Here is a 72,089-nt window from a genome sequence, read left to right on the forward strand (position 1 = left end):
GAATTCTGTAATACTGTAGTAAATCTAAAACTAAATTAGAAAAATGTGTTTTGATTGAAATTATATGTGTGCTGTTTGAAGGAAAGCAATATACTAGCATCGGAGTCAAGACTTAGGCAGAAATTATATCAGCACACTATTGCAATTGTTTGCATAGAAGGAAAAAATGTTTTTCTTTCCTATTGCTTAACCTTTTCTTCATAGAATCGTAGGTATTGTTTGGGTTAGAAAAGACCTTTTTCAGCCTTTCAGCCTTTTCTATATGGTATCAATCACTACACCAGCAGCTGTTGTGACATCATAGTATCTGACATCAACAGAGGACGAAGTAAAAAATCTGAAATTAACTATGAAAAGCCAGATTTTCACGTACATTAAATTCCTTTCCTAAATTTGTGAGGGAATGGCTTGGAAGACTTCACAGTGATTCTAGGCTCTATTTCTTGTGCATTTTATACCTGTCTATGACGTGTACTAGGAATGTGTGGGTGAGTAGGAATGTGTATTTTGTTCTCTGTAACTTATTGTTAAGAAATCATCTTCATTTTCAAAGGATATAAGCTGGAAGAAAGCTGCAGATTTGTAAAACATGAATTTAATTTACTTTTTACTCAAAAGAATGACTTGCACTGTATATTTTAACAAAACCACACCAATTATTAGCACTTAATAACATGTCACATTATCTCCTAGTGAAGATGCTGTTCTTAAGAAATGCAATACAATCAAACAAGGCTGTTTCTTCTGGTTTAAAATATAAAACAGGATTTGACTCCAAAACAGCAGGCATTCCCATTGCCTCCTTCTCAGCTTTTAGTCACTCATAGACTATTTGCCTGAATTCAGTTAGGATGTGGATTTGGTTCTTGCATTTATTACCAGTGCTAACTTTATGGAAATGCAAAGTAGGTGGTGTCCTATCCTGAAATTTGGGACAAGCAGCTAGGCCACACTTGCATCATTCACCAGTAATAATGACTTCTTTTTGAAATTGTCAGAAGAATATTAATATATTATTGGGAAGTTAGGAAATGAGTGGGCAGAGATGCAAAAAGTGTTCCTGCTTAACAGGAGAGGGAGAGACTAAAGCCAGTGTCCTTCTGTAGCTGAGTGGGCTGTTACCTGTGTCTTTCAACAGTACTGTGGGCTTTTTTTTCATAAGCCTCATATAGTTCTTTGCAGGTAACTCTGCTGCACACGAGATGTTCCCCTCTTGAGACGTGAATAGCTTCTGTCACCCTATGGAGAGGCTATAACTCCTTTTGATGCGTATTCCATATGACCTTCCAACACTTCTGATTATGGACAAAAATATATTATAATGAAAACCATTGAAAATACACACAGAAGGACAACATCCTTACCCTCTGGCTCCCTCTGGGAAGTCTGATAAAATAAATTCACAGAATCCAAATAATGTAACTCTGTATTTATATGTTAAGGAAATGCCAATAATTGAAAGTGTGATGTTCATGAATCAACTGGTATGTACCATTGGTATAACAAAAAGAAGAAGGTGAATAAACTCAGTTGTTCTGATAGAATTGTTCCTTCATAAAAGCTATTAAATATTAACAGAAACAAGTCTGTCCACAGGCTAAGAAGTAGCATTACCAGTTGGAACATTCTCTAAATTCAGTAGTTAATTACTGATAATCAGTGAAGTAATGAGAAGAAATGCTTCTAGTCCTTCATAATTATCAAATTGGTAATTTTAAATTGTCTGTCTTAGATTGGATAATCATAAAAAAACATGCAAAACAGGGCATGAATTCTCTATTGGTCAGTAAGAGTTACATTGGCACAAACTGAAAATATTTCCTGTTGGAAGTTGTGCATGACAAAATTGTGTATCTAATTTCTAAAAATAGAAACATGAAATTAAGATAAATATCTCACTGGCTATTCTTGAGAATGAAACTATTTATATTCAGGAAGGAAGGGATCAGATATGGCATCGTCACAGAGGGAGTTCCTGATTGTATGGCTTCGATAGAGCGGCCTCAAGCAAGCGTCAGCTCTGGCAGGAGCATATGGGCTCCATGTGGCTGGTCTCAAGGCATGGTGGCTTCTTGGGCTCTGCATGCATTCCTGGGGACTAAGTCTGGGACAGGTCCTCAAAATCTTCCTTTCAGAGGGATAACCTCATTCCCCTCGTAAAACAGAAAGGACAAAATTCTGTGGGAAAAAATAATATGGGAGAAATGCCTCACTGAATTCATTTTCCTTCGTCTCTGTAGGTGGGTTTTATTGTAGGAGGGCACGTTCTGGCCCTTTGTACACTTTGTGGAAAACTGGTACCACAAACTGCTGCTGTGATTTCTCTGCCACAAAGCTAAAAATCTAGGCCTTTCACTGGCATACATTTTAGGGAAAACGTCATATCTAACAATTTCAGCCCTAATGAAGGTAGGCATCTTTCAGATAAGAAAATTTCACATATATGCAGATTAATGATAGTCCTAGATAAATGCTAGCCCTAGTAAATACTTTCATCCTTGGCTTTAGGATGCTTATAATATTAATAATATAATTACAGGCGATACAGGTGGCAAACCCTGTTATTAAGGTTGTCTGACACTTCCCATAGTTGAGGAAGGCAGCTGCTGAGCCCTGCAGCTGATTGGCATTGTCCACCCCAGTACAGGTGTATTGATCCTGACCAAGGAGGAGCAGCCATTTCTGCCATGAAGGGACATTGGACATGGTGATGAATACTTGACCACTGAATGCCTAAATTGTATTTTTTTTCATTCTGTGTCAATCTTCCTCCAGCTCCTTTTTGTCATGCAAAGGTATGTAAATAAAATGTGAGTAAATTCAGGGGTTTTACCCTCCAGGCTAAGCAGTGGCATTATGGTATAAATGCAAGGTGAGTTGTTTCTTGTTTGTGTTTTCTTATTTACTGTTTAAAGGGTGGTGATGTAGATGTGACTGGCATTTCACTAAGTTATGGAAACCAATTTTTTTCTAGACTGTACCTCCAACAAATGGTTGTAGACAAGCAGACATAGCCAAATAGCAGGCTATGTGCGTGTCAGCTGGACTTGTTGATGCTGCTACAAGAATGAACTTCTGTTCAGTCACAGTACTAGCCTGTGGTGTTAATTCATTATTCCATGCCTGCCTCCACATTGACTCCACAGCATGGAGAAATACACACAAGCATGCAGACACTGGAATAATTTCGTCTTCAAATCTTTCCTCAAATGTCCTTTGAAATATTTCCCACCAAAAATTTAACAACAGCTAAACTGCTGGTGAGCTGAGATTAGGGTTTATCTCACTGACCTGTGCAGTTTCCTTGAACTCCCCTGGCACTGTAGCCCTTTCTTTCTTGTCTTAGGCTTAGACTGTAAGTTATCTGTCATGTGGATCATCTCTTTCTCTCTTTGCTTAGTGCCTGACACAATAATATTTTTGTCTCTAAGTAGAGCTCCTGTGTGCTTATAATAATAGTAGTAATAAATATGATCATCTGGGGATGAATTAAGACCATGAAACAAAGGGAACAGATTCAAGTTGTTTACTAAAAGGATCTGTTTTCCAAGAACCCTCATCTCATTTGTTTCAGCAACTGGAAAGTAGGAGCTGAAGGAAGAGAAATGAGATTTAAAGCACTTAACTTATTCCCTGGAGCCATATGATTTATTCATGTCTTTGTCATAGAATGTTTTTGAAATGCAATGGTAAATGACATACCTGGCTTTTTCACTGGTAACCATTAATACTGCATTTCTCATTTTTGGGGTTCCTGACTTCTGCAATTTGAGCCCATCTGTTTTAAATACAGGATATGTGTGACTAAAATTAGAAGTATGCTTTAAGCCAAGACAGCACTATGTAGGAGTTTGAATGCTGTTGGTTACTGAGAATTATTGAAATTAATGTTTAATTTACTCTTGCTAGGTGAAAGCCCCCATATGGAAAATTCAGGTGACTCAATCCTCTAACTCCTAGAGCTGCTGTAAAGATGAACAAGTACTTCTAGAACTGTTTCCATATTGCTTTGAGGTCCATATTAAAGCTGAGGAAGCAATGTAGTAATTCTCTCTTTGAAGGAAGAAACATCAGTAGTGTTCAATGTGTGGCCCCAAGCACTGCACAAGGGAGAAACAACCACATTTGCTGTTTGCTCAGGAGGAATGATTTTTTACACAAACAATAAAATTAGCAAATACTCTAAATCCAGCATTCCAGCACCCTCAGGGAGCAGGCCATTCTGTGCAGCAAGAGAACTGCTGCCTGGCCAGCCATGAACATTCACTGCCCTACACTACAGGAGAACTCGCGGGACCAGATTGTTTTTGTGACTGCACTGTTTACTCTAGGCAAGCTGTGAAGGATACAAAATTACATCAAAGATGACAGAGCTATTCTGGGAAAAAAGCCCTTAAACTGCTACTTGTTTAGTTGTTTAAGACACTCAGAATTCTTTTGTTTGGTAGACTTTCCCAAATTTGTTTTAATTAATAAAAACAGAAAAAGGAGAGATGAAACCAAGTGAACAACCTCCTTTAAAAAGAAAACAATCTCTAACAGTTAAATTCATTACACTGGGTGTGACTCTCTATATAGTTAAAATTCCCTGACTAGCTTTCATGATCATGCATGATGAATTTGTCATAGGATACGACGTGAGCAGCATTCCTTGAAAATGATGCTTTATCATTCAAATGTCAATATCTGTAAATAGCTAGCTAGGGGAGATACTTCCATAATATTATGAGGAATATAAAGTTTATTCTAGTATTAAAGGACAGGAGGAAATTTCTGTTTGCATTTCTTTCAGCTATAAAGAACTCTATATTAATAATATGAACCTGAAAAGCAGGAAGAGTATCTTCAGGAGACAGGAAATTGCAAAGTGAAGCTCTCGCTGCTCTAGTTTGGCACAGTGAGATTAATAACAAACAAAAATGTAGTTTTGTATTAAAGATGTTTATCATAGACTAAGTAAGTCAAAGCTCAGAGTTCTGTCAAGCAGTGCCTAACAGTGATTTAAAGAGTATAAAAATTTTAAAAACAGACTAACATCTTGAATGGCAGCTTTTAGCCATTTTCTTGGTATTGAAGTTACCATAGTTTATTCCCAAAGCCTAAGTCAGTCTCACAGACTCAGTGCAGGTTAACTCTGACAGTTAAATGACCCAAGCTTCCCTTGTGGATCTTAGATGCTGCAACTGTTTCAAAGCCGAACTTTCCAGTTCCTGTGAAATGGAGGCAATTCTGCTGAAATTGAAGGTGGACAGGAGCCAGATTCCAGCTTGCAGTGCCACTCTGTCACCTGCTGTAATACAGTAGTCACACAGAGCAAGTATAGCATCTATACTGCTGCACATCATAGGATGCTACCTAGCCCTGCTAGTGGAACAGCTTTTCCTACAGCCTCCCTATGTTTCTGAATGTAGGAAAATGTTTTGAAATAGTGCTTCATGTTCTCCCAGATATCTGTAATGCTGTCTATCAAATATGTTCTGCTGAATTCAGGGTCTCCAGCAGCCACTCTGTGGACTGGGTAACTACCTCAGGTAATGCATAAGAACTTAAAATTGTAGAATATATTAAAAATGGATGTGAAAACAATTCAGAATTGCTTTCAACATGCCTTAAAAGTACTGTATATGCTAGACTTTTGTTTTTTATAATCTCTTCAGTGACGATTTTATCAAAAAATGTCTTTCTCTGCCACAACTGAGGGGAGGGGTTGTTGTCACTTAACTTGTAACCACTAAGAAATCCAGGTTTATGCTTGATAAGATTGTTTACAGTTCTGCTGTTCACATAACAGCTGCAGCAACAGGCAGAACCAGAATCAGAGCTCTTCCTTCATCCCCTAATTGGCAAGCTTCTACCTCTTGAAGCCAATTGGTAAGCCATACGTCTTGAAATATTCTGGATTTTCATGCTTTTCTTGTCTAGTTTTGGTGTTTACATATTAAACAGAGTTGTCAAATGTTTGTTATAGCTCTTTGTGAGAAGAATACATAATGAAGTTGCAAAGGTTGCTTACAGGTAACTCCAGGATAATGTTTTTCTTGATGCTGCTTTCTTGATATATTCCTGCCCCTGACCTTCTATTTTCAGTATTTCTTTACATTAGAGTTGTGAAAGGGTGGACATGTTCTAATTTTGTCAGTAACAAGCTAAGAGAGGTACAGATGTGTAATTGAAATTATAAAGTTTTTTCTGTAAAAGCCTAAGATACAAATACATTCACAAGGGATTTGCATATAAGGCTTAAATCTGCTCTGCTTCTCTGTGTGTGCTTCTTCCATGTGTCCAGACCTACCCAGACCTACTTGTTAGTACTATCTACCCTTATTTTCTTTGTTTTTTTTAGCCTTTGATAATTTCCCATGGTTGTATGTCTAGAAATGTTTATTCTTTTCCTTCTATTTTTAGTTTATAAACAAACAGCTAAACAAAGATAATAAGAGCATTCTTCAGAATGTTTACAGGCTTTTTCACACTTAAGGCCCTAATAACATGTTTTCAATAATCATATTTTGGCCATAATTAAAAAAAGTTTTGAAAATTTACTGTAAATTCATTCATTCTGTAACAGTTCATACTGTAAAAAACCCAATGTAAACATTCAGTAAGTACACATAACTCCACAGCAAAATCCTTAGCAGCTTCCTTTCTGTCACGCACAAAGAAACTCATTAATTCTAGTTCCTATTAATTCTGTGAGTTCACAGATCCATGAATTTGTTTCATTTGCAGAAAAGATAAAAAAAATTATTACATTTTATGCCAATGAAAAAATCTTACATGGCGAAGAGTAGCTTTGTGGATTGGGCGGGTGGCTGCTGATAGCAGCTCTTCCCTTCAGACAGTACTCCAGCTAAATTTATCTATTTACTTACTATTATTTACAACACTTCATTACACTTCTTAAGCAAGCCCTGTAGAATTGCTGGAAGAGAAGAATACAAAAACGAAGCCTTAACAAATTACAGTCATTCAACCTTGATGGGAAGAACAAACATTTCCTGCTTAAGTTTTTCAGCACAATGCCAGAGGAATTTTTTTTTTTTACTTTCTTGTTCATGATGACGTTTTTCAAAGCATTTAGCTTCTGTCTGTAGTGTAGTTAGAACAATCTCTTGTATTGCAGTGATCTGATAAAGAATATTTAAAAAATACAGAAAACTCTGTAATAGTAACCCAAATAGTCCAAAAAGTAGAAGAAACCAGTACTCAAACAGCGGTGGCAGAATTGATCTATGCTTCTAGCTGTAATCCAAATAGCTTCAGATCTACAAAGCCCAGCTCTGTGTTGTTAATGCAACAGAGTTTTTTCAGTAATATGGTGGTAAGTGAATCAGACTGCATTACCTTTGGGCAAATGTGGTCTTCAGGAGGGGTTTTTGCCCACCTCCAAGGAAGAAGAATCTTCAAATCTTGAAAAGTGATTTTGGGGACAAATCAGGAGCATCTAATTCCAAAGTTCAGATGGAACACTGAACTTTCTCAATAATTGTATGAAATGTTGATGTGTAACTGAAAAGCAAATCTATTTAGGGATTTTGTCCATTATGAAAATTTCCTATGTATTTTACAAAAATATTTTTATTTACTTTATGTAAATTTATACAAGTCCATATATGCTGTTCAAATTCACTGCTTTTTAATAAGTTTATTTTAAAGCACTGTGAACAGGAACTATTTTTTTCCAGCACACCTCAATCTTCATACACAGGCACCACTTCTGAGGCAGGTGTATTCTGGAGGGGGTCCCTGTCACTTTGCAAAACCTGGTCTTCTGTTCTTTCAGGCATGTTGTCTACTGTAGCAATAGTTCTTCCAAGAATAGTTCCTTAATCCATCAAAAAGCAAACAGACTTGGCTTCATATAAGAAAGGACATCACATAAGAAAGGTTATCACAAGATAACCTTCAATTGCTTTAGTACTTAGCCAGATATTAATCAGTGCTTAACTTAAAGAAGACTTCTTAACACCAGATTCCTAAGTTATTAATTGCCCTATCAGTTCTAATGCAAGTGCACTGAAAGGATTCACTTTAAAACCAGTCCATCTCGGACACCAAACTCCAAGGGTAGATGTGCCCATAGTGTTCCCTGGATTCATCTGAGACCTACAAGTGTCAGTGATCACATTGCAGAAAAGTAATGTACCAAATGGAAATGTCTTCCTACTTGGTTGGTAAGAGTCCCTCAGGTACCCCTAGGCATGTTTAATTATGCCCAAGTCTCCCCTAAAAGCAACTTTTACTTCCTTTAATAATTTCTAGTATAGGAATGGTAGAATTCTTGCTGTATATTTGACAGAAGAAGAAGAAAGAAGCGAGAAGAAAGAGACAAGCTCCTTCTCATCTGTGAGGCTGTGAAAGCAAAATATTAATAATAACTGTAGCAGCATTGGAAGGGGGGCGGCAGAAAGCTGTGTTGTTCCTAGTTCCTGCTGTGTTTTCCTCCTACTCCACAGACAGCACAGGCACCGCGGGGGTGGGCTGGAGGCACTGGGAAGACACAGCCTGCTCCAGCACGCCCAGAGTGGTGGGGAAGGAGCGGCATCTCAGAACACAGCGAGGATGGAAAGCACGATTATCGAACTGCCGGAAATTTGCTTTCCGGCATCCCATTTTCCCTCCCCTAGAGTATAATCAAAATCCTGTTAAAACGGCCGTTTAAACCACACCAGCTTAATCTCACCCACTTATCCAGCCCAGGCCTCTTATGCAGCCCTGCCCAAGCCGCTCCGCTTCACTGCCCGCTCCTACACCTGTACCTGTACCTGCTCCCGTCCCTGACCCCGACCCCGACCCCGCTCCAGCCGCGCTCCCGCGGCCCCGCCCCGCAGCCCCTCGGGCGGGCGGCGCGCACGAACATGGCGGGGCCGGGCGGGAGCGGCGCTGGAGGCCGCGGCGTTGTGGTAAATGCGGAGCGGGGCCCGGCCCGGCCCTCGCCCTGCGCGGTCCCCCCGGGGCTTCCCTTCCTTTCCCTTCCCTTCCCCTGCTTGTGCCGCGTCCCCTCGCCCAGCTCCACTCCCGCCGTCCCCGGCCCCGCTGCGGCTCCCGGAGGGGCACGGCCGTGTTGGGCTGCCCGGGCTGCGCCGCGCTCGTGGTTTCTTCCCCCGTGGAAATGCGGTCCTGGATCACCGCGAGCGGCTCCTGTGGCCGTGGCTGTGCTTCACCGGGTTCCTCGAGTAATGGAGATGAGGATCCTCAGATCCCGTGGTGCCTGGCTCCCACCGGAACGCTCAGGCGCCTCTGGGGATTTGTGGGCTCCCTGAATGCAGGCTGGGATAGGAAATAGCCCGAACTTTGGCAGTGTGCTTGGAGTACCTGTGGGGATGGATCAGTGATGCAAAAAATGAATGAATGTGCCCCTTATTCTGAGGGACAAACCAGATTCTCCCGTGAAGCAAATACCATCACTGCCACCACCTTAGATATGTTCTTATTTTATTGTGGCATTGGGATTTTAGCAGGAGATTAATAGGAGAGCTGCCCAGATCATGGTCCAGAGCCCTGTATGTAGGCAGTGGTCACACTGTGTCCATGCCACTGTCCCGTCCATCCTGAGAGACAGTCCAAAGGACCTGCCGCTCCATGTTTGAGCTCTGTCTGAAACTGCCACACACCAACCACCTCTCCTGACACCTGTAATAAATTCTTAAAGCAGGTGATTGTGTTTATCACCAAAGCAACATGAGGATATTGCAAAGAAGGATATGGATGTGCATAACCATGTTCTGCTGGACTGATTTAATTTCTTCTGCTCAACCCCCCGATCAACAGTAAGGCCAGTCCTGTATCATTTAAGTTACAACAGCTGCACTTTGCTTGATGCTCACTTTGAAGTGACGACTGTGCTCAAACATCACCTGTACTCACTTTACCAGACAACAAATTAGTGGTGTTCTTCCAAAGCTGTTGCAATTGAATATCTCCAGCTTATCTCTTACACCTCAAGGGAGCACTTTTGGGTATTGCCACGTAGTTGTATTCCTTCTTGTATCCATTCACGTCCACTTTAAAAAGACCCACTGAATAATATCTGCTACGCTATTTGAACATACCAAGCCTGAACTTTACAAGTTGGTCTTTCTTTCACTATATGACTTTTTTTACATGCAAGTACTCCAATATATTTAGTATATATATTTACTTATCTAGTTGAATAGTCTTTTTATGAAACAATGAGAATTGTTTCCTTCATATTTACAAGGGCTAAAGCCAGAACTAAACAGAGGTTGAGTTCAATCTATATTTTTAGTATGTTTTCACGTTTAGCTATTAAATTCAGCTATGAAATTTCCCTTTTTTTTTTAATTCACAGACAGAATAGTCATAAGAATTTACAGTTACTTGAAACTTGTCCTGTAGCATAGCACAGTGAATAACTTTAGGGCAAATGAGAATTTCTAAGCCTTGCTGTTGGTAAATGCCCATTTAAAAGAATGAAGAATATGAAATAGGCTTATTATACCAAAAAATAATTAATTTGAGAGTACATGTGAATTTCATCTTATTTGTCAAATACCAGCAAGGACTTGTTAGTGAGAACTATAGTATTGAAAAGTGATGCAGTTTATTTTCTTCTATGCAAGAGAACCAGAAGGATAAATGGGAGAATCAAAATTTCATCCTGATCCTGTTTATTAAAGAATTTATTGTAACCTAAGTAAAAGCGATTGGTTTGTATGACTTATGAAGCAATTTCCATCCATTTAGTTTGGTGTTCTGCATCACACTAAAAACATGCAATTTGACGAGAATGCAGAAGTAAGCAACACTGACAGGGCTTTGTAGTGGGTGTTTATAATACTTAGGCAATTTAAGGTTATCTGAAATTGTTTCAGTTTACATTAAAATGCTTATGAACAAAACAATTCCAGGCATTTCATGGCGACAAAATGCTTAAAAAGTTTCAGGCATCCCTATGTACTGAAAAAGTAGATAGGAAAATGGGCTTCCCAGCATTTCTGCAGCAGTGTTTTTGGAGCAAGATTTGCCTCTATTTAAAAAGCTCGCCAAGGAGGATATTTATAATCTCCTGTTTCTATGGAAATGGGGAACACAACTAAGTAACTTTTTTTCTTTTGTATAGTTTCAAGGCTTGTATAAGTCAGGGGAAAAGCTTTCATTGATTCCAGTGATCTCCCAGTCATGCCCTTTTGTGGGCAAGCGTTCAGCAGTAACCGCCAATGAATAACTTTTTTTGATACAGAAATTGTTGGGTAGAGTTAAGAAAACACGACAGTCGAGGTGTCTGTAGCTGTAAATGAATATACAAAAAAAGTCCCCAAGGAAACCGAACTCCCTGAGACGGAACACTTTCCGTACAGCATAAGGCACGGCTGTGTCTGAGTCCAAGAATAGCTCAACATCAAATATGCTGTGTGAGCCAAATATTTGTGAGAAACAGCTTATTGCTCTACTATATAAAATTATAAGCAGAGGTTAGTTTCAGTGATGGTCCTTTAAAGGCTGTATGTAGCAAGAATACCATTAAGACATGCACTTTGCAAAAGGCAAGTTTGTCACCATTTTTCCTGTTTAGTTTTTGTGCTAGTGACTTTGCATTTTCACCACTTTCTGAAGCCTTCATCTGTTGGCTGAGTTTTGCCTTTCCTAATCTCTACTGGCATTGTATGCTGTGAGATCTCCTAATTGTTGTATTCTGATACCAATGAAACCAATGGATATTAAATCTGTAAAATATTCTTTTCTGTAAATGTATGGATTTAAAGACTAGCTGATAGTGAGGTGAGATGCAAACATTTTGTAATCACTTATCTTTGATAACTTATCAACTCTGGCAAGAAGTACAGTCTTCCACTGATTTGTACAGATATTATCCATGAACCACGTAATTTATTCTCCCTGTGCGTTGTTTCATGTGTATAATGCTTATTTCTTTATTCATGTATGACTTTTAAATAACTCCAAACTAGAAATGTACAATTAAAATGTAGGATTTTATGACTTTTGATCCCACTATCTGAATCTTCCATTGGAGAATCCGTTCTTACTGTCAATCTTATATTTGCATTCTGAGTTTGAAGTAGTAAGAAAGTCATTCTTGCCACTAATTTAGTATTGAATGTTTCCTTTTTCTATCCAGTTGTTTGTAATTTCAGGTGACATCTCCCACATTCTGTGAGGAAAAAACTGTAGCATTTGATTTCTGAGATATACCAAGAAACAAAATAATTAATAGGAAAAGCAAAATAGTAAATTATAACTGGAAGAAAATATGGCATATGATTAATTCAGCCAATAGAGTGTACTAGAATGCTGATTTTATATCAGTTACGTAATGTCAGACACCATGAGGTGTTCTTAACGGTACTATTTGATATTCAGATTTCAGACAATTGGCCCGGATACAGTCTGGATTTGTTCACTTATCCTCAACACTACTATGGAGATCTGGAATATGTGCTCATACCTCACGGCATTATTGTTGACAGGTACGTGTAGTTTGAATGTTACTAAATAAATTCTTTGGTCAGTAGTAGTATTCTCTTTTTTATGAGGGCTGTCATCCACAGACAGTGCGTGTGTAACATTTGTCCTAAAATACTATATTGGCATTTATAAAACGATTTAATTTGGAAAGTAAAAAAAAATGTTTAAATGTTGTAGTTGCCTTTGCAATTCCCTGTCTAATTTCTTTCACCTAACTTCTGATTTGGGCATTGAATGAGACAGGGGGTCCCACAGAGAAGGAGAGTCTTATCATATAGAGAAATGGACTTTGGAACGTAGGTGAAAAGACAGCTGAACTGAAGGTGAAAGGGCAAGTAAAATCTTTGCATATACATATATCTGAATGTCCCACTTGCACTCTAACCATCCTGTGTTTTTAATTAAAAACCAGAAAAAACTACATTCCATTATGTGCAACTTTGGCAACTCCCTGGCATGAATCATTAATGCAAATTAACCTGATGGCTCCTGACTGCACATTGACTTCTGCCATTCACCATAACGAAAAAGTGTTGTGGACTGTTTGGGTCCAGATGTCAAGTTTGGAGTGTGTCAGTGGGAAAGTCTGATCGTCCCTCATTCCTTACTTTGTGGCAGTTCCCATGTGCACTCAGTGCAGGCATTTTGATGTGCTTTGATATTTGTGGTAGGTCAGCTCGGTGTTCATGCTCAGTTACTATTTTGATGTGCTGTTAAAAACCTTATGAAAAGGTTACAAAATGGAAATGGTAATTTTCAGCAGTGTATTTATTGGGAATATCTGAATGGAATTTCATGGGACATTTTCAGCCTGCAGCTTTCTACCTACCACATTTCAGCAGCTGGTTGCAAATACAAGGAGTTGGAATTCCTTGAAAGAAGATTGTAAACGTCCATCATAAGGGATGGCTATTACTCCTGTATTTGTTTTTGAACACAAGCTTTCTTTAATTGCCTGTTTGGTTACCATTGTGTTGAATTTCTAATCTTTTTTGGTTCGAGTCAACTGAATTTGAATTCCTCTTTTTTAAAAATAAATATGTTGCAACTTTAACTCTCACAGAATAAAATGTAAATTTCTTTGAAGTAAGCATTGAACTCCAGTGTTGTTTTTGTACTCCAGGAGAATTAGCTCCACTTCTTACTCCAGCAAAAAAAGGCTGATTCTATTCTAATGGAAAAGGACACAGAACTGAATATACTGTGATCAGGCAAGATTTTCGTGTAGGAAGAAGGTTCAGCACTTGAAAAAATTCTCTTGTCAGTTGGTAGCAATTAAACATAAGTTTAAAACATCTATATTTTTATTTAGAAATTTAAAATAATACATTTTTGTCTGTGCTGGAGCTCATACACTTTTAAAATACAAAGTGAACTTTGCAATACTTGGAAATTTCATCTCCTCAAACAATCTGAGGAACAATATAAAAAATGAAAATCATCAGAGAAATGTTTCTTCTTAATGAGAGGTTTTCCACATGATTCTCAGACTTGATAAAAGATGATAAAAGACTATTAATCTTCAGTAAAGTAAGTGAAAGTCTTTCACTAATTCTCATTCTTACAACAATAAAAGTAATTATATATTTGAGATCAAACAAGATGATGTAATGATTTCTTCTGTTTTTCAAAAACTTACTAATTACTGCTATATGGAATTTACTAGAGCATTGCAAATACGAAGATGTGAAAATGAAGTAACAGCTTTGCTTGTAACTAGTTTATTATCTTCAATTTAGAGCTTATTCTATTCCAGTACATGCACAGATTTCACTAAAGTTCAATCAATGCATTTATGCAGTGGCAAATTGGTTTCCATATTAGAGTCAGTGGAGAAAGAAAAAATCAACAAAACCTTAAAAATGTAATAAGGAAAGACATGGGATAAATTTTAGGATTATTTAATAAATTTCTTCCTGTCAAGAAGTCCACTCTTATTGAAACTGCTAATATAATTTAGAGAGCTATCAAAGAATTTTCCAGCATAAGTGTTTATGGAATATAATGCATTAAGCTGTTTTTCCTCAAAACTTCAAATGACAGTAAGTTTTCTGTTGATACCTGTTTTACATCTAGAAATTACCTGGTACTCTATTTTATGTCTAGAAATGCCATCTTTGATGTTCTTTAGACAGCAGAGCTACTTAGGGTGAATATTTATTATTTATACTTATTAGGAAGATTCATAATTTATTATTTTTATCTTGAAAATATATGTTGCATTTTATGGCAGAAAGGAGCATCTTTTGTTTCCAATCATCTGCCAAATTGTGTTTGCAATGCAGAATTGTCAGAGAAGACAGGTTTGGGAACCCTGCAGTTCCTAGTTCATTAGAGCATAAGCTCAATTATTTGCACGTGTGTGACCCTGAACAAGTCGCTTAAGCTCTTTGCACTCCTCATTTTTGTTGGATGAAGTAGTGATCGTATGAAATAATGTACACTCTTTATAAGCTTTTGATTGATGCTCTATTGCTTTCTAGTATTAGTGTATATATTTATTAAAATTGTGGAGGTAGCATCTTCCAAAGCCAATCAGTGTGAAATATTTCCAATAATTTTCTTCCCTGTCTTTCGCTTAATTTGTTGTTCTTGTGCAGCAACTAACATAACAAGTGAGGGGATTGTTCAGGAATATTTTATACTGATGTTTCCTGTGAGGTAAAATGGAAGGCTAACTCACATTCTTTTCTCCAAAGTCTCTGAAATGCTTATGAGTCTGACATATGCTGAGACGGGTCGCTCCCTTTTGTTTAGCTGGGGGATTTGTGCATTTAAGGTTAACCAGTTTGATTCACATGCTTTGCATCATGCATCCATCACTCTGTAACTGCCTTCTGTGAGCTGGATCCAAACCCAGTCAAGCATTGGAATGGACTGCCCAGGAAGGTGGTGGAGTCACCATCCCTAGAGCTGTTCACAAAACAACTGGATCTGGCACTTAGTGCCGTGGTCTAGTGGACAAGGTGGTGATCAAAGGTTGAATTTGATAATTTTGGAAGTCTTTTCCAACCTAAATGATTCTGTGAAGTCAAGACACTTAAACAGAGTGTCAGTCAAGCTCTATACTCACTGTAGTGTTTGTAAACACATGGAAAGCCTACCATGAACTTAGAGCATCTGCATCTAATGTTATTTTATCCGTAATTTTTTTTTGGCCCAGGACAGAACGACTGGCCAAAGATATTGTGCAAGACATTGGAGACAATGATATTGTGGTTCTCTGTGTCCTCAAAGGTGGCTACAAGTTCTGTGCTGATCTTGTGGAGCACATTAAAAATCTTAGCAGAAATTCAGAAAGGTTCATCTCCATGAAAGTCGATTTTGTTCGCCTGAAAAGTTACCACGTAAGTCAACACCTTTTTATGTAGATTATGGTCGAAGGTCATAACAAATAGTGGACTTTTGTATCTGAGATCCCCCCTTTCAGTTATAAGAAAAACGATGTGAAAAATGTTTTTGTTTGAAAAACTTGTGAGGTTTTCTTTAAAAATATTTGTTCATATCCCTTATGCTTTATGGATAGTATGAATGAGGATATGAACATCTTTGGGCTGGATTGTTTTGTTTAGTCTGTCTTTACTTCTGGACAGAAAATTATTCAAATTTCCTTCATGTTAAATGTCAGCATGTTGTTTGTTCTCAAAATCCTCAGCTGTTCTGTCAAGTTAATTTCATGTTACTTCATTTTCCACCCCCACATAGTTTGGCATAACTGCAAGATGATAAATCTATGTCTTCTTCTAAATGTTTAATGCTAAGTAAATGAAATGCTTTCATCTTCATAACATGCAGTTTACATAGTAGCAAAATATACCACCAGATGATGATAGTGTTCTATAAGATGAAACAAGCCATTGAATCAAATCCAGTGTTGAAGTAAGCAACAAGACCTCCTGTTATCTTCAGAGGAAATTATGCAATAATTCATTTGTGTCAGTGAGGATATGATAGTGAGATGACCAGCCTTTTTTTTAGAACGTGTAATTACACATTTCTTATTGTTATAAGCTATAAATTTATATTCTACCTTGTAGTGCACATTCCATAGTGAGGGAGCATTTCTAGAAGCAAGTTGTCCTAGGAATGTCTGAGGAAGTACACTAAATAAGTGGAGTGATAATAGTGTCTTGCAGAAATCCAAGTTGCTGAGTCCAGCAGTTCCCACAATAACTCCACATCCTTTCCACAGGCAGAGGTTCGTTGGTTGGCATTTTGCTCTGACACTGGTGACCATAAACTTTTCCTAACTTTCACATATCCAGTCTGAATTTTTTCCCTTACGGACGAAAAGTGATTGAGAGCCTTTTCTAGCCATTTGGTTAGGCTTTGGTCCCGGGACTCCTCTTTCAAGAATTAGTTAGGTCTGTGGAGAGCATGTGCAATACTAATATTATATATTTTCTAGGCCAACGCAGAAAGAACCGTGTTTTGCAGAATACACCATCTAAGGAGTCTTTCTGCTGTGCCTTTTGCAATCGGATATGTCTGTCACGTATTGGCCTCATAAGCCACCAGCGTGCTTGTAACAAATGTGGATAGAGCCTTCCCAAATCTTCGTTCGTGAAGCCCAGCCATGATGATATTTTCTGGGTATTCAGCAATATTACAGAACTAATTAATAAAGTAAATTATAATGTTTGTCTCACATAATGGGACATGGAAATTATAATCAATTTTTTTTTTGTAATTATGATAGCACTTCAGGAATACTCCTTGTCAAATATGTGGAAGTACTTAAATGGGGTTTAATTTTGCATCTGGCATATAGGTAATGCACGTGCTTTTCCTATAGGGTTATCTCTTATGCAGTATGAAGATACCCAGGTTTTATAATTTCTTTCCTTGGTGACAAATCAAATCTTATTAGCCATACTAACTCATAACCAATGAGTGGCACGAGATGTATACTGCAGAAGTGTGGAAATCTTCACATCTTTAGCTTAGGAAATAAAAGTATGTTGTATCAAGGTTAAACTGCATACAAATTTTGTTATGCAAGGATGATATTATCAATATTGAGTCCTAGATGATCCTAGCACTTAGTGGCTGTGCATGTTTCAGATCTTAGTCTCATGCTTTATCAGAAAGGTAGCACCTTCCCCAGAAATATTGCTTGCATCTAGTGTTTAGAAAATAAACCCTTTTTTCTTATACATGCTTCCAAGCAGGTGTCATGTATTTAGAGTCTGAAGTGTCCCTAATTTAGTGCTCGGAACAGTTCTTGATGTGTGTCTGATCTTGAGAAGCTGAATGATACTGCAGTATAAGTCTGAAATGACAATAGGATTGGTAGATTCGTTCCATGAGATATGCAGAAATGTAATGCTGAGTAAAGTACTGGTACCACTACCTGCCATCCTTTGCATCTTGAGTTACTGTTGTGTCCTGTGCAATTGCAGATTTTAGAGAATGTTCCCTTGTCAACGTAGCTGGGGTCAGAACACTTGAGGAACTCCCTGTAACTAGTCTGAGTGACTCTTTATCCCAGCCTTATATGAAACTCCCAAATCTCCCATGTTAGTTTGTTCTGTAATAACATATCTCTCACAGTGTTTTACACTTTAATCAGAGGCAATAATTACAATTTTGGAGGTAAGACTCTCCTTGAAGACTTGGAGCATCACCAGTTCCACTCCTTTTCTTCCTTTTGCCTTTTCTGTTCCACTTTCTAGTAAAACTTATTACTGCTTTCTCTTTTTATCCCTTTTTCATTTTATAGACACTGTTCTTCTCACATTATTTATCCTGCTTCCTTTTACTAACTGTTCTCTGTTTCTTTCCTAAAGGGAGTCCTGCTACTCTCAATATACTTCCTTCAGATATGTCTTCCTTCCCCCCTCCAGCTGTTTAAATCCAACAAATTTCAGCTCAAACTCATGGGATTTTTAAATTGTCTCATTCCAACTTCAATACTGAAAGGTTAGTTGATTTTTAGGGGTTGTAATTTAAAGTGGGATTTCTTGGTTTAATCATATAGCAAAAATGGGCTGTAATTGTGACCCAAAGTCAGATCTTGGCATTAGTGAAAGTACATCTTAATTACAAAGTGTCAGTGAAAAATATTGTACTTTGATGTTTTGCATACAGACATGATTACAGGAAAAGGAGATTGTAAATATGACCAGCTTTATATGGCTCTTTGTTTTTCAAACTTGTCAAAATATTCCAGAATTTAGACTTTAGTATTTATACTTAATTAGTATGTTAGAATCTGCTTTCTTATTAAGCAGCTGAAACCTGGGCATGTATCTTCTTTGTTAGACTTCTCCATGCAAATGAATTGATAAAAAAAAAAAAAAAAAAAGAAAGCAAAGTACCTTTAGATTCTCTGGATATTAATGAGTGACTTGTTGTACTTCCATGACCAGGATGGTCTTATCTGGTTTGCAAAGTATTGTCATATGTGCCTGAACGTTTTTGTGAGAAACTTTCCTGTATTTTACAAGGGGCAGATTAGAAGAAAGCACCAAAGTGGGAGTTGGAAAATATGGCTTCAGAAGTAAACAGATAGGAAGCATCATGTAGACTTAAGGATAAGATTCATGAAGTAGATGTAGAGGAAAATAAAATCCAGTGATGGGAAATGGAATGAGGAGCAGCAGTTCTGAGTTTTAAGAGGCAGAGAAGAGAAAACATACCATGTTTTGAATGAACTCAAGAGTAGTGAGAGAAGAAATATAGTGGGTAGACAAAAAAGCACTAGAATAGTCCTCATGTGAAATATGGTGAATGTACGGAAAGATGCATGCCAAGTTTTAGGGGAAACTGTTGTGTTCCGGAAACACTGACGTAAGAACTGATAGAATTTGGCAGCTTTTTAGATATTAAAGAGCAGTGGGACTGACTGTAGAGATTTTTGAGTTTGAAACTGGATAAAAAATAAAATTTACTATATTCAATTTTCACCATGATGAATTTTTTTCTGAGTGATTGTTCCTCCATGGGGAATCAGGGTTCTGAAGTTAAAAAGGAGTGAGGGTTTCAGATTGGTAGAAGAAGTAAAAATTATTTTCAGAAGCATGGTATGTTGAAGTCAAGGATGAAAAGTAGTAGAGGAAGAAGTTGAGTTTTGGAATGTCATCAAAGGAGAACATGACACCAGCAGGAGAGGTAAGAAACACGGATCCAGAAATTCTGTAATACATTTGTGATACTATGAGAACTGTAGCAGAAGAGTAGCCTGTTCATAAACAATAATTAGAGCTTCTGTTTGCTCAGTGTGGAAGAGACAATTTAGGACAGGTTGATAAAGGTAAAGGTTGAATTACAGCTTGAGATAGAGGAGGATATTCTGGCTTATCAAGTCTAATCCCCTACTAAGAGATGCAACAGTATCACCTAATCCTGTTCCTTGGCTATGCCAAATGTGATCTTTAAGTCAAACCTCAATTTTGAGATGGAACTGAAAAAATCAGGTGAAGGAGTAGAGGAAGTACACAGAGTCTGTAGACTTTTTGAGAAGTTCTCAGCAACCTCTCAATAGAAGAGAAAGTAAATGCATGTGAATTAAAACTTTTTTAGTGGACAGATGATGGAAGCGAAAAATTGAAAGAATCACAGTAAGAGTTGTTGAAACTGGTGGTGGGGACTGGAGGAAGAGAGGACGAACAGGCAGACCATGCATTGCTCCCTGTTCTTGTGAAATGTTTAGTATTCCCATATTGTTATCCATAGATGTCTATCGAATTCTCTTAATTACTGTATTTTATAAAGTAAGTATGATAGTAAAGCTCACATCTTGGGGAAGGGCAAGCGAATCTTTGTAGCATAACCTTTTTTCACTGAAAACCATGGAGAGGTAAAGTGGGAGTGAGACTGATACTTTTCCTTAAGTCTTTTGTGATGTCTTTGGTTATACACACGGACTAAAGTGGCAGAAGACCAGCCATCTCAGTTATTTTGAAATAACATTGTTATAACAAACTCTGTTCTTTTGAATAACTTTGGGACCCCATCTGGAGTACTGCATCCAGCTCTGGAGTCCTTAGTACAGGAAAGACATGGATCTGTTGGAGGAAATCCAGAGGAGGGCTATGATGATCACAGCTCTGGGGAGACCTTGGAGCAGTCTTCCAGTGCCTAAGGACCCTACAAGAAAGGTGGAGAGGGACATTTACGTGGGCATGGCATGACAGGACAAGGGAGAATGGCTTTAAACTGAAAGAGGGTAGGTTTAAACTAGATATAAAGAATAACTTTTTATGATGAAGTTGGTAAGGCACTGGAACAGGTTGCCCAGAGAGGTTGTAGATGCCCCAGATATGTATGAACTTAAGAGAATGTTGCTTGCTAGTCACTTGGAGGAAACTTCTAGAGGATTATGTGGATTTGGTCAATTCGTGTAATTCTTTAAAATAAGTACATTATTTATGGTTTCCAGAACATAATTAATACCAAAAAAAATGTAAATATATGACCTCTGAATTGTAATCCATGCACAATGGTTGCATTGAATTCTGCTCACAAACAAATCCATTGATATGATCTGTTTCCTCTTCAGCCTCCAGTTGTTCGAAACATATTTATAACTGTTGGTTATTAGTCTTGGCATAAGCAGGACCATTAGTGCTGCAAAAATCTGAAAACAAGCAACAAAACAAGCATTGTTTAGTAGAAATCTGAATGTTTTTGCTATATGAAACCATGTCAGTAAATAGTTTTGCTTAATCTCTCTACTGTAGGAGTAAGGAAACAGAGATTTTATAATGAGTAAGTTGAAAGCTTGGTAAATTTATTTTTCTGCCATATAGGTTTCCTTCTCATACACCATTACTAAATACTTAATTCCTAAAAGGCACAACAGCATGAGGCATCAGACTATAATCACAGAGTGGTGTAAAATGTGCATTCCTACATTGCATAATAACCTATTCTTATTCAGCATAATTTTACTGTATGGAACTTGATTTTTTTAAGACCTGTATGAACTTTCCATCTGAAAACAATATGTTGAAATCCTGACCCTAAAAAGTAACCTCAAAATGGTTTTATTCATTTAACAATGCAAAAGAAACAGCTAAGTGTCCTACTTGCATTTAGTGATTTGTATCTATACCTAGACTCTACAGCAGTGTTACAATGATTGTTTATTCCCATTCCTGTGTCATGAAAACACAACTTATCATCTCCTGAGAAAAATTTACATCGTGAGATGAAAGAGAATCCACATTAGTTTTCTACTTACAGGTTTTCTCTTGGGCAAGGTGTGAGTTCCCTTTATTTTGCGTCATGTACACAGTTTAGCTGATGACCAGATCATCATCTTGGTGCTGAGTAGCCATGGAAGACTTACAAATTGGAGCCTATCCAGTTGAATTAATTCCTGTCGACTTTAAAGCCAAATTCTGCAATAATTTCATGGGACTGAACAACAAATTATGTGTGAATTATCAATTTGACATGCAGATAAATGACTTCAGTGTAGGCAAAATGTGGTTTAATTTGGAAATGAATAATTTATTATTTATTTGATTTGGAAAGAGGCTGTACATGTACTAGGCATTTAGAACCTAAAATATACTCTTAACGTTTTTCAGATGCATGTCTTGCAGTTAGCACTGTAGACAGTGAATAACTGTACAGAGAATTTTGCAACACAATATACTTTTAGATGCTAATGGGCAGCAAAAATATGACATTAACTTAGTCCACAGAAGCTACCAGTGTAAAGGATCTAGACCTTGCAGTTGTTACTGTTCTGAGATTGTCAACAGTGCTGCCAGAGAAATGTCTTATGGGCAAGCTAGAGATAAGAGATTTGGGACTAGAAATCTGTTCCTAGAATTGCCAAAGGGATTTTATCTTTGTGTACTTTCCATGTTTATGAATGGATAAAATGGAATTTCCATCCTAAAGTAGTAATATTTTTGAAGGAAAGCTCTGGGAAATACTCAAACCTGCTAAAATGAGAGAGTAAAAGGTCCTTTACAGCTCCAAGCCAAAGATACTCCAGAGTCTTAAGCAGGTATTTATGTATCTCTGTATGTCTGATGCTTCAGTTATTTTCTGAAACTTAGTAAGACCTGGGATGGTTAAGAAGGTGAGGAACAGTGGAAACAAACCATATTTTTTGTGAATTGAATGTTTGGAGATGCTACAGTTGACAGTTCTCCAAACTGTCCAAATGTTCATTTTCCAAGTGGTAAGACTTGTTTAAAAATAGAATGTTTTTCATGAAAGAAACAAAAAACCCCCACTTCTACATGCAGCAGTGTCTTACTGCAAAATATCAGCCTCAGAGACACTAAAGCTTTTCAGAGAAATAGCTGAAAATGTGTTAGTGGTGGAAGTTGTCCCAAAAGCTTATTCTTGTAGCAAGCTGATGAACTCTTTAAAGAAATTTACAAAAATATAATGAGGAGAATGGCAGTCTCATGGGTTGAACTGTGCGTGGTGTTATAAGAGTAGCTGCATAGTTTAGGCACTTTGAGAGTAAACTCTCGTAAACTCTCCTACCAGATTCATCTGCATCAGGTACAGATGGTTCATGGCTTGGTGTAAAAACTGAGACACTGGAGATGGGTCTCTTCTCTGATTGCATCAGCTGGAACAATTACCATTTCCAGTTCATTCCTCAGCGACTGCCGTGCCCTCCCAACAGTCACACTTGCCAGCTCAGCTGGTGTTCTGAGCACTTCCTAACCTGTTTCAGCCTGGATGAGACCAGTTATGAGAGACTTCCTATCTGAACTGCTTGAGCTTGCTGGATTCATTTTTAGTGACCCAGATGCACATATGCATCTCAGCCTGCCAGTAGCCCCTGCCAGAGGGAGGGGCTGGAGACAGCCTGTGGGCAGTAACTTCTTTACTCAGCACAGGTCTTGCTGGAAGAAGAAGTCTGTCCATAGCCAAGGGATCCTTGCTACCAAGTATGCAAGCCTCAGACTCATCCTCTTTTTTATCTGAGACATGCTTCTAAAAGGTATCAGGAGCGTGGCTATTTCTACCCTAGTTATTTTTGTGAAACAACCTTGTTTTCATAGTGTTCAAGATAAACTGAAGAAGGCCATGCTATATGGAATAAAATGTGAACTTAAAAAGTCACTGTGGTGAAACTTCTTAGTTCTGCAGGCATATGCTCTCCTTCCGAGGCACCTACAGCTTCCATTTAATGCAATGGCAAAGTTGTGAGATATGAGAGCTTTAATTCATCACTCACTCAAGGCTGTCTTGAGTATAAGGAGGAAGAAAGTCTTTCTGATTTAAATTATTTTAATTAAAACATACAGTCTTTTCCTGTTGGACACTGCTTAGGGGCTTGAAGTGTTACTAATAATGTAAGTAGGTGTTAATTTGTGGGCACAGTTCAGGAAAGGTCATAATAAAGCTGTCATACAGTCAGTTTATCAAGTTTATCTGTAATGTAAAACTTACTCATAGACGGATGATCTCTGTAACTGTATGCATCAGATAACACACCTACACATCACTTAAATATGTTAGCACCATCTGAATTCTTAGTAATTTTTTTTGTAAGTATGAGTAAGTGTTTCAGTGACTCACATATAAAAGATTTGGGGGAACCAAACAACTCAGCCGGGGGAGAACTGAGTAGGAAGTGGCCTGATTGCCATGGGGACAGAACGAGAACAGATGTGGCAGTGAAGGCTCAGTGGTACTGAGCTGTCCTCCAGCAATATCATAATATTGTTTTAAGGCATTTGTGAGGCATATTAAAGCAAGTAACTACTTGCCTTGTCAAGATACTTCTAATTTTTTTTCTGTTGTTTCCTGCTTAGGTATTACCTTCCTTTATACTGATACATGATTTTTATCTGTGGAATTATTTTTTTCTAACTGAAAAAAAATTGGTTTTCCTGTGTTGCCACACTCTCCTTCTGGACTTCAGATCTAATGTAAACTCCACAGAGGTATTTTCTAATCTTCTTTGAGAAATTTTGCTCCCCAAGGGTCACATTTTTCTAACAAGCTGTAATGTTTTCTTTTGAAAAATGTCTTCCAATTTGAAATAAATGTCTTGGATTACAATATATTACATAGGGTATAGCTACTATGTATAAATGGAGTTTTAGATCTGAAGAAGTTCATTTTTCTTAAGGCTTTTAATATTCTTTTTGGTGAGCTTAAATCTTTGGTATTTTTAAGCTGTCCAGATTCCTGGAATGTCTTAACATTTAAGACTGTGAATGTTTTTAAAATCGGTCACTTTTAGAACAGATTCAAAGCATCAAGGGATTTCATTAATGGCATCCAAGAGGTCATCTTTTCAAAGAATTAAATTCTAAAGTTCCCCTGGATTTGTTGTAAAGCAGTGGTTTGTTACAAAGCCTACAAAATTGAAGTTTAGTTTTAGTAAAATACTTTGGTTTATGTTCTGCCAAAAATACACAAGCTACTACTAAATTATGGTATTTTCAGCAATACTATATGTCCTCATTAGGAGAGACTATAGTCTGTATTTTCAGTCTGCTTCACAGATTTTTACAGTAACAGGGAGATGGGATATTACGTATAAGAAAGGTCCAGAACATAATGGTTGCTAATCCTGTCGTTCAAGTAAGATCTGATGAGTTTGAAAGTACTGTGACATTTTTATGCATTGGAAAAATATCACCTTGATTACTTATTTAGATGCTAGTAATACCATTTAGTATGTGGGTTTTTTATATTAAGATCTGAAATGGGACAAAATTAATTAAAAGAAGCCAGAGGGTTTTAATTTTCTCAAGGAATTCCATGACTCTCCTTTACTGGCATCTCTTAAATGCTGTTTCTTAAAACAGATCGTAGCATGTGTGATGTTCCTGCAGTGCCACACCCCGGGAGGCTGTAAGGCATGAACCAAAAAGGTTACTTTAAAGGAATATGGCAATAACAGGAACTCTTCTATTACTGCAGTGCTTATCTGCATGAGAGATACAAAATTTTTTTCCCTCCTCATTTGATAGACAGAAATTAGAATATTTAAATAAAGAAGGGATACTATAACATAACCTTTCAAGAAAATTCACAAAGAGTATGTGTGCTATTAAAAGTTTCCCAGTTGTCACTAGCCAAGGGACTAAACACAGTGTTATGAAGGAGAGTGCTACTGAGTTGTGAGGTTCAATGACACACTAGACTCCAGATTGCTGGAAAGGACTAAGCATTTGAGGTTTTTATCAGTCTCATCTTCTGTGAATTTGCTTACACCTATCTGTTTTCTCAGCCTGTGGCTATTTGACAGATTTCAAGGTTCTTCTGTCTCCCTTTTATCACCAAATCCTAGGAACTAATGATAGTCAGGGTCAGAAGGTTAGTACTCAATGCTTAGTCTAGAGAAAGCTGTTTCTCTTGTGCTTGCAGAATGCCCGAGGGGATGGGGCTTTAGTACAGAGCTACAAATTCGCTATATGATTTTTCACAGTGTTCATTTACTTTAATCATTAATTTTCAACACAGTTAAAAAATTGGGGTAAGACGGTACATATGGATCTAGTAGTGTCCCAGCTGGCATGCTGAGATCCCCTGTTGAAGCTGGGAAATATGACTTCTAGTTCTCCTGCAGTAATGCTTGTACACTTAATGTTAAACAATAATTGGGTAAAAGACAGATACTGCAGTTATTGTGGACTTGCATCCAAAATGATGTTTCCCCAGCTGAGTCCAGTATAGTTGGCTATAGCACGCATGATGACTTTTATGATTTTTGCATTACCAGAGCATAGTAACAGGAGGAAGATTTTCCCTACACTCTTTGGCTTATGGAGCTGAGGAAGAAAAGCAAACCAAATCTCCTCTTCCAAGGGGGCTCGTATTACATTATTATCACAAAATGGGGACACCCTTAGCAATGCCTCCTGGCAGTCCAAAAGGAGTACCTGAGTAGGATTATGGCAGTTCTGGAGGGTATGCTTGCTAAATTTTTCTTTTAAATTGTAAGTTTTAAATTTATTTGCCTCTCATCTCTGGAGACAAATTATGTGATCTGAACTTTGCCTCACACAACTGAAGAGCCCTGTGAAACTGTTAGTACCTGTTCTCATCCTGCAACATACACAGATTTTGTTTCTATGTTTTAAATATTGTCTTACAGAATAAAAGTAAGTTAGAGTACAAGCAAACCTCAGACTACATTCTGTGGAAATTAACCTGAGTTCTTAGGATACATTGTGTTTCTGATATATATACAATTCAAAACAGTTGGTATCATATGTTCTTGATTTCAGTTCAAGCTTACAGGTGCTGTTTGTGCCATGTGGTTATATGTGGTGCAGCAATCTTACTGCATCATTCTTAAACAAATAACACATTTAACCAATACCAAGCAATTACATAAAACTGAATTGCTAAACCAGAAATAAAAATACAAAATAATTTATTGTCTATAATCCTTATTAGCCAAGTTAAGTGGTTTGAATTCTGCTTCAATTTATGACAGTTTGGCCCTTTTTTAAGATACCTTACCTTTTTTGAATTAAATACAGAGGAGACATGCAGGAGTCCTGGTACACAAGAAATTACTGAATGTCTGAACAGATGATTGCAAACAATCCCATTTATTCAGTTTAATAACTCATTGTTGCCCAGAGAATTGTTTAAGCCGAATGACCTGCCTTGCTTTTACAGTAGGGAAGAAGCATACCCAGGTGTTACTGCAGGTCAGCTGATAAGGAGTACCTTGCTGTCAGTAAGTTCACTGTTTGCCTTTCTCTGTCCAAAGCCAACTTCCTCATTGCAGAACTCTGGCCTTCCCTGGAACTGGATAGACTAGCCTGTATTTGAAGCACTTTCAAACCTGAGTGATGGAGCTTTTAGTTAAGGAATAACAAGAAGGAAGAAAAATAATAAAATATAAGTGAATATTTAAATTAGTTATATTGTAGATCTAATCCTAGAGAAGTAAAGTATGTCTTACGTGGTGGCAGCTAGAACTCTGATAGATGTACACCTACACCAGTTTAAAATCTACTGTCGTAGGTTGTCCTGGCAATAGCAATAAGGCTGTCTCAGTGCAGCACAGTCAGTGGTGTGGTCAGCTCAGGAAGGCATCTTTAAAGCTGACAGAGATACACAAAGCTGTCAGTGCTTCGGTGCAAATGTACCTTTACTGTCCCTGTGGGAGAGGGGATGTCCTGGCAGTGGGTGTATGCCAGTTTACTGTATTTGACTTCCAGTTGGCTCAGCATTGTTGGATTGTTTGCGAGGTATTCAAAGCACCTCTGAAAAATATATCAGTGACCTGGCACTTGACTATTTTGAATGTGGGTGTACCCTGGAGGTTGCAGTCTGCCCTTTGGTATACATGTGATTCTGGGGAAGGGAAGGCAAGCTTTCCAGTCTTTACTGGGAAGTGATCTATATCATTCCCACTCATTTGCACAAGTCTCCAGCTTAACAGTACTTACTAGTTGCCCTCTGAATGTTGCTTCTTAAGCCTGGATAGTCCTTCCAGTTGTCTGGCGTGAAAACTGCGACAGCTCATGTTCTACACCCTTGAGGTCTCTTGTTCTTTGTTGTTGTTCTGTAGAGAAGAAACCCAAAACAGTATTAATTCGAGTACATGATGCTTCTAAGTACCCTTCTTGGAAAACTCAGTTGTAGGAGATGGGATGATGGTGCCAAGTGAAAGAGCTTTCCTCATGGGAATCCTCAGGTTGGGGGATTTGCAGTATCACCCAAAGGGTAGAAAGCAAAGCAGAGCAGGCCTGATGGTCACATCTTTCTTTGTAATGAGCTTCCTTGATGAATTCTCAGAGAAAAAGGTAACCACATTTTTTAAAGAAATTCCATACGAACTTTGCGGACTGTAGTAATTAGATACGTAATAATAACCTTGTGTCCATAATTCATAATTTAGTTATGCATTTAAACTGTTCTGTTATAGCTACTTTTTTGCCATGTTTAAAGAATCTTTGTTTCAGTGGGCCCAGTATTAATGTACTCCAGATTCTGTTTCTTTAGAAGAGTAACAGATGTTCACAGTTTGGTGCAATTTTCAGATGAGCAATGCTGTTTATAATGAATTTTCCTGAGACCACCCAACTCATTTCACTTGTAACTTGAACTATGTCCAAGTGTTGATCTCAGGAGATGTAAAAGAGATGTAATAATCCTGTGCCCCACCCAGTTCAAAAGACATGACTTAGTATAGATGGAATTTAAATATCTATACTTTGAATCTACATAGAAAGCAAAGGCTTTACCTTATATGCCATGAAAAATGGAGGTGAAAATAACATTCTTGCTTTCATTCATCAAGTATTCATAGGATCTGAAGATGTATATGGACAAGGTCTGAATGAAATAAAATTATAAAACAAAGATGAACAGGTGAAAAAGCACAACACAGCAAGTACAACCAAAGAAATTGAGATTTATCCTGGAAAATACAGATTTATTAAGCACAGAAAAAAATCAGAAATGTAGGATTAAATATAGCTTGGGATGAGGTGTAGGGGTGCAATACAATGCATCATGTCTTGTCAGAAACAGCTACAATAAATTTTGTGCTGCATGAACCAAAACATAGTGTGATTTAGATCTGTCTCTATCTGGGACAATATCTTTAGTGTCAAACATTTAACACCAAAAAAGAATTAATTGACAGGGTTTAGGGATGTTAGAAAGCAAGTTTTGAGGAACCCTGGGTGACAGAAAGTGAAGCTTCAATTCATATTTTTGCATTTATAAGAAATCGTAAAGACTCAATCATTTGGAACAACTCCCAAAGAAAAAAGAAGCTCTGAATGACTTGAGACCATGAAAATTAAACAAACAGTTCTGAATTGACAGTAATTGGTCCTGAATGAAACAGGTTTTTTTTCTTTCCTGACATTCATTGTACTTTATACTTAACATTTAGTGCAGTGTTATTTTGAGATTATAAACTGAGAACTCAGAAAAATGCACTGGGAGGTTCCTATGGCAACCATAATGTGCAAATTATCTATGTGAACATTATGATCACGGTAATGTGACACTGTGGTGTTGAGTCTTGCTGTTTGACAGGTATGTATTTTACAACATGAGTTAAGTGATGAATGTGGATAGTTACAAATGGCATTAAAATTAATTATCTGATTTTTTTTTTTTTTTTTTGGCAAGAGAATTGTCTACAGTGTGATGCAAGGAATTTCTTTAAATTTTTTGAAAACACCTTGGTTGGAGGGTTCTGAGCTGCATATAGAAAAAAAACATATAGAAACCATATAGAAAACTGTATGCTTTTAGGCACAGTCAATACTCAGCCGAAGATTTTCATAATTTTGTGCAGTTGTGTCACGACAGCCAGTGTGTGAACGCTGAGGTTGACAGGATGCTGTGATCCCCCTGCTCTCAATGGCTTTTGTGTTTGCTTAGCTGCTTGCCAGCAATGAAGATGCTTTTTCAGCATCTTCCTTTCAGCTGAAGCCAGAAATACCAAGTGCAAAGGAAACAGTGCTGCTGTGACAACTGCTGAAAGAGATATTTTTTTTAGTTAAAAATAAATAAATTCATTAATCATTGCACCTCACTGTTGTCTTTTTTTTCCCTCTCTCTTTTTCAACTAGCAACTAAGGGCAAACTGCCTCTTCAGTAATTCTTGTGTGCTGGTTGTAATGAAATTCCACACTTTCTCATTTGGAAATGAAAAAATATTTTGTCAGTTCCTTGGTTACACATGCTGTGGTAGATATTAGAAACAATCTGCTTTTTATAGTCTTATAATAGTCTTGATTTGAATACATCCCTGACTTTTGAAGAGTGACCTGTCCTGCTTTACAACATAAAACTTGTGCTTTTAAGCCTGAACTTTAAATCTTCTCAATCTACACTTTTTGTTTAGTTTTAAAATAATCTTCTGAAGACATCAGTTCGTTGCTTTGTTGTTGTTTGGGGGTGTTTTTTTTCCGTTTTTCTTTACGGAAGTAAAAGAAATATTGAAATTTATATTAGAAAATGTATGGGATGTAACCTTCATTGCTGCTCTAGCTCTGTTTCCCAGGAAACGGATCAGAGCAGCATGAAATTTATCTAAAGCTCCCAGATCCGGTGCAGAAAAAGTGAAGGCAGGTCTAAAAACTGTCTTTTAAGGCAGTGACTGCTTAGGACCTTTTGCAAAGCTGTGGGGTGAGAGTTTTTTGGAGTGGAATCTGAGTAAAAGCAGGAGAGACTTCTGGTGGGACTGCAGTGGAATTCTGGGCAATTCTACAACCTTTACTTTCAGCTCCTCAGGAAGGCTGTATTAATTTAGGCAATCCATTCCCATGGACTACGAATTGTTCCTGGGGTTGTCAGATTGCTTCTGATCCAGTGGCTGCAAAGGTGCCTTGGAAGTCCCTGGACTTGTGCCACCTGGGCTGGGAGTGTGGGCAGGTGTGGTTTCCATCTGCAGTGTGAGTGTGCTGCACGGCAGTGCCAGGGTGCTGTCTCTGCTCATCCTGTTTCTTGAGGGGAAGAAGAAGAGCCCTTAAAAGTCCTGATGTCCCACTGTTTATCTGTGGAAAAACATTTGACTGCAGAGCACTGAATTTATGAAATAAAGGCAAAGTATTCAAGTATTGTGCTTACATCATTGTGTAATGATGAAGCTTCCTGGTCTTACCAATAAACTACAGTGTCCCATTGTGGTACTGCAGCTATTATTGAAATTGGACTAACGTGGTCTTTCTATGGGTAGGGAGATTAGATTAGCACATGCACCAATTTGGCAAAACCCCCTCATTAAGTATACTTACTTTTGCTTTTTCTGAAAAGTTCATATAGCCTGGCCACGACTGTATATTTTTTAATTTGCCATTTTCTTTAGGGCCTCTTCTGTCTTCCCTTAAAGGTAGGGCTTCTGTGTGTCTCCCTTATGTGATATTAACTTTGTGTTCTGCTGATAATGAATTTGACCTAGAGCTGGTTGAGAATTTTCCATCAGAATGAATTTCAACTAGAAATGTCTGTAAAACAAATCTATCAAAAAAGAATTTTTACTGATTTTTAAAAAATTCCTTTTTTAATAGGCAAATCAAAGCATATTATTCTGTTGCATGCAGTTCAACCTGATTAATAGTATTCTATTTTATGTACTTGATTTCAAGGATTTTATCTTTGAGTCAGTTGCAAAAACAAAGCCCTGGAAACTATAAGGCACACTGAAACTATTTTTAATAACAAGTGATAAATTTTGCAAAACTTTTTTTCCCTTGAAAAAAATGGAATTAATTCCTTCAAAAATAGCCGAGTTCTCTCTGTGAGTGATAGATGTAAGCACATTTTGCATGTTTCTAAAGACTGTTTCAAAAAGATAATGTACTTACAGGTGTTTGGTCAAGTGTTGAGATGCTCCTGTCTTCCCGTTGTGAAAGGAACAAATATGTTACTCAACACTTGACATGTTAAGAAATAGCAAGCAAGGGACCATTATTTTAAAGAGAAAAATGCAACTTTTTCTAATTCAGTAAACCCTAGAGCTTGATATTAGCTTAAATACAACCAGAAGATGATAGAAGCCACAGGACCAAGTGAGAGCGTGGGTTTGTTATACACCAATATTAACAAGCATTAGAAAATATTAGTAACCAAGACTGTGAAAGATTGAAGAAAAAAGCTAACATGTTTGTATTGTTATTTTATACAGTTATAATCAATTTCAAAGTTTGATCTTTCTTCTTTCAGAATGATCAGTCTATGCAAGATATGCAGATCATGGGTGGAGATGATCTTTCAAAGCTGACTGGGAAGGTTTGTTAATTTTAAATTTAAGAAAGAAAATAAATCCATAAAAACACTTGAGAAAGTCTTCGTAATTTTGCACAGGGACTGTCAGATACTAATATTAGAATCAAAGGTATTTATTAGTCTGTATTAAATTGCTGTGATGCCATTGGTTTCAGATTGCGGATGCCCCAAAAGATCAGAATGTAGCCCCTCCATCTTAATATAGGGAGTTCCCAGTAGTTATACACTTACCACCAGTGAGATTGTGGGCAAAATTTGTGCTGTAATGTTTCCCCTGAGTTTGTTTGTGTCTTGGAGCCTTGTTGCCTTCAGTGGGTGCACGCAAGAAAACTGCACATTGAATATCCCCGTTGAATTCATCGTATGAGTTTAATACCATTTTGCCTACTGCAGAAAATTCCATTGTGGAACCTTTCACTCAGAGAATCAAATGGGATTTTTTTATTTCAACATCAGGCTGGCTGTATGACTGAATCTGCACTGTGCTTGACTGTTGTGGTAATGAGAGAGAGTGGTTTCAGGCAGTGAAAAGGCTATTTTCATCCAACTGTGGCAATACAAAGCAGCACTTTGAAGAGTAAGGAAGGCTGATTTCATTAGGCAAATGGTCTGTGTGGAAAATGGTCAGAAAATGGAGTCTTTACTTGCATTACGGCAACATAATACTTATCTTGTTATTTATACTGTGTGTGCAGTTACTGTTTTATTAGCTGGTACTAGATAATATCAGTTTTTTCAAAGCACTCAAATGTAGCACTAGCAAACTCATTTATTTTGTTGTACTATAGCAAACAAGAAGAAGAAGAGACAAACTTAACTTTAAATGTTTTCATTAATATTAAATAGGTTTTGATGCAATTAGAACTTAAATGAAAAAAATGCTGTTAGAATATTTTAGTGATACATGTGTACTCAATTTACACTTCTAAATACTCCTGCTGGGTGTTGTTTCCAAATTACCACTAAAGCATTAACCATGTTCTTGGAAAATATTAATTAATTTGCTACTTTCTAATATTCAAATACTGGAGCTACCTGTTTTTCTGTGATGATTTTGCATATGTTTCCCTACAGAACTGGCAATGCACCTATTCATCTTAACAATTCTCTTACTCAGGTAGTCCAAATGCTTTCTAAACTTCCAGGCCTAGCTGCCCTTCCCCATCTTCCAACCCCAAATTTTCTTGATTTATGGCTTCAGTTATTAATATTTCTTCCATCCATAATACTTCTAGTGTAATTTGAATTCTGGGGCAAGACATTATTTTTTTCAGGACTTTTGTGTATTTGTATATGTCCACATGTGCATGAGAGAGAAACAAAGTTTCATCCCATTTAGTTCTGCTCTTGTCCAAAATTAGGTAAATTGTTTTCCTAAAATGAAAATCCTGGTAACCTTTTTCTCATTGGCATGGCTCTCCTGTTCCCAGGTATGGAATGGGACACAAAATTCAGCTGTTGGGAGGCTAGAAAATACTTGGGGAGAAGACTGAACAGCAGCATAGTTTAAGATTGCTGGGTAAGGAGGCTGGATAGTGTGAAGGGGCTGGTTTGGGAACAAAGGTAGTTGCTGATCAGGAAGGGAGCCCAGTGCTGGAAGCTGAGCGTGGAGGCTGAAGCAGAGCAGGAAGGGGGAGCTGGGACTGCCAGGGAGGCAGACTTGCTGAAAGGGCACATTCGGCACTGTTTTGTAAGCGTGGCTGTCTGTGACACAGCTGATGTGTGAATAATGAAATAGCACTTCCACTATCACACGGGAGAATGGGGTTTCCTTGGGACTCGTTTTACTGATTGGAAAGTTGGAATGCAAAGCTTAGGCTCACATGTTCATGCTTTCATGTCTAAAGTTGGATTTGTGAAGGAGTGGCCTTACGTACACGGATGCCAACTCCTCCATCTGTTGCTGACTTCAGCAGTTAGTGTAAGTATTCAGCACATTTTACTAATCAGCCATTTGTGGGCTGATTCAGAGCCTCCTACAGGCCACAGAAATCTTTCCTTAAAGTGTTTTTAGTACCTCTCTTTAGCTGCTGGCTTTTAAATCTGCCGGCTTTAGGAACCATCCAAAGCCACTGAGTGAATTAGTTAAAAACTTACTGATAGAATTCAAATTCCCTGCTATTGAGTGAGCTGGGTGCTGCTTCTGCCTGCTTGGAGTACTTATTAAGAAAATATTGTAATTATATTGAAAAAGTCATGTACCAGGTTAAGTTCCATTAATTTGCTATCATGGAAGGTGTTTTCAGAAACACCAGCATGAGTTTGGAATATTGTAAGTTCCATTAAGTTTCTGTAAAGTTCAAAAGCATGAATGAATGTAGGCAATTTTGGAACCTACAGACAAAAGATTCTGAGATTTTGATCTCAAAGTGCACTTCGTTAAGTAATAATACCTGGAACTTCAGCTGACCTATGATCTTACTGAACAACTAAGGCACATTCATGCTTTACTTATTATTGGAAAAAAAGATTACTGAGTGAACATGCTGGTATATAACAATGTTTTTTTCTGAGAAAGCTTAAAGAAAGCAGAGAATTTTAAAAGCTAATTAAAAAGAGGCTGATAGGGATAATGGCTCTTCAGAAGGAAGAATATCTCCTCTGTACTTCTCTACAATATGCTTTTGTTTATAAAAACATTATAAACCTGGGAAAAATATATAAAGACCCAAACCATGAAAAAGAGAAATATTATAGAAGAGAGCACACAGACCCAAACTGCCCAAACTGTTACTTGAAGAAAATCATCCCCTGTTTGAAATTATTCTTCTGTAAAGAAGGTCACAGAGGCAAGAATGAAGTTTCCATGGCATGAATCATTAATAAAGGTACTTGAAGAATGAGTCCTGATATAGCTTAACACTCTAATGCTTTGTAACCATTTCTATGCAGAAAAAAATATAATTTAAAAATCTCTCCTTTAATGATGTAGGCAGTGAACATAAAATTCTCAGTACTTGATTTCATAGTTAAGTAGCTGCTTAGTTTTCAATTACATTAAAGCTGAAATGCTCATTTGGGTAAAATTTATCATTAATATTTGTAAAGACAAATAAATTTTGAAAAGGGGAGTTGAATAAATTTTGAAAACGGGAGATAAATAATTACTGTCCAGAAAATTGTTTCAAAGCAAGATGGCAATGAAAATTTATGAAGATGCGGAGAAAGAACAAATAATATAACCCTGTTTAGTATCAAAAATTTAATTATGTTGTGTAATACTATAAAAATTCCTAACATATTTTCAAGAATTTGTGACACTTAAAGTAAATTTTAAAGCATCTAGAAACTTCAGGAGATTCAGTTATACCTGAGTTTTGAGTGTCATTGCCATTTCTCTTTTATACTTTTATGTGTGTATATTTTTGTCTGAAGAGCTTTGGAGCAGGTTCTGTCATTCAAAGTCACCACTGACAGGAATCATTCTGTATATCACTCCATAGGTAAAATATGTCCTGTTACCTTTCAAAAAAGCTTATATACCACTTTGACTTGTCTCCTTGCAACTGAGACAAGTTAGGCAAAATCATAAATTTAGAGTTTATATAATTTTGCAATTAAATAGTTCTTACAGTTGTATAATGTATTTGATGTCAAAATTAGATCCATATATTTTTGTCATTGTCACTATTTTTGCATAACATAAAATGTGAACAAAATTAATTATTATTATTTGTTAGGTTAATCAGAACTTGAATTAAAACAAAGTAGTTATACAGTTCATATAATACAATTTTGGAGCCAGGGAATTTCTGATATTCCATCTGTTGATGCTTATGTTCTTTATGAATTCCTCTTGTTCATAATCTTGTTTACAGCCAGTGGTTTGACATTTTTGGAGAAGTGTAGAAGGTAATAAATAGCAATCAGGAAAAAAGAAAGTAAATGTCTGTATTCTCTTTGCACTTCATTGTGTTTGTTTAAACACTTCATCACCACTCTGATGGTTTCCGGAAATGGCTGATCAGCTTGTACTAAAAAGAAGTTTCACTAGGAAGAAGATATCCTCCATGCAGCACTCCTCACTTCCTTCTGGCAGGATTTGTGCTATAAAATCTCCAGACTTCCTCTATATGCCTCACCTAAATCAATTTATCCACTGTCTACCATTTTCTTGCTCCACTTGTCATTTGGGAGGATGTTCCAGGAACATAATGCAATCTCACTTCTTTTCTTATGCCTCTCATTTCTTTCATACTTTACTGAACCATTTTCTCTGCATGTCATAAGCTCTAGCAGCAGTTCTGAGAGCTGTTTCTCTAGCATTCTCCTAAATATGTTAGCCCTTCAGTATTTAGTAAAATGTGTGGCAGCTGTGTAACACAATGTTTTATTCTCTAGATTAAAATACATATTATACTTACTGTTCCAAGTTTGTTTCTCAGGATTCTGTTGGTTCTATACTTATTTTTCTCTCCTTCAGTATTAACTGCCTTAACTAATGTAGAGATTTCTCTCCCTATTTGTATTCCTTTCCAGAATAATGCCCATAAATTTGCAGAAAAAATAATGGCATTATTTAGAACATTATATACCTGAGAGACAGTTTCTATGACAGTAAATGTATACAAAATCCACTATATACTTCTGCAATAATCACCTCTCACCTCAACATCTTACTGTATTCCTATCAGACATGCAGCCTTGCCTTTTTCATCTTTTCAGAGGTTGATTTTATGTGTCTTGAAGCATTCCACATCTTCAGTACCTCTGCTGAACTGCCATCTTTAGTCACTTCTGTTGCTCTGCATTTTTTCTTAATTAGATTTGATACTGTCTGTTCTTCTGACAGTTGCCATCCTTAGCTGCTTTTTCCAAAGCAAAAGACACATTTCTTTGCACTTCCTTCTTGGGTAATCTGTTCTACTGCTCATCATTATTTTCTTTTGTTGTTGTTCTGGAGGAGGAAAAAGTATTAAAAAAACTTGCCAGCCTTCCCATCCCATTTTTCCCATGGGCTCTGCTCAGCCACTGTCTACCTGCTTCTACATCATACATGTTCATAATTCTATTTCACCTCTGTCCAGAAAATCCTCATCAAATTCCAGATATCCAGAAGATTGCATTTTTTCCTTCAAGTCAGAAAATGAAGACAGTGATTCATTCCTGCATTGCCTTTAAATTAATTATGGTAGTTTGTTCTTCTTATGCACAACAGAAAGAGTGCTGTGAACACGGCTGCAAGCAGAACAGAGTGTGCACAGCATTTGACACAAAGCTCTCTAAGAACAAAGCATCAGGCCCTCCATTATGTCCCCCACTCTGTTAACTCTTCGAGATTCTGAACCAGTTTTACAGAATTTAAGTAGCTGGAGTCTGTATATGTGGACTCTTAACACATCAACCAAGTTACTCCCATCAGCAGCTGACACTAAGCAAAACCAAGTGTCAAAAAAATAATATTTTTGACATACCATATCTGTTCTTTAAGAAATGGCATAAGATGAAACGATTAAAATCAGACATACATGACCCTTTCTAGAACCCCGTAAAAAGTTCCTATTCAGATGTCTCATTTCTCAAAAGTCTTTCTTATTATTTTCTAACATTGTGATGAAGTGTTAATATATGTGGATTTCATTGCTGTGTGCATACCATAAAATGATTTCTTATAGCTCCCTTTGGACCTCTTCACTGAAACTCAATTGTATAACCTTTGTTTGATGAGCATTCTTGAGCTTTGTGGTACTGCTGCTTCAAGCTTAGCTTAAGTTGTCATAAAATGTCTTTAACCAGTAGTACCTGAAGTTTGCCAAATACAGTGCTAAGAAAGCAAGTGCTGCAGGTGTGATGAGTAAACTGATAATGCATTAAAAATTCAGTTTGAAGAATCACATCAATTTATGTGTTTCTGCTGATATGCAGTACACATGAAAAGGTTTCTTTAGAAATAATCTAACTGAAAATGCAGACTTCTGAATGGAAATTGAACTAAAGGGAATGAAAATACACTGTATTGAAGCCTTCTGCCTCATCCCCCTAAAAATTAAAAGAAATAGACATAGGTAAAAAGGAGATGTATCTTTTGCGGGGGGGGGGGGGGGGTGTTTGGTTTTTTTGACAAATATGCCTTCATTTGTGAAACTGGATGCATGAAAGAACTCACCTTTTCCAGCAACTGTGTATTCATATATATTTTATAAGCTGGTATAACTAACAATATGTTACAAGTACCCTCAAATAGTTTAAGAATAGTTCTATCCAAGAAGGAGAGAGGAATGAACTCAAGCTATCAATGGGAACTTGACGATAAAAGTATTTCCATCAGTCCAAATTTTCATATATTTTCTCCACTTGTAAGATCAGCATTATCACCATACCAGATGATAGGATGAAAGGTCTCTCTAGGCTTGGATCATGCCTTCTGCAGCAGACAACTGAAATTTTATTAGGGAAAGGAGGTACAAAACACAGCAAGAATAGAAGCTTACAAAATCCAGGTTCATTTTGAATACATCCAGTGCTAGAACTGTTATCCACATTTGTGTCAAATCTTGGTACCTCCGAGATACTTACGCCTCTAGTCCCACTCCAGAAAGGAGTTTCAAATTTAAGTAGCACACAAAAAAGTTCTTCTTTTTTCGAGATTGCTACCTGCTTACCTTCAATGAGCTTTACAAGACTTAGGTACAACTGTCTTTTTGAATTGCTTCCTTAAAAATTTCCACCAGTCTTGCCACATTAAGGTTAATTTTTTTTCTTTTTCTTTTTTTTTTTTTTTTACTTCCCAGTACAGTTATTTGGCCTGATCACAAACAGAGCTTTGTTTAAGAGATTCCTTTATCTTAGGGTCCAAAAGCACGTTGTTGGAACTTCTGAGTGATTAGAATGAAGGGTCTGAAATGGTAATTTCTTCACTGTACCTACATTGTCTCTTTTGAACTACCAGTAGTTTTGATTTACAGACTTGATGGAGAAGTCTCCCTACATCAGGCATGTTTTAGCGATAGTCAACTGTCATCACTGCTAAAATGGTCAACCTAATTTTCTTTTCTGAATTTGAATCAGTTTTTTATCTTTTGCTGTTGCCTTTTTTAATACCTTTGCCTACTGGATTAAGCAGCTTGCCATTATCAAATTTATATTGCCATATGGTTTCATATTTGCCTATCACACAGTCATTACTTAAGCTTCTTTTAGATAAACTAATACATTGTGAGCCTGCTGTACAGTACTAGTGTACTGTAGGATGTAAATGAGACAAGGTTTGAAGGTGGAATTAAAAACGGGAAACGAAAAGTAGGCAGTTGATATAGTTGGAAGAAACAAAAGTTCAAGCTCGCAGATCCTTCTATTGGCCTGAACAAAATCAGCAAACTTCAAGCTAAGTACAGATTGGGAGAAATTCTTAGTTTTAACCTAATGTGGTAATCAGACAATTTGAGATAAGAAAAGTGATTGCCCTACTTAATCACCTGCCCTCTGACTAGAGGGGTAGATAAAAATGTTAAGAATTCCTCTGAGCTAAAATAAGAGAGCAAATTATCAGCTGTGGAACACTGATAAATGAGTTGGAGGGCAGCTGCAGTGGAGGATTATAATGTGCTGTAAAGCCAGTATTTTATTCAGTCCATGATTTCAAGTGCATACAGCAGTTCTGAATTTTTGTTCCCAGGCTCAGCTGTTGAAGGTATTTTGTGGTCTCTCTGAGGCTGTGGGCTGAAAGGTCAAAGTTCTTTTGTGAAAAATGTTCTCCCACTGGGAAATGGGCTGTTAATTAAATAAAAGCTATTACTTCCTGCTACAAACCTTACTTCACTGTAAGGTAGTTTTTTCCGGTCTCAAATCATTCTTCTTTTCTCTGTCTTAAGCTCTTTCTGTTCTTAAAAAAAAAAAAAAGTGTGTGCATGATATTCTACTGATTTTATGCTGAAACATTTAAGGAGGAAATACCCTACCTGATTGTCTTGTTATACATGTGAGGGCTGAGTTTGTCCTCTTAGCTGTAGTATTGCATTAAGTAGAGTTGTTTGTTTGATTACTTAAGTGTAGTTTCAACTTTCAAGGAAATACTGCCCCTTTCTGAATTTGCAACTTAGCATTTTACCTTGTTAAAATTTTACATTTTATATTAATTCAAAGACAGCTTTTCCCTCAAACACTTATTCAGTGCTAACTTCAAAGTACTGCTATTTCATAGCAATTTTTCCTTCCAAATTAGTCTTCTGAACGGAACATAAAATCAAAATCTAGGACAAAAAATGTTATTCTTTTTTCAGGAAGGTGAAAAATAGTTTCCATAGAACTTAATACTGTCAGGCAGGAGGCATACATGCTCTCATTACTCTGCTTGGTCTTGTTAGCTGACATTATTCCATTTATTACTGACCTGTGGGAAGATAAACAATAGAAATGTATTGACTCAGTGCCCGAGTATTTTTCAGCTTATTACAAGTCAGGGGTTTTCTTACATGTACTGTAAAAACAACCTACTTCCTTGCTGTGTATAAGCTTGTGTGGCTTTAAAAGGCAGCAAACTAAAGATTTTCAATTTTTGCAGGTTTCCAGTCCATTATTAAAACTTTTAAAATTCACAGAGATATTGAGGTTCATTATAAGAGTGAAAATATGTCTCTTTAGCATGAGAGACAAATTCACATGCAATGCAGGGATTAGAAATTATTTATTTTTCATTTTACATAGTACTAGTAGTGTCAAACCCCCTCTACTTTTTCAAGATGTCCCAAGACATGCTGCTATGAACCATCTTTACTACTGTCTAGAAAAGAATATGAAAGCACACATTTTATTTTTGTGTAGATCCAGTTCACACCACAATTATTATTTCTGCTCAGTGTAAATGTTCATGTGCAGAGTTGCAAGTTGTGTGTGCCCTGATCACTCAAAACTGGAGAATTTTAAACTTCACAGCTCTCCTTGCATTCAAAACCACAGAGTACAATTTTAGAGCCGCTGTAATGTTTTCATAAGTGATCTGGACTCTGAAATTGAGGGTACCTTAAGAAAGTTGGCCAATGACGCTAATCCAGGAGGGGCTGTGGACTCCCTCAAGGATAGAGAGGCGTTATAGAGAGATCTGGATAGGCTGGACAGCTGGGCAAAAACCAACCATATGAAATTTAACAAGAGCAAGTGCCAGATTTTCCACCTGGTGCAGGGTAATCCTCTTTGTACGTACAGACTGGGGGATGAGAGGCTCGAGAGCAGTCCCATGGAAAGAGACCTGGAGGTCCTGATCAATGGCAAGTTGACTATGAGTCAGCAGTGCCCTGGCAGCCAGGGGGGCCAACCTTGTCCTGAGGGGCATCAGGCAAAGCATCGCCAACCAGCCGAGGGATGGGATTGTCCCACTCTGCTCTGCACTGGGGCAGCCTCACCTCAAGCACTGTGTGCAGTTTGGGGCACCTTCATGCAAGAAGGGCCTCGGACTCTCAGAGTGTCCAGAGGAGGGCAACCAAGTTAGTGGAAGGCCTCAAGGGCAAGACTTGTGAGGAGAAGCTGAGGTCACTTGGTCCGTTCAGCCTGGAGAAGAGAAGGCTGAGGGGTGCCCTCATGGGAACCTACAACTTCCTCAAGGGGGGCACTGGACAGGGAAGGTGCTGATCTCTCTCTGGTGACCCACAATAGGACATGAGGAAATGGAATGAAGCCATAACAGGGGAGGTTCGGGTTGGACATTAGGAAAAGGTTCTTCACTGAAAGGGTGGCTGGCCAGTGAAACAGGCTCCCCAGGGAAGTGATCAGGATCTCAAGAAGCATCTGGTCGATGGTCTTAGTCATATGGTTAAATTTTAGATAGTCCTGCAAAGAGCCAGGAGTTGGACTTAATCCTTATAAGTCCCTTCCAGCTTGAGATATTCTATGACTCTATATTGCACTGGCCTATCTCCTGCCAGCTACCTGGTAGAAACAGCTGTAAACACAGAATGATTCACAGTCATCCATATCTATCAGCTCCCAGCCTCCCTCTGATCCATCGACAATGGAGGCTGATGATTCTTTTGCAGTGGCGTGATAGGAAGGTGTTTCATTCTCTGAGGGTTGAGCCAGTATCCCTTCTTTATTTGGACTATATGTGAAATCTTTCCAGGACGTATCTTAAAAAACTACCTGTACTCTTGTCTCAGTGTAAGATATATGAACACCATTTTTAGATTTCTGGATGTACTTCAGAGATTGTATTGGTGCAAATGGCTCTACTCAGAAATTAAGCCATCTTCAGTCTAATCAACATGTCAGTAAATGTTCCTATTTCCTGTTCTCTGAGTTTCAAAAGTAGACAGAATCCAGAATGCCAGATTGCTTTTATTTTCATGTGGTTTCCTTCTTTGCAGTTGTCTTAGGTATATCTAAAAGGACAAAAGTCTCGATCTATGTGATACAGGAGCTTCAAACACAAATACTTGAGAAAAGATCTTTTCTTCAGCATCCTTTAGATTCCTGTAATTTGTCCAGCTATCAGTTACTGCTGTAGCACCACGAGCTGATGAGTTTTACTGGTCTCCTGTGCACCAGCTCACAGGTGGATTTCACAGTGAAGCTGAATAAGGTCTTTCAAGTGACTGACCTTTCACAGGAGATTCTGGATGCAGCCAGTTATACGTTTAGGATGATAGTGACATTCCTGATGATGTACTGATTTGTTGTATCCATTGCATTGTTCTTTTATCCTCTGCTGTTCATCTGATCAAGGATAAGCTAATGTGTTTCAACCAGTTTTAGTTAGACATCACCACTATCTAGTCGTGGTTACTGTGTATCAAAACATTTCTTGGCAGTTTGTAGTTTGTTCCTCTGCTGCTCTTCTATGCCATCGCTTTTCTGGAATATTCTATCAGTAGCCCGCTTCAACAGTAGAAGGGTAGGGGATAGGCAGCCATACAGTCAGTTTCCCAGAACATCACATTGTTTTGTGGGAGATGGTTTCTGATACCAGAGGATGGCAAACCACTTTGAATGCCTTCAGTCATAAGCAGCAGTTAATGACTGAAAAGTATGATGACTTTAGACTCAGTAACCTTGCATAATCAAAACAGAGATTAAAGTATCACTCTGAACAATTAGGATGCCTGCTTATTTGTAGTTACAAAATGTTTTCATATCTAAATGTTTTGTGGTGGCTTTTCCACTACAAAGTCCTTACATACGGGATTTCTCTATAGCACTGAAAATCCTCATCGGTGTTTTTTGGAAGTAATGAGAATGTGCTTAATTAAAAAAAAAACAAAACTGTGTTTCCTGGCCCAGACAACTGGTATTTTCAAAGGACCAAATTTCCCAACGTATATAATTTGTAACAATTGGACTCAACTCTATGGAGAAGAGGCAGGAATAATGGAATGCTGGTCAGACAATTTCAGGGTCCACCAAAATCCTTCCTTCTCAAGTTAGGCAATAAATACAAGATCTTACACTTCAGCTGAAGTTACGTGCAGGTGACTATCGCTCTTGTGGCCAGACAAACCCTTCAGGCATGTCTGGATCCACATTAATCCTCTTTCCTTCATATGAGTCATTTGTGATAAGGAAACGTAGACAAGATTAAATTTTTATTAGATGGATGTATAACTGCTTGGAAAGCTGTTCTTAAGAAACAGTTAATTATGCTTCACTGTCAGACTAGGTGCATTAAAGCATGTTCTCCAGGGACTGTACAATATTTAGTTCCTTACTGAAAGATGGAATTAGCATTTAATGCTAGTCATACTACCTGGAAAAATACTACCTGGAAAAATACTACAAGATATTAAGATCTTAAGCAATTATTTTAAGAATTTGGTTGAAAGAATGACATGTAATGACAATAAAGATGAACACTAACTTCTGTGTTTGTATAGAAGTAATCTTTTGCATAAATGCAAGTGAGGGAGGACTGACAGCAGCAGTTCTGAACTGGAGACAATAGGTGGATCACAAGTTGCACATGAGACACCAGCGTATCTTTATGAAGGATGTAACTGTTGTACTGGAATATATAGAAAGGAAGATTATTTGTAAAGCATACAAAATGGTTCTTTTATTCTTCTCAGCACTGGAAAAGGCTTCTTTCTGGTTTGGGACACCACAACTGGAGAAGGATTCTGACGAGTTGGATAAGTTCCAGAGGAGAACAAAAGAGTGATCAGAAAGCTAGGAAATATAACTTGTGAGAAGATGTTGAATAAATAGGGGCTATTTAATCTGAACAAGATGAAACTGGGGAAATACGTCTTTCTCCAAATATAGAAGAAAAAAAAGATAAGAAAATAAAGCTTTTTCTATGTCCACTGCAAAACAAGTTCAGGCCAAATATCAATAGAAGTTTTCTAAGTGTACGTTTGTTCTTAGATAATGAGGCATTGAGACACATTGCTTGGGGAAGATATGAAGTCTTCATCATGTTCTAGAACAAGTAAATCAGATATCTGTGAGGGATAGTTTAAAGTTGATTCTTTGGACCAACAAAATAGTCTTGATGACTTTCATGGTCTCTTCGGCCCCATGATTTTTTCTTTCTCGCAAGTTAAATATTAAGGTCTGCTTCTCCCTATTGGTTAATCCCAATTCCATGGCCAGGGAGGCTGTTGTCCCCTCATTCTGTCCAATTTTGTCATTTCCACTTGCAAGCAATCAAGAGAATCCTTATTTCTGATCTTGACAGAATAGCTGAAGCAACAGTAGTAGTAGCAAAGAAACCCATTTGTCAATCAATTAAATGTCTCAGGACTGTGCTTTTCTTTCAATCTGTCACAGCCTTGTGTGCACTAATAGGCCTTTAATGGCCATGACCTGTGTCTCTTGGGGCCCCTACCCACCACACCTGTGGGCACAGGAGCGGCAGTTCAGCTCAGCCCTGGACCAGACCTGAGCTCTGCTGTGTTGGTATCGACCTTCAGCTCAGCTGCAGCCATGCCTGTATGTTACTGCAAACATTGATCCAGACCTTGACTCGTAGACTGACTTCATCAAACTTGTCTCATCGCTATGGACCTGCCTGCAGTTCAGTGGGCTGTGTTTCATCATGGTTACTCTCACTGGACCTGATCCCAACCTGTGGATTGACATCCCAGCTTGGCCTCACATCTGCCTCATCACCATGAACTCACCTGATGATATCCACTCTTGGTTGAACAAGTCTCAGGTCTGCCTGCTCTCCTCGCTGGGGCTCCGTGGGCTGAGCCTGGGCTGGTGAGGCCCCTGCAGTGCCAGCTGTGTTACTGCCCTGAGCTCGTGGCTCCCCTTCACTCCGGAAGTGAGCAGCCTGACACTGCTAAGGCAGGACTGTGCAGCCCTCTGCTCTGTCAAATTTGGGGTCCCATTTTGTACCATAGCTACTGGATAGGTCTTGTCACTAGAAGGTCTGTGCTTTTCTATTGGGAGTAAAGTTCTTGCCAGCAGTGTGAAGAGCAGCAAGAGATGCACAGAATGATTCAGGATGTCAGGCTGAGGGTTGGTCAGCCTCTCTTACCTTGCAACTCACAGTCATCCTGAACTGGTTTCCTGGTACTGAAGGAGTTCATTTCCATCTTTAGTTCTGGTGAAGTTCTTTCCTTATCAACTCTTCTGCTCTCTCCCTGTATCATATATATCATATATGTGTGTGTGTGTGTATAAACACATAAATATTTACATATATCACCACCAGCTGCTCAGATTCCCTGGGGATGGTTAGACCATTACTCCCACATGTAATCTTCAGGTGTCCACTGACTGAATCAGGTGATTTGCTTATGCCCCAAACCCAAGTGTCCTGAGCTAGTCTTTGGAACTGTTTTTCCTAGTTATGACTTCATCCAGGAAGCCAGATGAGAGCCAAACCATTTTTGGATCCAAATGGCTTCCTTCAAGGAAATGTGTTCCTGCACACCTGTCATAAGCTTCTCATGAACATGGTTTTGGTCTCTTCATCTTATCTAAACGACTGACATACTTCTATTCTTTCTTGAAGAAGTTTCTAGAGGCAGGGCATCTTTGGACTTTTGTTGTTAAGAGGCCTTTGACTTTTTACCTCCACAGGACTAGGTGTTTCAGATACAGAGTTGTTTGTGTCAGCAGTTGAGAGGTGGAAAGTCAGGAGTGCCAAGCAGGATAACCACCAGTGAAACCTGTTATGAAAACACCAAAAAGGAGCCACCCTCCAAGATTAATACACATTCCAGCAGAGCTCAGTCTAAATTAGTGGCTTTCTTGAGTGATATCTCCATTGCTGATATCTGCTCAACCACTACCGGGAGTTCCCTCCACACCTTTACCAAGTGTTTTGCCATTTCAGAAGCATCCAGGTATAATACAGTGTGTGGTAACATGTTTCTGCAGTGGTTGATGCATGAAGCATGTTGTGTCTCCCTACCAAGCACTGTGAGTGTTAGGAGGAGCTGCAGTATGAATATAAATATGGATAATCTATATTAATAATTTCTGTTTTGAAGATTTAAAATTATTTACATATCAATTAATGAAAGTGTCAAAGGTGTGCTGTTTGTCAGCATGCTCCCTTCACACGCTCCTTCTCCACGCGTTTGAGTCTTTCTCAGAACTCTCAGCCTTGGGATTCTGTGATGGAAAAGGAAGTTAGACAGTCTCCATGTTATGGGTGTAGCAAAGCCAACAAGCTTGATAGAAAGGAAGCAGAGTGTAAGCTAGTCTGGTGAATACCGCATGGATACGAAACTGGTCTTGAGGTTTTGCAGAACATACAGCGTGCACACGTGTGTAAGATGTATACATTGATAGATAGATAAAGGTATTTGTGAAATAACTTTCTTCTTGCTACTGCAGGTTTCACTTCAGACAGTAGAGCTTAATGCAAGATTGTAAGAACTTTTGAACATGCCTATGATAATTCTTACTAATAAATACATTTTATTTCTTCTGATAAGGACATTGCATCTTATTACTGCTTTTAATAGAAGAACAGAAGTCTCCTTAGATACTGTGATTCCTGGAACAGTGATGAACCATTTCATCAAAAAGATCAGCCTGTGTGATGACGCTGTCATAAAGCCTGACATCACTGCTCTTGGCTGGATCACTCCCCTTCTCTTCAAATAATACTGATTTCAGCAGCAGTATTTGAAGAGAAAGAGGGTGCTTCCCAGCATGAGATTGGGTGGTGCAACCTAGCCTGTAATCCTTTACTGTGAGGTTGCTGAGGCATGGGTGGAGGGAGGAAGAGCATCTATTTCAGAGAAAGAATATTATTGCTGTAGTCTCATATTAACACTGGAAATAATATTTTAGTGAACTGTAGGGTACACTGTAGTACATGGCTAGAGACACTGGAATGAAGTGAAGCTCATTCCATTTGGATTTCTTCCATCTAATTTTATTTTCCAAAGCTACATCCGTTCTTGGACAAAGAGGATAATCTAGACAGAGCTGAATTAAGTTGTAGCCCCTGACTGCAGGGCTTGCTCTTATGGCTGGCTCTTTTTCAGGGCACAAAAATGAAACAGGAAACTCCTTGTGTCCTACTGTGTTGTACATATGCACATGAATCTGTCTTCATTTCACTTTTTCAAGTATTTGTTTCTTTTAGTATGTGAATATTGTGTAATTGTATTACTTTTTGTTTGTTTCTTCCAGAATGTTCTAATTGTGGAGGTAAGCTCGGTGCTTATGTCATATTGTACTTAGATAAAGTCACACAGTCGAATCATGACAGGGTGTTCAGTTTCTAAAGCCTGTCTTTATTTACACTTCTTTAGCTGGGAGGTGGTGAAGAGGGAGAGGGGTTGATTTGCTTAAAGGCCTCTCAGTCTTTTTGCAATTGCATGACAGATCAAAATGCATTGCTGTCACTCTAATTAGTGCTTGGACTTGCGATACCCAGAAGTCTTTGTTTCTGCATCATTTGATTTGTTCTTTCTGTAGTTTCATCTGCTCATGTTCTGCAAGTTGTTCTGTTCCTTGGAGGACAATGAATCAACTGCAGTGATGCCCTGCACTTCTCAGGTGCATGACTTTGAAATAGTAACCCTGAACATGCTTCACAGCTTCAGGGTTGTTCACAGGCTGGTTGGGAGTGTCAGTCATTCCCTCAAGTCCCATCCCCAGCTCCTGCATCCAACTCTCCATCCAGCAGTGTCCCCTGGGGGACTGCCCATCACAGAGCTGTTGTGGGTCAACAACAGTGTTCAGTTGTAGAGGAAAGAATGTATCACCTCATTGGTGCTTCAAATTAATATGAGTGATTCTCTTTGAAAATGCTGAATAAGCAACTGGTACAGTTAGAGAGCACATCAGGATCTGCCTGGCATTTCAGACCCAGTCTGTGGGATGTAAGCTGGAGAGTGTAATGAAGGAACTGTATAATGTTGGAATGTCTTCTCTTAGCAAAGGGTGGGGAAAAAAGTCATCAGCCACAGGGATGGCTGGTTACCTGAGCAGCTGCTAGGAGCTCTATATTTTTTAATTCTAACTACTGTAGCAGAAATTAAAAATGTCCAAAGAAAATTTTGTTAATGCTATTAGACAGCTGGGGAGCAGAGGCAAGGTGTTGATAATGAAAAATCCACACCCACAGAGTTCAGGAACAACAGCTGCTCTCCATGTCCTGGTCGGTTTTGTAGCCAGGTACCTACTGATCTCATTGAGATGACGTTGGGTACGGCAGCTCTGGAGAAACCACATTTGTACTGGACTAAGAAAACAACAAATAGGGTAGATTTAGTCCTGACATGGAGAGATGTTGACATACTGTGATCTTAATATGAAAAGTCTAGTCCCTGCATCCTTACAGCCCCCAGTAAGGTCATCTCCAATCCCATGTTACATCTCAAATACTTGCAACATAGCTGTTTTCAAGAGGAAGTGGACAGTCCTTGAACTGATTATTTTATGAATAGAAAGTTCTTGCTTTGAAGAGTGTAAGCTCAGTTATAACCTTTTTTGGATGTGGCTTACAATGCACTGGGAAAAATAAATCATCTCCACAAACTAAGAAGGTGGAACTGCTCAGTCATTGTCCAAATTTTCTCTTTTCAGCTTTTCTTTGTGTTTGACTTGCTCTATTTTTCATGTTTTGTAAGGATATTGTTGGAACTGGAAGGACCATGAAGGTTCTGCTTAATACTATAGAAAAATACAAGCCAAAAATGATTAAAGTGGCAAGGTGAGTAGAACAATCACAAAATAGTCATTAATTAGTCTAGTCCAACCTATTTTCGGTGGAGGTTCCCATTCTGAGATCCTGCTTTAATTCGATGCTGCACTCTTGCATGGGGAGCTGTGCAGAGGAGCTGCTCGAGTCACTAAGGGGAGGGTGGAGGAAAGGAGAGGAAATGCTTTTGTATTGTTCTGCAGTGACAGTGACCCTCTAGCCATTTCAAGGCTGGCACTGATGGAGTTGGAAGGGGAACACACCCACCTCTTCCCTGCCATCAGGACACTGTCAGGAAGGGAAGCAGAACGAGAGCAGGGATTCACATGGCTCAGAAGTTTTTTGATAAAGGGAAGAGTTTTTATGCATGTTATTCAGTGACATATCTAGATTTAAGCACGGTTTATTTTATTTTTAATTACAGTTTGTTGGTGAAAAGAACATCTCGGCCTGATGGGTACAGACCAGATTGTAAGTGTTGTTGTAAAAATCTGTACATGACAGTAGAAGACGTTACCACTACTCTTATCACTTACCTTTCATATCATTCTGTGGACTGCTAGAAGCATTGAAAAATATCAGTTGTCAATGAGACTACAGGATTCAATGGAAGGATTTGTATAATTGTGGTTTGGAAAGCCTAGCCTCCTTATGTTTTCTGCAGAGTACTAACTTTATAGGGAAATTTAGAAGGGTTTTATTTTATCCACAAAAGGTGAGTGTTTTATCTTCTGTGCCTGACAAACTATATAGAAGAGAATGTGCATTTCTTCTTTTTCCTTCTTCATTGCATCTCTTTGGAGGAGCTGCAGGATTCCATCTGAACATGAAAGATGTTTTATTATATAGGTATTTGCAAGTTTTAAATTTTTTTAATCAGAGTAACACTTCGAATTAATTTTTTGAAAAGTATTTTTTTAAAGGGTAACTACTGTTACTATAATTAAATCCCAACCCCCGAAAAGCAAAAGATAAATTGGGCTTTTTAAACTTCCTCCTGCTGCTCTGTTCGTGTCGCACCAGCACCATTTCTCTCTGAATTACTGGTCCTTATAGTATACTATGATGAAAGCATAAATGGAGCTATACCAAGCTATTGTAATTTTAGACTTATTTAGAATAAATGATGTAATAAGAGGTATGTGGCTAAATACAGAAAGAACAGAGACATCTAGAAGAGACCAGTATTTGCTACTGAAGAAGGCTCTGGTCAGCTGAGTTGGAGAGGAGGGTAAAAGGAGAGTAGGCAGGTGAGTACCAGGAGGCAGCATGAAGGGTCTTGATTTGGGATGTGGGAGAGAGGGAAACTTTATGAAGCAAAAGTTACTTAAATGTTGAGCATAGCCCTGAAGTTCTGGCTCAGTAGTACGAACTATGACCCAAACATTTTGTTGTACAACTTTTTATACAATGGAGTGGTATTTTTAACATTCACAATTTAATTCAGTAAATTAAAGTATATATTTGACTGGATTCACTGATGATAAACATATAAAAAATGCAATAAAATTACTTCATAAAGGGTAGCATGTATTAACTTGTTAAATGAAACAGGTTTTATCCTTGTTTATTCAAACTGTGATGAATTTTATTAAGCATCAGAGATCTTTTTGTAAATCACTGATAGTGCTGTCTCATTTCCTCATCCAAATTTACAATTCCAAAGTGTCTATTACCCCCATTTTTCCCCAACTGAATAAATTCCTTACTTGAATAGCTGTAAAATTTTTTGTGCGGACCTATTTTTGTGTCTCTAAGATTGGGTTTTTCTCTAGCTATTTAGTGAACAATTTGGAAAGAGTCTAACTTGTTGTATATAGTGCTGATACTGCACAGACCTTCACAGTCAAAAAGATGCATGCCTGTGCTTAGCTTCAGATGTATGACATGTATAATTCACCTACACTGCATGCATTTACTTTGTTAACCATGTTCATGAATCTTCATAAGTTGGGGCTTTAATTTAAGAAGCATTTGAAATGTTTTGGTAGCATAATATACAAAATAGTTTTTGCTATTCTCAGCAGAACAATATCTAGATCTCTGAAAGTTACTTCTGGTTTAAAATTGTACATTTTTGTGTCATTACTGTGATACTGGACAGTTGTCATCACACACATATACCAACAGAGTTTCCAAACACAAGCAGAATTTTCCAGGTCTGATTCTTGCTTCCTTCCACAATGTGCCGGTGATAATTGTACACAACTCTCCTACTCTCCCCTGACTATTCACATCCCTGTCACAAATACTCTATGACTGGGAACTGGTTATGGGGCTGCTGCTGACCTTGATGTGTCAGAGTCAAAAGTAGCATAACCTCAACTGACTACATATATGTAGAGTTTGCTCATTGAGAACTAACACATGAATTAAGGGCTTATAATTGCCACTGATTTTGTACTGATGGTGTTTGTTATTTGTCTCAATACAGATTACGGATTTGAAATTCCAGATTTATTTGTGGTAGGTTATGCCTTAGACTACAATGAGCACTTCAGAGATCTAAACGTAAGTTTCTTATAAAAAAAGTTGTTTTAAAAGTCGCTGGTTTACTTTTCCCATATTTATTCCCATAAATACCCCATCATTTACCTCCTCCTTTCAGCCCTGAGGAGATATGTCTTTGACGTGGTTGGGATTTGGGATCCTCTGAGTAAGTGCAGAATTCCCTGCAAAGCCTCAAATAATACAAAGGAGTCCCTGCTCAGCACTGAGAAAGTTCCTTCCCATCTCTTCCCCTAAGAGGAGAAGTCATACCTCTGCTATAATTCCATCTTAGGTGAGCCTAGGACTTCTCAGGTCCTCCGTTCCCAGTATGTATGGAGGCAGCTGTAGAAGTGAAACACAGCCACAGGTCAGACGGGTTGTCTGAATGCTGTGTTGCCTGCCCCTTTTCTCAGAGAGGTGAGGATGGAACAAAGGTGCAAACCTTGCCTTTGCTTCTTATGGTACTCCCAGGATGGACCTCAAAGCTGGGAATTCCAAGTGGAAAAACTTGCTGTAGCTAGAAAGTGAAATCAGAATTCACTTCCAGATCTCTGGAAAGAGTAATTGTAAGATCACTAGATTGGCCAAGCCAAAGTATTTCTGAAAAATTAATTTATAATCAATAATGTAACCAACTATGCTTTTGCAATCACTGTTCTATTTTTTTCAGCATATATGTGTTATCAATGATCATGGCAAAGCAAAATACAGAGTCTGAAGCAGTAACATCCACACCTGAATATTTGAGTGAAGCAGAAATTTGACTACACTCCCTCAAGCATCTCCCAGAAGAGGGATTCAACCGACTCGTGTGTCTTTCAGCTCAGTATAATAAGGGGTTTACTCTAGAGATACTGATTAATATTTACAGAAGTGAGAGCTCTTATCTAAGATGTGAAGTATAGGGCTTTTAAAGTTACTACCTTTTTTAAGTATTAAAATTATCACATAAGATGCCTTTTGACTAATAACTTGTCTGCCTCAGGTCTCATCGTGAATGCATCTTTTTGTTCACTCCATCATTCCACCCATCACAATTCACGTACTTCATGGCATTGCATAACATAATTCAACAGTGCCATTCTGTACATGAAGATTATTTTAGAGGATTTTACTGACTTTAGTCTTGATCAGATATGCTGCTGCTAAATTGAAAGCATTATTTTGATTTAATTCCACAATTCAGAAGTTTCAGCTGAAGCTCTGTGTTGTGTTGCGGTTCATTAATGCCTCTTCCAAACAAAGCTGTAGCTCTCAGAATGCACTGAATTAGAGTGTAGGTCAAAATGAACGCTTGCAATACACTGTTGATCTGAAACTGGAAGATATCTGGTTCTGGTATGTCATGTAGCCATAGATCTAACCTGTTTAATGTGCTGAATTTTAATCAAGACAAAACAATGCCAGGCAGGTTTGAATTTCTGCCTGGTATCCCTTGCTCCTATAGGACACAAACAAGTATAAAAATTAACAGTATCCTCTGCTTATATTCTTAATTAAACCTCATTAAGTGCAAAAGTTTACTTCTAGTCAGACAGTTATTCAGTTATGATTTGATTTTTGTAGCATGTCCAAGTTGAGACTTTTTGTAACTTTTTGTTGTCTTCGAGAATAGAGATCTGACAATGCTGGAGAAGACTTGTATAGAAAAAAAAGAAAATAAATGTATAGGAAAACATAGAAAAACAGGTAATGCATGAGTGCTGTAGACTCTAGGGATTCCTTCCTTTCTTTATACATCATGTTTGAAGAAGTTTGTGAATTTACACACTGCATTAACTGCAAGAAGTGTAGTTCTGTATTGAATGTAACTGTTCTTAACTTCCCGAGGGAAACCAATGCAAATAAGGGGCTGTGTATCAGTAGCTTTGCTCTGAAATGTGAGAGGCAGATTGTTATTAGCTGCTATAAACTAATAAAGAAACATTAAGAACACTTGTTACATTGCACAGTTGGTTTTTTTCTTGCTTCAGCATATTTCACACATCCCATAAAACTTTTTAAAAATATGCATTTAACTGGTAATATAAACATACCTTATGTTTGTATCCTGTGACTCAAAACCTATTGTTATTTGGATAAAATCTATGATGTTAAGGGAACAAAAAAGATCAAAGAATTATTATTGCTAGAGAAATGCTTTAGCCCTCTCTTACCTACTCCTTTAACCTATATTTTAGAAGAATTCTGTAGAAAAGCTTTCCCTTAGAGTAACTTTATTCTGTTTTAAAGAATGCATACCCATACAGCCCCTGGAAGAAGCTGTTGAAGAGTGTCATCTCTTTTTCTTTTATGAGAGTGTTAAAGTTTTTCTTAATGTTTCTGACTTCTGTGGATTTTGTAGTAATGGTACATTGTGTAGACTGACATGCTTAGGTTTAGTCCAGGACATCCATTAGGTTATTGCCTCTTTTTCCTCTCTTCTTAAAAAGTCACAATCCAGTTTGCCTTGCTACAATGATCAGTCTTCAGCAACAATAACCACAAAAATATAGCAAGTGAATTTGTGTAAAATTAGTGTGAAAATATGAAGTACTGTGTGAAAATGTGAAGTACTTTAGATGCACATAAGTCAGACAGTGTTAAAATTGTTTAACTGGAAGACTGATATTATTAAAACCTACATAATTAATAGAAAAGACCAGATTTCTAGAAAATATAAGAACTGGAATGTTTCTTCAAATTAATTACATTTCCTCCTGTCATCATATTTTTAACATTGTGAAAAAGCACCATACAGATTTCACTACTGAATTTGCATGTGCAGTTTTACTGTGAATAAAGGGAGTTTTCTATTCTAATGTGATATTTAAATTTTGTACCTTCATATGTCTGAACATGTCCAGGTATCTCAGCTGCCATCGACATTACTCTTTGCTTGAAGCTTTTCCATCTGAAAAATTAATTTTTGATTACTTTAATAATCAGATTCCAAAATATCATTAGTGTAGCTGAGGGAACAGGTAATCATGCATGTATGTCTGATCAATATTTGCTTTAGTCTCTTTGGTGTGCCCAGAGAATTTACTGTCTCATGTTTCAATAGTAGTGCTGGTTCTATTCTTTAATTAAAAGACCACTAAACATTTTTTCAGTTGTGGTTGCACTTTATGACCCATAAAGCTACGTTTGGGTTTTTTTAATCAGTTCAGCAACATCTGTTGCTTAAGAGGAGAGGATGTTCTTTAAAATCCATTAATTCCCTTGGACATTGTGTTTATGTATTGTGTGGACTTCTGGTTTTATCTCCGTTTTTCTTCTTATGCAGTTAACACCAGCATTCTTTCCCTACCTGTTGAATACAAATTAGCATGGACAGTAATTTGTTTTAAAGTTATGTAAATGTTTAGCAGCCATCAGGTTTTAGACTTTATTCAGCCCGTTCATGCTTACACTTGGTCTCATTCCAAAATATCCAAAAGTGATTTTCTGGAGAGAAAGTCAAAGTAGGAAGAATAATTCCTTCAGCTTGGTTAACTGAATATAAATTAGGATTTCACGTTGCAAACCATAGATATCGTCTGAATATCTGGTAGTTTCTGCTTAAAAAATTGAATAGTCTAAAGAATTGAAATAGTCTAAAAGGTCTGTAATTAAGATATTTTTTCAATTGCATTAGGTGCTGCATTCTTGTAGTTAAAGCTGAACAAAGTAGAAATTAGTATCTAGGTGTTTGATTGCTTACTATTGGTGTTATATTTCCTGACCATGCTGTGTTAATCCTCAATGTTTAATTAATAAATTTCTAAAATGTAAAATTCCAACATTTCCACCCAAAATACAATACTAACTGTATGTGATATTCAGCTGCAGAACAGTTTCTGATCTGTGAAAAAGTCAAATCATCACAGTTTAAACACAGTAAAATGCCTAACTTGGAGATGTACTTATTCCATGAGTCATCATTATTGCTCTGTGGCGAGAATAAGTTTTATTTAAATACAAATATTGGGAATTCTAAATTTTAATATTTCTTTATACTGAAGAAAAGGCTGAATCAGCTTCCCTGCATATTTTGTATTTTTATTTTCTCATATAACATAGCAGTGAAAACCCCTGTTGTAATCAAACTTGTTACACATGCTAACTGTAATTCATTCTAGCTATTCAGTTAAAAGTGAGAGTCGCAAAAGAAAACCATTACAGGGTTGTGTAGCAAGAGAAAGAGGGATCTTTGCCCTTTTGTAAAACCATCACATTTGAGGATATTTTCACTTCTTTTACCTTTTTAAATGTTTTCCAAAACCTCTGATAGTCTATATATAAAGATATGAAATTAATGTAGTATCTCAGTGTACTGGAAAAGGTATCTTAGATGCTTTTTCTCCTTAAATTGGAGGGAGAAATGTACATATATAAGTTAATGTAGGTGTGTGTTAGTTCAGTTTTCCAAAAGTTAGCTCTGCCTGTACCCTCCAGATGACTAAAGAGGCTGAGTCAGCCTCCTCCTGTGCTTATCTCAGTGCCCCCATTTGAAATCTCACAGTGGGAGAAACAGAGTGTCAAGGGCTTTACTCACCCTCTCAAAAAATCAAAAATAAAGTGGAAGGAAAATAAAAGCTTTCATCCTAATTCCATACACTTTTCACAATTACTTGCTTAATGCCACATGCCTTCCTCTGGGAAGGCAGCCACGTGCAGCTGTCCCAGCACCTGAGCTGAGAGTGTTTGTACCACTAGGGAATGGCTGCTGTGCTTGCCAAGGATATTCAGAGCAGTGACAGCTCTGCAGCAACACTTGGCTGACTAGAAAAGTTTGATCACAAAGCATAAACTTGGGATTATTTGGGGGTGTTAAAAGGATAATTATTTGTTAAGAAAGAGCAATATTATGCACTTACAAATGATGAGAAGGGGAATACAGCCCAAATAGAGAAGGCAGTGCTAACAAACTGGGGAAAGGTTGTCATTTATTTTGCAGAAAACATGGAGAACACACAAAATTTTTTAGAAGGGAAAAAAGGAGACATCAGTTCTGGGTGAGGCTCCGTAAGCCCTTTGAAGGCTGTCAGCTGTAGTTTGGATACTTGGGTTGTTACAAAGCACTGGCTGACCCTACCTTCCTTTCTGTCAACAAACTAGTGCTTGGTTTCTTTGTACCTTCATGCAAACACATGCGTATCCGCAGCTGAACTTTCCACTGCTGCCAGCAGTTGTTTTGGAACACTAAGGGGATTCCAAATGCAGAAATTTAGACTCAATTAGTTAAATACTTGCTGTCAAGCCTTGTTCCTTCTGCTGCTGCATGGAGCAATGAACTACTGACAAACTATTGGAGTCTGCAGTACAGCAATTTATGTGTAATGCTAAGTTTTGGATACTGTTCAGAGGGTGACCTTTCGTTTGTTTCAGGAGAGGCATTAAAGTTTTCCCCTTTTTTTCCATAGCAGAAAGAGACAAAAATGACTTGCAGTATTGTGTTCTAGCAGTCTATCTTCGAACTCCACAATTAGGCCTCTGATATTGGTAAGAAAGTCTTGTTTCTAATCATGACACAAAATTTCATTTCATTAAATTATTACTACACATTTTCCAAAATCCATTGGTCCTCCTGTTTGTACATTTGTCAGCACCGTTAAGTCACGAGGTTACACAAGGGACAGCTATTGCTGGAAGATGTATGTTATGTTTCATAGCTATTGAATTTGCATAGAAAAACATTGGAATTCAGCTGAGATGTTTTGGAAGCAATGCCAGAAAACAAAGTTATCTTGAAGTGCTTTTTTTTCTTATTTTCCTAAACTTCCAGAAGTATTAATCTCTTTTCTTCAGATTTCTAATCTCCAGTTACACCCTGGTTTTATGTTTGATCTTATCCTCATGTCTTTTAACCAAATCCTTGCCAGTCCTGTAGTTTTTAATGACACTCACAAATGCTTGTTGTTTATGAGGAAAGATAAGCTCTTGTTCTGAAATGTTCAAGAGCAGATTTTCGAAGGTGCACAAGCATCCAAGAAAATTTTATGGGATTTCACCTGCTTGGGTGGGTGCCTAGCTGCATCCTTCAGTGACCATGTACTTTTGAACATGTTTCTTGCCTGATCTGGATAGACTGGGAAAACATGCAATAACATAACTTGCAATGAAAACAGGGGATATCAGAACAAGAAGGAGAATCAAGTACAATTGAGTCATTCTTTGATGTGGGCATGAATATTTCTTTGTCTTTCTGAACCATGTAAGTGTTGTTTAATTGATCTCTTTGTTTGGAATTTCATGAGAATTATTGTAATGTTTCTGCTTTTTCTTAGGAAATTTTGAATGAGGTGAGAGTGCTCAAAATTTAGGTTTTGGAAATAATAACTCGGCATAAATACTAGCACAGAGAGACAGGAAGCAGATCAGCTACAAAGGAATATTCAACAACAATGGCATGAGCAGCAGAAGAGTCAAGGAGCATAAAAATGAAGTGTCATAAAAGAACTTTATCTGTGGAGTGTTGATTGGACTGGATCCACCAGTGGGTGTACAGGAAAGGTATTAAAATTGGTTAAATATGACCTGCTGAATGAGTGCGGACATGGAAGCTTTCTGCTGAGAGCCAGTTTGGTCCTGGGCCCACTTGTGCCATATGGGAAAGAAAACCATAACAAACTGAAATTGTTTATCTTCCTCCAGAAGCATTTCACATAATAACATGATGCTATTAACTGCATTCATGTTTTTGACTACAAACACCCAACTGAAGCTTCCAGTACTATTTTGCCTAAGCTGTAGACAAGACAGTCTCACCTCTGTAAAGTCAATCTCAATCTGTGTCTTAAATTTAATCAATTACTAGACACCTGTGTTACTCCATCTAAATAGATCTCAGTGCTGTTCCTAACAGCCTCTCCGTCTTATTTTCTGAGGTTTTTAGGTCTTCTCATCTCAAGCTTTACCCTATTCCTTAGTACTTTATTTCCATTTCTCCTAACTCCTCTTAGTCTGTGTTGGGCAGAAACTTATTTACAAGCTCAGCAGGTGCTGCAAGAGAGATGAAGGATGCTCTGGAAACAGACACTGCTGAGTTTGCAACCCTAAAAGAAAGCAAACCCCACAAACTGCTGAGACATGGCTAGCAGTCAATGGTCTTTCATAGAAGATTTTAAGAAAAGTAGCAAATATTTAATTTAAGGGTAAAAAAAAGAAAATCTCTGGTTTGTGTTCAAAAGTATCAGAGTGAAGAAGTTAACTGGCTTGGGAGGCATGGAGAGAGGACTTTGTGCCACCACCATTGCCCAGCATGGTTTTTCGCTCCCATAGCTTAGGCAGCAGCTGGGGTTGGAGCAGAAATCCAGCCACTGAGACACAAATCAGCACAAAAAACATCCTTCTTTGATGCAGCTTTTCTAGCTCCTGTACTCAGACAAACACAGAATAGGGTTTATGCAGGTCATGTCTGGCACACTGTTAATTCTGTCAGGCCTCAGCCATATCTCAGGTGCTAGGGCAGTGTAGCCAAAATATGCCTCAAAGTATTTTAATATTTTCCCCACGCAAGTCACAAGCTGGACTCCAAAGCTAGCAAGTGTTTTCCTGATTATGGTCCATTTATTTATAGAGAAAGAGTCAAATATAAGAACACATTTCATGTGCAGAAGGGAAGAAGGAAACCAAGGCACATCATGGCACTGCCTCAGGCTAATATGAAGCCTTTGGTTGGGCACAGATTTACCAGGGTTATTTTCCATCCCTTAAACTGTGTTTAGACTGTCTCAACTTCAGCAGTCTCTGAGACATGTAAATTATTTTATGCAGAAGGACAACAGCTTTTTGTGAAGTCAAAATAGGTTGTGAAAACTGTATGTAAAGCTACTCAAGAAGGAGTGCATATTCTCTGTTTTCAGTAGCAAACTCACACCATAGAATACAGGCCCCACTCCTGTGGAGGAACACAGACCAACTGACCACAACTGCTCACGTGCCCTGAGTTAAGCCCCTGCAGATTCTTAAGAAGATCGGAGCCACAGATTTTAGTTAGTATAGGTGTACACATGAAAATAGTATCATTTTCAATATGGATTTTATTCCAAACAGTCCTTTAATATAATGGCATCAGTGTAAAATTAGGAATGCTTGTACAATTGTTAACTACAAGGGTGTAAATTTTGGGGGCAACTTTTAAATACATTACTAAATATGGTGGGAAAGCAGTCGTGCAGCTCATAATAAGGCTCAACACATGTTCATCCACCAACATCCTCTGTGGGAGTCTCAGCTGCTGAGGTAAATCTTTATTACCTGAGGAAAGAAAGGCACATCATAGCTGTTCTCAGCCATCATTAGGCAGACTTTCCAAAGCTCATAATAATTTACAAGGCCCATTTCTAGTAAGAGAAAAAGAGTAGAATATAAACCCTTGTTTATGAATCATAACAATCAGCATGGGGCACAGCTGCTTTATTCTGCTCTGAAGTTCCACCTTCTTATGAATCCCAAGGCTTTCTCCCTTGAGGCTCCTCAAGTCCAACCCCGTCTGCCTAAAGCCACAGTTTCATCCACAGCCATTATCCTGACAGAGCAGGCAGAACCTCTGCATCTTCCACCTTAATTTGCTAAGAGAAACCCTTTCCTAGCCAAAGCACTAAATTATGTAAAATTATTATCTGTTATGTAGTGCAGAGGTGGTCACAAAGTACTGGGTATCAGCTGAGCCTATGGGATGACAGACTTGGCTTGAACCAGAATGGAGATCGTGGTGTTTTACTGTGCCGTTTCTGGAAGGGCTGGGTTGGGAGGATGAGAAGGACAATCACAGTCTGTTGTTTATGCAGCAGCCTGAGCCAGAATCAGTGTCCCCTCAGGGCTCGGAGCCTCTCGTGGCAGAGAGGAGGCAGCAATGCAACTCCCAGTGTCAAATCCAGCACCCAGCTGAGGTCTCCTGGTATTTTCTGAGCTCAGCTCTTAATGTTAGAGCAGATGGGATCACAGTTTAAAACTGCAGATATGTAGGAGTTTGCTTTTCATCACGAACAAGCTCTAAATAAAAAATGTCATCAAGCTACCTTTATAAGCATCCCTTCCCTTCTCCCAAGGGTTTGTGCTTCCCTCCCTGGCTGCTGGTGCTACTTTGATTCAGCTTCTTTCCAGAACCAGTTTTTCTCACCCTCTGCTGGTTCTCATTCTTCTCCCCAGACTGCTGCATAAATGTGTGTTTTGCAGTCCAAAAATACCATTCCTGACCTACCATTCCTTGCCAGCTCACGGCTACAACATAAATAATAGGGTGAGTGGGAAAAAGTTATTTTGAAAATCAAGAAAGTAGGTTATTTCCATGTTTAGGTTTAATCAAAATTATAGCACCAAGATATATGAAACACTAAGGCACCAAGGCCTGGCTGATGTTCTCCACTGCTGTTGAAAGGAGCTTCTACCTTCATTCCTTCAGATGGTTTTGATATATAGGGAAATAGTGTCCCAGTAAAGTAGTACTATATTTATCCATAAAAACTGAGAGCTAACAGATAAAGCAAACTGGTAAATAATTATTTAAGAATTTAGGGTTTGGAGGGGCTTTGGCTTTTTATTAATTTTCCTCTGCCCTGACACTCTTTGCAAAAGTCCTTGGCCAGCTTATTTTCAAAAGTCTTCTAATTAGTCATTCCAGGAAAACAAGCATTTATGGTTTGTGCTTTTGTCTGTAGGTTCATCCAAGGTGAAAAATCTGGGGAAGTTGCCATCGCTCTTCCAAGTTAATTCAAGAGAAAGTAATCATATCATATTTGCTCTAAAAGTTAGTTTTAAAATATGCCATTAAGCACTCATGTGTCACCATCTACATTAATAGCTTTCTGAAAGACAAAAAGTAGTTCTTATTTATGTATAATGTTCCTATAGTAGTAGTTGTTAGTAGAAATATGGACATAGAAAAACAGATCAAAATGAAAATCAGAATTTTCTATGCCTGTTTTAATAGTGTTAGCTAAAAGGTATTTTTCTATTTCTCATATTCTCAGTCATTTTCCTGAACCCTACCAGGACTTCTGTGTTCAACGTTTCAGTACAATCACAGAATTCCTGTTCGATGGCGTATCGAGTGTGCATCATTAGTTCTGACCTTAGAAATTCCAGTTAAGGGAACCATCACGAGTCAGGTTTTAACTAAGGATGCTCGCTTTCCCTCCTTCCAACCAGTATATTTCAAAGGAGGCATCCAGACTGCTCATCCAAATCAAATTTCTTGTTGCCCTCCCTCATGCTTTCCACAGCAGGTCCATGCACCCTATTTCCTCCAATAGATCTTGGGTGCATTGACAGCACCACAGTGCTTCCATTTAAATGCTGAATTATCTCAGCAACTACAAAATTGTTTTCTCTTGCTCCAGTGACATTTTATGGCACAATAACGCAGCCTTGAAGTGAGAACAACTGGTGTTAAAGGAATGCTCTTTATCATTTCAGCCCTTCTGGCCATGACAATAGCATAAAACATAAACTGGGCATCATCTTAGTTCCCGCCCCAGATTTTTGTGGCAATGCCAGAGATTGCTGATCTGCTTTTCCCAGTGCATTGCAATTGCCAGTCTTGGCAACCCCAGGTTTGCTTTCCCCACTCTCTGGACTGGACAGGCACCTACACAAGCTTTACATGGCACTGAGACCCCCACTTTGCTCCCACCCTTGGTGCTGGTTCCACACACCGGTGTAGCGAAATTCTGGATTACAGCCTGATGCCTCATGCCTCTCCTACTATTTTTAATTATTTGCAACACCTGGAGAAACTTCTAAATCTTGCTTCTCATTTTAGTGTGCTTCACCTGTGCGTCAGCTTGCTCCTCTTTGTCTCTAAAGATCCATCAGTCTTTTCAAAAACAAGAACTTTTCTTCCTGACAAAGCCAGATTCTTGGCACATTCTTCCAGCATTCCTTTAAACATCCAGTCAGCAAACAACGGCGCAAACATTTGCCTGCCCTCTCATTGTTTCCTGACCCTGATTTACGAGAGGTCAGTGTGATAGATGTTTAAACTAACCACAGGCTCAGTTTATACCCGGCCATTCCATCTGAGCTTTCATGTCATATTTATTACAATTCCTTTAAATTCTGTTGCAATTAAAATTGAAAGCAACACTTGTATGCTTTCAGCACCTCCCACCCAAATATCACGTATTGCTTTAGGCCAGGTTCCACCCCCTCCTCCTCTCTCAATATCACCTTCCCTTCTATTCTTCATATTTTCAATCCACTCTTGAAAAACATGGAAGTTCATCAAATCAAGTGGACAGCCAAGTGCAGCGACATCCAAGAGCAAAGTGCTGCCTTTGATAAGATGGTTCCAGGTTGGCCCTCTGTAGATATTTCTGAGCTGGCTTTCACAGCACAAACACGGGATGTGGCAAGCACACAGACTTAGATTTTCTCTTTCAAAAATCAAGATGTTACAGCCCTGATTTTAGAGATATGTCAGTGTTGCTTTTAAGCATTAGGGAGCGTGCCACACCAAATGAAACCACGGTTCTGTAGAGGCTGAAGTGTCCGTGCTTTTCCAACCCAGCAGTGGTGCTGCACATGGCAAAGTGTCCTCTTCAGCTGCAGCACCTTGAGGGGATGCCCCTGTCACAGCAATGGCCAGCTGCACTGGGTTCAGCTACTTGGCCCCTTGCCCAACAGATCAACTGCTGGATCATACAAGGTGCTTGTAGCACCTTGGCCTCTTCCAAATACTACTCTCTTTTTCCCCCACTGCATTTCTCTTATTGCCTTCCTTCATCTTTTGTTGTATTTCTAGCTCAGCTTTGTCTTAATTTCACTGGAACCAGCAGCCCTTCAGCTGGGCTCTCAGACTGAAGGATCTGCTGCACTTCCTTTCTGGTCTCACAGGACTTCTGCTCAAGCTTCTGGCATAATTTCTTTCTTGTAGCTTTTTTTTCCCCCAGATTCTACTGAAATAGCTGTTTGCTTTTCCAGTAAAAGATGCTGCGTTACTACCAGGAGCAGGTGGTTCTCATTTCAGAAATTTTAGTCAAGAAACTGAAGCATGTGACATCTTGTGAATCACAGATTCTTGCTGTCTGTCCTGATGTTTCTCTTATCTTTCTGAGCTGAAGGCTGATCCTTAAAATGGATAACTAAGTGAAATTGCACGCCACGCCACTACAATCCAGCCAAATAATATCTAGACAAATGGCTTAGGCGGAGTCACTGCAAAATGTAGAATTAGAAAAGATCACTAGATTTTGGCCTAGACAAAGTTTTTGTATTTGTTTTTATATTTTTATATTCCCAGATGAATTAAAAATTACAGCTTACAGCTCCTAAGACTGTTTAAAATCTCCTCACATCTTCTATCAGCATAACCCGAGATTTATTTTCTTCTTCAAGAGGTTGAACTTGAGATCCTGTTTACCACTTTGCAGCCTTTCTTTGCTCCTGCCTGAGAACTGGAGTGCTGGTGACCCCAAGCAGCCACCAGGCACTTCAGCTAGTTTCATGCGGTAGGAAGTCCAGCTGAAAATATACCACCTTTAGCCTGACCATCTGTCCAATGAGAAAAAATGCATAAGGGAAAAAAAAGCAAGAGATCACAGAGAAAATGATTTTTAAAATATGCATTACAGAAGGTTACCTATGGCAAGATAGGATATCAGGTTTAAACATCTGAAATTCAAAACCTGAATGTCTTACACATTTTAAAATATACCTCTGGGCTTGGATGTCTCTGGCTGGAGTCTGTGTCTCTCTTTTTGGCATTATCTGAACTGAGCTAGTTGAAAGGAGATTCTGCTGACTCCAGACTCTTCCAGTTTCTATCACTAGCCCATCACATAACAACAATAACTTTACACTTAGCTCATGAAGATATGCCAGAGAATTTTCTTCCACACCTCGCTGCAGTCCAGACGGGCTGGAAGGCAATGCAGTGTCCTGGGAGCAGCCGTGCCTGAGCCCATAACAACTTTTTGTCCTACTTAGTATCTGAATGTTCTTGTTTTCAGTTGTGTGCAAAGGACAAGAGTTTGGAACTTGTGCACATGCTATTTGAGTAGCCCCTGATAATGTCAGTGCCACAGAGTTACAGTCATTATCCCTGACAAAAGTAATGTTCTCCTGCTGTCTCCTCAGTGGATTCACTGCAAGAGAGGGAATGGCATATTTGCAGGTGCAAGTAGCAATCCTTCCCAAGGATACTTCAGTCTCTCCCACCTTAAAAAACCTGTCCTTAACTCCAGTTGCCCATCCAGGTGCTCTCTCCTTCTTGCTGGGGGTTTGCTCCTTGAGCAGCACATCATTGCTCAGCGTTTTCACTTCTGACCTAGCTCTTCCCTGATTCAACTTCTGCCTCCTGTGCTCCACTCAATCAGTGTACTTGGCTCACCACTTCCATAAAGTTCAAAACTGGAGGCAAGATGAGTCTTTCATTCCAATTTTAAACTGTCACCTTAAAAACATTTTAAACTGTTATACGTAAAGCTCGGGCATATGAATGACAGAAACTTGTGGGGGAAGGAGAAGAAGTAGCGCATCTCTCTCAGAAGCTTCCTTACCATCAGGGCTAACAAGGAACAGACTGTTCTATTCACACCAAGCTTCCGGAAAGCCCAGCTCTCTCTTAAGTGTCCCAGAAAAGCCTCTATTGATTTATTTCCAGCTAATACTACCTCCCTCTGATCTGTCTCCTACTTCCAAGAGATTTACTCAGATTACTCTTCATGCTTTCATTTGGTTTCCACAGTTCTATTTCAGCTTCCACATCTTTAATCTTTCTTACAAGGTGTTAAGGGATCCTTATTCTCTTTTCAGCATTTTCTGGAAAGTCAAGAAATAGCTGTATTCAGTCACCTCTTCTTCCCTGTCTGTACTTTGCTTCTGAAGGATCTCACCATAAATACCATTTTGGCACCTTTCTCCATGCTTATGATTCACCAGCTTTTCTACTTCCTATTTGTCACATTGGGATATTTTTGGTAATCTTTTTTAATGCCACTCCACTAAACACATTTTCTTGCAACTCTTGGGCTTCTGTATCCTCTTATTATAGAAACCCAATTTTGGTTTCTCACATCTGTTACTCCCACCTTGTACAACTTGTGTTCCCATAGTTCTGATACAGGTAGGAAAGCAGTGGTGAGTTTGTGTGGGGTCACCAGTCACTATAACCTAAAAAATGTGAGCAAAATGTCTTAGTGAGGTTTGGTAAATGGAAGTAGATCAAGTCTTGAAAACATAATTTAAGACTAACTTATACTATCCTTTGCTCATATTTTTTTTTGGTTTTTCTCTGCATTTAGAAAGGTAGATAATACATAATCAAGTCTACTAGATTTTTCTAAAGACAACTGTATCCAACTGTGGAGGTGTAAACACAAAAGAGAGGGGCTGAGTGCCTGGCACTGACCGACAGGGAATAACTGGGAGTAATGAGATTAAACTGAACAAAGGAAAACCACTGAAGGTTGAACATCAGGAAAATATCCTGGCTGTGTCTATCAGACCATGGACTAATTTCCCACGGGAAGTGGTAGAAACTCCATCTCTTGAGTAATTTAAAATTAGAACAGATAAATCACTAAACAGAGGGCTGGGAACAACCCAATTGGAATTGGAAGGGGATGAACTAGACAGTTTTGAAAGATGGTTTTAGTCTCAGTTTCTCTTATTCTGAAATTAAATAACAAGCCCTGTTTAGGGTGTGCTCACGCAGGACTGACAAACCTGCAGCTGCGTCGTGCTCTCCTCATTATGGCCAGGTTGAAATGCTAATGTGACTCTATCTGATCATTTGTTTGTGCTGCAGTAGCATTAAAGCCTGAGCCTGGCAGGGAAACCAGAGGAGTTCCCCACGGGCCCTCCTCTTCCCCAAATCCCAGACCTGCTTGGGGACTGTCCTAGGGTTTTTCTGCCGAATCCTTTGTTTTCAATGGATTCCTTGTTATTTCCTCTACCATGTACCCTGCTGGGCTGAGCTCCCCTAGATGGCAGAGCTGAAGCAATTTAAAATGCAAAATGCTTTACACAGCCCTGATGGAACAGGGGCTACCATAGACAGCCCACTAATTTCTCCAGAGCTGCTGTCTACAAACAGCTTCTGTTGCCATGGTTCACTCTTTGCTGCATGTGAGAGATGGTCCAGCTCCACGTGCAGTTACTGCTGTAAGGACTTGGCCCCAAAATCAACGATTCACGTTTCCAGTTCTTAAAAACAGCAGGCCAAGAAAATGGCTCGTTCACAGTTGTGTCTTTAGCAACACCCCATGGTCCAGCTCACTGACTTTTCGGAAAAAATCAGCTTTAATACAGTTGTGCAAATGCTTGGAAAAGCAACAAAGGTGATGAGGCAAGTTCAGAGAAGATACAAGTGACCTTCTTGTCTTTCTGTTACGTAACGTTTCTGGTTATCCCGTCAGCAGCGTTAGGCCACACAGCATTGCTCTCAGTCCACACACAGCTGTTTTTCCAACTAATTGAACTCTACTGCAATGCATTTCTTGGGGACTGAAATGCTGAGGAAAGCTGAACCCAAACTGGATCATATTTTGAGGATTTCTTTTGAAATTAAACACATAACTTCAAGTTTAAGGATCTGATAAACAATATTTGAGCTCTGTTATCTCCAGAACTGTCTTCATTTTCTATGGTTTGCTGAAGAGGACTGTAGGTCAGGGGGTTTTTGTGTGTGTTATTTCTTTTTCAGCTGAGCAGCTCCACATGGGCTGTTGCATTTCTCAGCTGGTAAAAGACTTTTTTTCTAAAACTACTGTTGGACTAGCACAGGACACCTGAGAGTTTTCCATCTTAAAGTCAGAAACAAGGAAAATAAACTGACAATTGTTGTAGTTGATCTATAGAGAGGAAAAGGGAATTACTTGGGAAGAAGATTGATCTGAACTATTTCAAGAGTCTCCTTTTCTTACCTATCTGAGGACATAAGTTTAGGTAAGTAATGCAATCCAAATCAAGAGCTGTGAGTACAACATAGCAAAAAAAAATTATCTGTTGATAAGTCATTTGTTCAGAATCAGGCTAACCTTCTTAGCTCTGAATTTGTATAGCTTTATAGATATTCTGGAAGAATTTTTTCTCATATAATGATTATTCTGCTTGCATCCAGTCTTTTATTGATAATTTCATGTGTTATACTTTTCATTATTTTTATCTCTTTCTTGCTGAGTTTTATAATTTCTAATATCTTACTCATCTTTGATTGTCTCCGCTCCACATTTACTTTACTATTTAGTCAGTTTTTGCTTTCTCCCTGTATCTGTCTTATTTTTATAATCACTGTGTATCTTTTTTGATTTTCCACAGCACAGCTTCACAGTATCAAATACTCATGTTGCAAAATTTCCCCTCGTATAAAGATCAACAATAAGTTAGCTGGAAGTCATCCGTATTTCATTATACTTGGCACTGAGAAGTGCAGCTTTTAAAGAGCCTCCACCCTACAGCTGCATCTCATCATTGATCCATTTAAATGCACTAATCTAGCCAAAAAGCAAATGTTTCCCATTACAACCTGTCTCTAAGTGACATCTATGTGCTAGTTTAGGAATAGATCTTCATAACAGAACTACTTTGGAGGTAAACCAGGAAAAGATATTCCTCTGGTTCAGTGCTGAACACTTGCATGCTTTTAGCCTGAAATAAGTATGGAGCCGTGTACTTCCATCCCGTTTTGTAGTGGGTAAAATAAACATTGCGAGCGTTGCTCACTGAATACAAATTCTGCAATTATGGGTTGTGTGTATGAACAGTTAGGTGACTAGAAATTGGCTCCAACATTGGTAGGAATTTCTCCACAGAAAAGGAAAAATATTAAAATCTCTGAAGCTCAAAATGAACATAAGGGAGTATATCTAACATACAGCTAATATCTCAAAGACCCTCAGGTCTTTATAATAGTGATCGTAACACTATAGCTTCATAAAAGGAGTAATGAGGCCTGATCCGCCCACAGGCTATCACAGAAGTGTGTGGGATGGCTTCTGAGTTGGTTTGACTTTATTGAACACAGTTATAGTACTGGAAATTCTGCTAATCAAGATGAAATGTCTAAAAAAAACCCCAAAATGTGGGGTTTGCAAGTCCTGTGACACAGCCACATTTTCAAGTCAGCCTCATAAAGAGATGAAAAAAAGGTTTCTTACAACAAAAAAGGAACACACGCAGTGTATCCTATACTATATTCATTATTTCATATACGTTTATGTTAAAATAATGATCAATATCAGTGCAGATCATCTTTCAGTCCCAAAGCTGCCTTTGCACACTTCTCAGCAGCCAATGGGCTGCAGGACTTTACCCCAGCACTGCTCTACTCTGACAGCTGTCACAGGAGAACTAGAGGGTTTTATAACAAGAGAGTGGGTAACTGCAATTTTGGTACTCAGGAACTTGTGGGAGTCTGTTTCTTGGTTCCAAAGGCAAGTGGATAAATGAGAATGTACAGTGAGAGATGCACAGGCTTTGGAGCACTTTTCAGTAGCTGTTATCAGGTGATCCGTGGAGGCCATACCCAGCTACTTACACGTTCTGGCACCTTTAGATATCTCCTGAAGGCCCTTCTTGCTGCCAAATGATTTTTGCATGTGTTCAATGGATACCTGAATCATAGATTCTGCTAACACTCACAAAACTAAGTCTATTTTTGATCTCCTTTCCAAAGCTTCTTTTCTAATTCATGGTTGTAGTTAACAGCACCTTTGACCTCTTACATGCCTTCCCATACACTCAGCCTTAAGACAGACTTACAGTTAAAGCCCTGAGTTGTATTTGCTTTCTGAATTAACATCTCGGCTATGATAAATGTGGCAATGCTTGGATACCGAAGTTATTGTTTCATGCTGTTTGCTGGCAGCATCAGGATAACTGCAGTGGTCTCAGTTCAAGTCACACACCAAAGACTGTCTTTTATAGCCACAAGGACTGAAAAACAATCTGCTGTAGGGAGGCCTTGGTTCTCCATCCCAGTTCCATGAAAGGAACACATCTCCAATCACTATATTGTCCAGGTGAACAAGATAAGGATTTAATCACTCCTAGCTACAGAATACTTTAAAGAATATCTGTACTGAAAGTCTTTCTATGATGCTGACATATAGAACTGATGTACAATGAACAAAAAAACCCAGCCTTCATGAGAGAAACAAGAAAAAACAAGATTTGAATTCAGTTCTAATGCATTTGGCACACAGTTTATGATGTTTAACTCTTCACCTCAAGAGAGGTCAATTATATCATGTGTCAATATTTTACTTTTCTCTGGACTTACACACAAGTCACTTGTGAAACAGATCTTCTAATAATTTCTTATGGTAGTGGACACCACTGCTCAATTCTTTATTACTATTAAATGGACTCCATTTCTATGTCAATAAAAATGATATGTCAATAAAAATGACTAGGCATATTGTTTCAAGGGTCACAACCCTTCCTGGTATAGTTTGCAACAGCCAGACTGCTAAATTTTTAACATGATGAATGAAACTAAACTGAAAATCAATATTTTCTTTTACAGAAGCTTTCAAAATACAAGTCCTGGTGTCTTGCTCAGAGTAAAAAATCCTTCCTTACTAAAGACAAACCTCCAGTAATACAGATCCTGCAGCGCAGTCACACTGTTGCTCTCACACCAAAAAACAGCATGACAATTTATAAAGCTAAAGAATTAGAAAATACCTAATTAACATAATTGAAATGTCTCAGTTAATATACTTGGTTAACAGCAGTGTTACCAGGAGAAAATTCCCCCTACACACTTGGATGAAAGCCTTACTGTTACCTCATGTCATATTTATTTCCTAATATAGAAATAATTAATACTTTTATATGTGTAGTTATACAGACAGAATCGCACAGCTGTCTCCTGCTAGCCATCAAAGGGATGTGTTTTATACACAGAAATAAAGTGTTACTTTTTTTGTAATTCTCCCAATGTGAGGGCGGACAAAAAGAAGATGGTCTAATAATATTGCAGTTGCAGTAGTCTGGGCTCTCCCAGAAGTCACTGGAGAGAAATGAGAACCCTGAGAGGTTGATGCAAGCCATCCTACGTGTGGTATGAACGTGTCTGGTCAGCTTCTGTGTCTCTTCACTGACTATTGAGTGAGCCTAGCTGATAAGCTCAGAACAAATGAATATTCTATCGATGGCTAAAACCAGGTGTCATGAATACCATCCTCAGTGCCTAGTGCACTTGGAGAGTACAAGGCAAGCAGAAAATTTCCCTTGCCTCAGGATGTTAGGGGGCTGTTTTATTATGCTCCCTGTTTGCCCAGAAAGGAGTCCTGTTGCAGCCAGATTTGGAAGGATTTGCTTGCTCCTGGAATTACCAACAGTGCCCATTCTGGAACACCTGTACCTGCAACAAGAGCCCCTCATTATTTTTTTCATGTGGAGCTAAATTGCAGCTGAATAAGGCATTCATATTTTGAAAGAGAGTACCCAGCATACATTGTGCTAATTCATTAATGTTTTCAATATTTCAGCAGTGCTCCTGCTCTGAATTGGAACCAAAAGCAAGTCTTTTCATTAAAAGCCAGAAGAAGAGAGTATGAGATCCATTTAATTAAAGCATTTCCAGCCGATACGCCAAGGAACATTTAGATTCTGCACGCATCTTATGCATAATCAATGGAAATTGCATGAGCAGAAACTGGAAAGGCTTGGAGGAAGCCAATGTAAAATGAGCAAAGGCTACTATAGTCTAGACCCTAGATTAAAAAGCTCTGGCATTTATCAGATAAGAACCAAAATATTTAGCTACTAAGTGACCTCCCTGTCTCTCGAAGAGTGTCAGGTGAGCCCTGACATGGTTTAGAGCACCAACTGCTCTGCACTGAGTGCTCCAGCAATGCTTCTGCAGAGGATGCACAATCCCCTCATCTAGAAGTGCCAGTCTCCCTGTATCTGGCATATCTTCCAGCTGGATCAGTTGTTTCTATATGCTCTCTCAATGGAGAGCAGCATAAAAAGGGGGAGGGCACTAATGCATTACTCCAGCAGTGTGTGAAATAACCATTTGGATCCAGCTGCAGCTAAATCAGGCAGCTGTTTGAGGTAGCTGTCTCCAGGCATCACTGACATGGACCATCCTTTCCCAGTGATCCAAGCAATGTGCCTCACTCTCTGCCCTCATCTTTGTTCTTGTAAGAACAATATTGTCATGATCATGAAGAGCATAATCCTCCAAGCTGGAGTCAGAAAACATCTTGCAGGAGGAAAAGCCAAAAGATGACTTCTGCAGTGTTTCCATGCAGTTCATCCCCTTCACTAAAGCAGCTAACTATTGGAAGGGACTTGAGCTCTACACAGATGTTATTTACCTCTATTTTGAAATGCAGAAAGTTGCAGTAATCTGTTTATTTTTCTTTAACTCTTTTGTACTTTGGAAGTATCACACAGTTCAAAAGGCAATATGACTAATTTTTAAGAAAACTATTTTGCTGGCAGTGTTTTAACAACTGTTGCTTTGTAAAAGAAAAGCAATAAATAAGGAAAAGAAGATTAAATAAACATAGAAGCTAAGAACAACACAAAA

The 72,089-nt window shown here is 38.3% G+C and overlaps 1 protein-coding gene across 4 annotated transcripts; it reads left to right on the plus strand.

Moving 5' to 3' along the window:
* The first annotated feature begins 8,846 nt into the window (after positions 1–8,846).
* PRTFDC1 (phosphoribosyl transferase domain containing 1) lies at positions 8,847–53,569 on the plus strand. Of its 4 annotated transcripts, XM_027658754.1 has the most exons (9): positions 8,847–8,903; positions 12,343–12,449; positions 15,611–15,794; positions 32,038–32,103; positions 47,626–47,643; positions 49,071–49,153; positions 49,566–49,612; positions 51,576–51,652; positions 52,302–52,602. In XM_027658754.1, exons 1-9 carry the CDS (start codon positions 8,859–8,861, stop codon positions 52,347–52,349), a joined length of 675 nt encoding a protein of 224 aa, XP_027514555.1. In that variant the 5' UTR covers positions 8,847–8,858; the 3' UTR covers positions 52,350–52,602. The 4 variants fall into 4 exon arrangements, with proteins under 4 accessions (XP_027514555.1, XP_027514556.1, XP_027514557.1 ...); XM_027658755.1 differs by lacking the exon at positions 47,626–47,643 and having other exon boundaries at positions 52,302–53,569; XM_027658756.1 differs by lacking the exon at positions 32,038–32,103 and having other exon boundaries at positions 52,302–53,569.
* The last annotated feature ends 18,520 nt before the right edge of the window (positions 53,570–72,089 follow it).

The sequence above is a fragment of the Corapipo altera genome, unplaced genomic scaffold, assembly GCF_003945725.1.
Source record: "Corapipo altera isolate COAL_440 unplaced genomic scaffold, ASM394572v1 63, whole genome shotgun sequence".
NCBI lineage: Eukaryota > Metazoa > Chordata > Aves > Passeriformes > Pipridae > Corapipo > Corapipo altera.

Coding starts and splice junctions, on each gene's coding strand:
- PRTFDC1 (XM_027658754.1), top strand. CDS start 8,859: ATGGCGGGGCCGGGCGGGAGCGGCGCTGGAGGCCGCGGCGTTGTG. Junction 15,795..32,037: donor TTCGCCTGAAAAGTTACCAC/GTAAGTCAACAC, acceptor TTCTTCTTTCAG/AATGATCAGTCTATGCAAGA. Junction 51,653..52,301: donor AGCACTTCAGAGATCTAAAC/GTAAGTTTCTTA, acceptor TATTTTTTTCAG/CATATATGTGTTATCAATGA.